The sequence below is a fragment of the Antechinus flavipes genome, chromosome 2 (assembly GCF_016432865.1).
Source record: "Antechinus flavipes isolate AdamAnt ecotype Samford, QLD, Australia chromosome 2, AdamAnt_v2, whole genome shotgun sequence".
Taxonomy (NCBI): Eukaryota; Metazoa; Chordata; class Mammalia; order Dasyuromorphia; family Dasyuridae; genus Antechinus; species Antechinus flavipes.
In genome coordinates, this window is record NC_067399.1 from 495,616,513 (window position 1) to 495,688,601 (window position 72,089).

A 72,089-nucleotide genomic window follows, 5' to 3' on the forward strand; every position below is an offset into this window, starting at 1 on the left:
TTCCTGCAAGATTTTTTTCTCCCCAAGTCTTCCCACCATCTTTATCAATATCTAGTACACAATAAACACTAAATAAATATTCGCTGAACCAATACTAAATAAATATTCGCTGATGCAAAGAGCATTGATTTGGAAAGAGTTGAAACCTAGTTGGTTCTGGGTCATTTCCCCGTTCTAAGACCAAAGATTTGCCGTTCATAACATTTCCGGGCTGGACTCGATGGTCCCAGAGGACCCTTTCAAGAAAAGGCAAGCCAAAAAGCATTTATTACGCGCCTTTGAGCCAAGCGCTGGTGATTCAAAGACGGGGGAAAACGTTTCTGACGTGGAAGTTAGAGTCGAATACTCCTGGGATGCTGGCGAATGGGCTACTGTAGGGGGAGAACTGAAAGAAATCAGTTTTCTGACCGCCGCCGCCCGCTGATCTGACTGAGGAGGAAACTGAGTCCGGGGAGAGCTCAGGTCATTCCCCCGAGCCTCTAGAACTCCCCGGGCTTGGGGGGAGGGGGACGGGAGAAGCCGGGCGGAGCCTCTCAGGTGCAGCACAAATCTGAGGGGCCCCGAGGATTGTTACCCCTGGACAAGGACGGTACGGGGTGTCGTCCTGGGCCTGGCCCCGGAGGCCTCCCCGGAGGCAGCGGCCCGGCGCCAAGGCAGGGGACCGGGAAGCAGGAGGTGCTTCCTGCTAGCCCCGGGCTATGCCTGCAGGATCACCGGGCTCTCGGCTCCCCGCCCGGCACCGCCACGCCCTCGGGCTCCCCGCGGCAGCGGCCCGGCCAGGACGCCGCCCTCACCTGCCTTTCCTTCCCATTCTCTCGGGCCCCTGGCGGTTGCCTCGGCCCCGACCCCAGCTCACCTGCAGCCAGGCAGCTCTAGACGTGGCTCCTCCTGCCGGAAGTGCGAACCCGGCTTCTGCAGCCGCCATATTGAGAAGGCGGGGAAAGCACTTCCGGCGGAAGCTACGCCTGCCCTCGTGCTGCTCCTGCCCTCCTCTTCCCTCCCCTAGAGACCCTGGAGACCCTGGGGTCGAGCTGGCTTCGAACCTGGAGCTGGCAGTAGAGGGAGCGTGGGGGCGGGGCAGGCTTGGTTTCTAGCCAGACTGAGACAGGACACAGACAGGCCCCTTCAATGTGCATATCCCTCAGTTCTAGACTAGGAGTTCCTTGAGGACAAGGTCGTATCAGCTCAGTCCAGTGGCCCCGGATCTCATTTAAAGTTCTCTCCGAAGGTGTTGATAGCACCCCATTCTTGTCTGCTCATCTGGCGCACTCCATCTATGACCTCCCATAAGCTGTCCTTCACAGGAAGAGCAAAAAGCCTTCCAAGTTTTCTCTGACCGCCCCATCTTTTCTCCCTAGCTGACAGTTTCTTCACGATAAGAAAATCGGCTGCCAAAATTTTCTGAACATGACCTCATCACTTCCCTTTTCCGTAAACTCTAGTGGCTTCCCATTACCTCCAGAAGCGAATATAAAGTCCTGTTTGGCTCCCGAAGCCCTCCCTAAGCCGGCTCCTTCGTACCCCTCGAGTCTTCTTCCACTTCTCTCCTATCCACGTACTCTGCCATCTTCTCCTGACTGAGCAAGGACTGCCCCCCTCCCCTGGTATTCCCTCATTCATCCCCTCCTCCAGACTTAAGATCCCAGCTGAGGTCCCCCAGTCCTTCCTAGTTTTCCTCCCATCCCTTATCTATCTTGTTTATATATAGTTCTTTGTGAGCACCTTGCAATTAGGACTTGTTTGATTTTTTGTCTTTATATTTAACTCCTCCACTGCTTCCCCATGTGCAATTCTTGTGTCCCACATTTTGTTGCCATGCACTGAGACCACTGTTTTCAACATTAATAATAGCATTTATATAGCACTTTAAGGTTTACAAGACACTTTTTATACATCACATGTCATTTGATCTTTACAGCAACCTTAGGTTCCTCATTTTTCAGAGAAGGAAACTGAAACTGGCAGAGGTTGTCACTTGTTCTTCTTCCAGTCTATCTATATCTACCACCCCATGTTCACCATTCAATCCACCACGTCACCTAACTGCCACAATAGTAACAGTGACTAGCCTAAGTCCCAGCACCTATGTTACAATCCACCTCTCCTCAAAGGTTCTTTAAGAGGGCTGGGAAGCCTCTATCCTCTTTCAATGGTTTAGCCTCCACTGATTGTGTTCCCTCAGTTTTAGTTAGTTCAAATATCCCAGTTTCATTTAATCACTTAAAAATCCGATTAGTTTAAAAGCCAAAGGAATGTTTATTTCAAAGGTATACCAAAACCAAACATTTTCCCAACAACTGGGGGTATAACCACTCTATAATTCTTGATTTCTGGGAAGGAGAGGGAGAATCACTTCTCAAGTTTAGCTATGTTCCTAGATGGCAGCAATTCCACCAACATTCAAATTCAAAGTCCCTGTCAGCTCCAATCCCAGTACCTACCTTCTCAGAGCAGTTTCTCTGCTCAGTTGTCATCACCATCTGGCCTGTAATCTTGGTCTAAGATCAAGCTCCAAAGTTCAGGGACTCCACCTAGAACTGAAGGGACAAATAAAACAGACCAAAACCCCAAACACATTTCTTGGGGACACAGGACCAAAAGAGAAAGGATAAAGTGACTCTTTACTAAACACCTCCTTCTCTTCCCTCACCCCCTAGCCTAGTGCTGTAGGTAACCAAGGGCTTCAGTCACAATCATGGACATCAGTGGAGAGTGTTCCACTGGCCTTAGATTTAAAAATTATAGACAGTAATGGTAGGGGAATGCAGGAATATAGGACTTCGAAGAAGCAGGTTCCTGGTTTGGGGACCACATGGAACCCTCTCCATCCTGGGCAATCTGGATATATGCCAAATAAGTTCCCTTCTAACAGTCTGTATTCTAAGATATCTTCCAGCTCTAACATTGGAAAATGTTTATTATGTGCAACTATATAAAAGTTCCTGCTTCCAAAAGAGTGTACATTCTACTCAGGTTGTATGGAAGAATAAAGGAATGAATGAAAATATACATAAAACATAGTAAAGATGGGAAAGAGAGGAGCAATAATAGCTGAGGGTGTCAGGAAAGGGCTCTTCAGAGTGGTGGCACCTATGAGGAGGGGGTGCATTCCAGATACGGGAGATAGCTTATTTGAAGGCAAAAGATAGAATATCCTTGGTGATAGAGCCATAACTTAACTAATCTGGTTGGACTGTGGAAGGGAGCAATGTGAAATAAATTGGGGAAGAGAGGCTGGGGCTAGATTGTGAAGGACTTTAAATGGCTGGGGGAAAGGGGGGAGGAGGAGGTGTTGACCCATAGAAGCTTCTAGAGCAGTGTTGATATTGTGTAGGCCTGTACCAACACTGTGTTTTCTTCTAAAGTATACTTCTACCCCTCACCTGACTTTCTGACTTGTTTCTTGCTCTGGAATGTATTTCTTCCTTCCCTCTGCTCAGTCCCATAGGGATCTTCCTCTAAGATGCAACTGAGTGTGTTTGTGTTTGTGTATGAGTGTATGTAATTGGATTTTTTAAAGTTTCATGTAAGGATAGTTTTCAACATTCATTTTAAGTTTTTATTACAAATTTTCTCTCCCTCCTTCCTTTACCTTTCCCTTCCCCAAGGCAACAAGCAATCTGATAGAAGTTCTATGTATACATTCATTTTAAATATATTTCCATATTAGTCATGTTGCAAAAGAAAAATCAGAAAAGAAAAAACTAGGGGAAAAAAAATAAGCAACAATAAAAAGGTGAAAATAGCACAATTCGACTCACATTCAGTCTCCCTCTATTCCAAATCTACTGGAATTGTTCGGGATCACTGCATTGCTGGGAGGAGCCAAATCCATCATAGTTGATCATCACTTAATTTTGCTATTACTGTGCACAATGTTCTCTTGGTTCTGCTCACTTCACCCAGCATAAGATGCAGCTCTTACACCGTTTTCAGCAAGAATCTTTTCCTAATCCCCCCCAAACATCAGAGGCCTTCCTCCCATGCTACCTTATATTTGGCTACTTTGTAAAGATTTAAATTTATCAACTTGAAAATTATGCTAAATATCATATATGTACTTTTTGTCTTGGAGGCAGCTAAGTGGCACAGTGGTCAAGTGTCAGGCTTGAAGTCATGAATATTCAAGTTCAATTTTTGCCTTAGATATAGCTGTGTGACCTTGGACAAGCCATTTAATTTGTTTGAGCCTTATCCAAGGCTCACCTCATAAAACAGTTGTAAAAATAACATTATGGTTATAATAATAACCATATTATTATATTATAATATATTATATTATATGGTTATATATAATAACCCACACATAAAATGGTTGTAATAATAAAATTCACTTTACATAGAGTTGTTATAAAGATCAATGAGACAATACATATAAAGGGTTTTGTAAACCTCAAAGCACTACACATGCTATTTTTTTGTTAGTTTCACCCAACAGAATTTAAGTTCATCCTAATAGAGATTTTTTTCATTTTTCTTCCCTGAACCCAATCCCCTCAGTCCAATCCTGAAATAAAGTCACATCAGGTGATTTATAGCAAACTCAAATCAGGGCCTAAAGAGGCTGAAGGTCAAGGCGGAAAGTGGGCTGCTTTCAGCTGCAGGTTGTCGTAATGCATCTCTGCCCAAGGTCCCCAGCTCTATTCAGAAGTCTTCAAAGGACTATTGTTTCCTATGTTTCCTATGACTATTATAAGAACTTCTGCCCCTCCCATCCCTCCTCACAACACTGAGAAAAGGTATCTATTTACATCAACACCATCATCTACTTCCTCCCCTCTTCCCCCCACAGCCGACTCTTCAGCTTTTGAGCAACAGCCTTAAAGCATCAGCTGGAAGATCAGATCCGTGTCTCCTTCATGCCCAGATCTGGGTGGCTCATTGAAAAAATCAGGAGGTAGAGGCATGGTGAAGAATCATGTGTATGCAAAGGGGCGGATCTTCCTCTGCTATACCCCTTGAGTTTCTGTAGAAAATAAAAGCCGGCACAGCAATTTCCCCAAACATAATTAGCCAGGAAAGAGGGAAGGGGAAGAGAGTGAGGGGTTCCTGGGAGACAAATAAGTACTGAATCAGGAGCATTCAAGTCTTTCTAACACATTGGAATAAATGATTGTCAAGGTGAAATCATCCCCTTTGGGCAAGAAGTAAAGAGAGAAACATCTGTTAACCGACAACTGCAGTCTATACATGAGAGTATTTATTGAAAACACAGTTACTGACAGGACATTCCTCTCCTGCCCTCCTGAGTACTCTTACATTATAATCTTGGCTCAGAGCTCATCTTGTTTTTCCTTCTCTTCCCAATTTCATTTTTTCACAAAACATTCCATCCCAGAATAGGTGGATCTTATATAAATATAAATATTTATATATATGTATGTATATATATACACTTCTGTATAAGTATGGCCTATAGTAGAGAAAATATATAGTACAATCTTCATTGGACCAGTACCTTCCACATAAAACTACCATGACCAAATGCAGCTGTGTTCAAGGATGATGCCTGGGGACGTTACATGGTAAACTAGGGAAGTCCCATTTGCACAGCTATAACCTCAGGCCAACTCCCTGAAAACCAGACAGGAGGCAAAAGCCAAGTAGGGGGAGTGCAAGGCAGATTTCTTGGGATCCAGAGACCAAAAGGAAATTGGAAACAGGTCTTAGGGCTGAAAGAGGCTCATCTTTCGGTTCAGGTTACCAGGACTGGTTTTTGTTCCAGAAGGAATGAGGAAAATTAGATAGAGACTACCTTCAAATATGTGAAAGGCTGTCCTGTGGATTAGACTTATTCTGCTTTGCCCCAGACGGTAAAAGTGACATGAGGATAGAATAAGGCCCAATATAGGAAGAACTTCTAAACAGTAAGAGCTGTTCCAAATGGAATGGGTTGTCTCTAGAGGTACTGAGCTCCCCATTACTGCAAGTCAGCGAGCAGAAGCCATAGATGACTACTTGTTAGGATGCTATAATGAAGGAATTCATGCTTCATGTAGGAGCTGTCCAATCACCTGCCTCTGAGGTCCCTTCCATTTTCTATGTTCTAAGACCCTTTCCAGCACTGACTCAGATACTGTGAAATTAAGTGACATCATCCACTGCCAAAAAACGAGAGTATTAGAGCTTGTTTCCCTCTCTAGCCTCTAAGAGGCCCAAGCTCCTTCTGACAGAGAAGGGAGGAAGCAGCCATATGGCTTTTCAACTCCAAGGAACCCAGATGGGGCTGACCTGCCAGCTGCTGGGTACGGAGAGATGTGGCAGTTTCTGAATTTAGAGAAACACTCGAGTTGGACTTCCACGAGAACAGCAGCAATGCCTTGGCACCATGTAGGGAGATGGGCACAAAAGGAGTCCTCCAGCACAGAGGAGGTCAGATTCAGAGCTTCCCTCTCTATATACAGTGCGGGGGCGCTGCCACCTTTGGGCTGTCCTTCCTCAAGTTCTCTGCCCCACCCCCGCCACAGAAGAGCTCTGCTGGGCTGCCTCCCAAGTTCGGACAGGGCCGGCCACCTTACGGGAAGTGTGTGCCTTGTGCCAGCCAGCTGCGGGCTGCCCTGTCTAGAGAGCAGAAGAGATGCTGTCTGCTCCCTAATGTTCCAGCCTTTGCAAGGAGCTCCCTTTCCAGGCCCCAGAGTCTGATCCACAGTAGAAAGAAGGTACGGCACAGAGGCCCCATTTCCCTACTCTGAGCTGACTGGAATCAACAGGAAGCTTTGGGGGCTAAGACATGGGGTTGAGGAATAAGTGGCATTGACCTGGCCACCACAGTCAGCACGGACTCTATACAAGCAAAGGACAAGGTCCCAGAACCTAAGCCTCTCTCTCCTGGACCCAATCCCCCCTTCGTGGTTCTGACTCAGCCATAGTGGTAGACAAAGTCATAGCTGCTGGGCTCCTTGGGCACAGGGGGAGGGGCCTCGGGGATCTGGATGTTCTCCAGGTCGAGCAGCCGAAGCTTCATCTCCATGCTCAGCAGCGTGTCCAGGTCACTTTTGGTCAGCTCACTGGACATGTCTTTCCCAAGAAGAGCGCTAAGGCCATCGATCCAGATGCAATACTGTGGAGAATAACAACAACTCACACTTCAGCTTTTCTCACAACAGTCCTGTGAAACAGGTAATGTATTAGTTCCATTTTATAATGAATGGGGCTCAGAGAGTGAGTGACATGGCTAAGCCCTTGGACACACAACTGTAAAGCGTTAGGAGGCATGATCTGAATCCTAGGCTCCTGATGAACCCATCATCTTTTTACACCAAAAGATCCCTCTTCTAGAACTGTTCGGTTCTGCAAACATATATTGTATCTAGGATATACTGCAACATATCCAACATATATTGGACTGCTTGTCATCTAGGGGAGGGGGTGGAGGGAGGGAGGGGAAAAATCGAAACAGAAGCGAGTACAAGGGATAATGTTGTAAAAAAAATTACCCTGGCATGGGTTCTGTCAATATAAGGTTATTATTAAATAAAATAAAATTTTTTTAAAAATCCCTCTTCTGCATGTACTCGATGACAACAATAATGGCTAATATTTAAATAGCACCTATTATGTGTCAGACATTGTGCTAAATGCTTTATAAATACTATCTCATTAGATCCTCACATCATTCTGGGAGGCTGGTGTAGTTATTATCCCCATGGATAATGGAGAAACTGAAGCAGACAGATTTAAGTGACTTGTCCAGTGTCACCCAGCTAGGTCGTGTTTGAGGCCAGATTTGAATCCGAAATCTTCCTGCCTCCAGGCCATCCATAATGTTCCTCAGATATAGCTTAATATGGGTGGATTTTGTTTTGAGTAACCTTCATCTATGAAAATTCAAATTCATAACAAAGATAAACTAATCAGTGATTATTCACTTTACAAAAGGATCTTTCCCCTCTAATTAAAAAAAAAAAAAAAGATTTAAGATAGGATTCCTTTAAAGGCAAGCTTTTCTTATGCATTTAAAACAAGAACTAATTTACAAAAATTCAATTTACGCTTTTCTGGAACTCATGATATAAAGGCACACCTATAATTAAATTTGATGTACAGTTCATCAACTAGTTGTGCTCTATAGCCTCAGCAGTCAGGCCTAAAAGAATGAGGTATTATTAGGACCTAAACTGATGGTAAATTAAAAAGGGGAGCATCTTCCCAGTCCCAAGATAATGAAAAGCAGCTTAAACGTCATTTCCCCATAGAAATCCTTTTGGGATGCCTGGCTCACACTACTGTGTATTCTAGCAGTTTACACTCCTGTCTCAGCTCCACAGCCCTCTGGGGGCCATAGGTGTAGTCAGTGCTCAAAGAAAGTGCTAAGGGGTGCACAGCCTTCCACACACTTGCTGCTCCCTGCCTTTCTCACACTGCTCTTTCATCTGAAATGTTCTCCTTTTATTTTTTTCTTCAATGGGTAAATCTTAGCCATCTTTCAAGGCTCAACTGAAGGTCCATCTCCTCCAGGAGATCCTGCAGCTTTTCACTCACAAAGCATCTTGTTTTTAACCTAATGCTCTCAAAGAGAGGCAGTTGGGCACATGGCCTTGGAATCAGGAATTCCTAGGTTCAAGCTCTGCCTCTGACATGCTTTGTGGCCACAGGTAAGTCACCGATGCCAACATGAGGTCCCAGGGTCCAGTAACAGCAGGCCTCGAGAATCCTTCTCTTTCGCTGCTTCAGTTTCGACTGTTGGACACACTGTTCTGGCTAGATGCTCACTCCATCCTCCTCCTTACTTTACCATAAGGAAGCAACCCAGGGCCCTCCTCCTCTCAAACTCCTAGTCCCATTAACCCCTTTCCTAACAGTCAATTGCTGGGCCACTGTACCATTGACCCCAGGTCAATCACTGGCCCATATGGCGTCAGGGCCTTATCATCTGCCCTGATGCTGAATCCTCTAGAAAAGAGGTTGTTTATCTAATTAGAATGAGAGAGAAAGGACAGCCTCTCTTTTCTGTTGGTATTTTAACACCTAGTACAGGGCTGGAACCTAGAAAGTGCTTAAGAAGGGCTTTTCTATTCCATTTCCTGAAACTTCCTCATGTCTTTAGCTAACTCTCTAAGACTGTACATTACAGCCAAATGGTGATGTGTATCAGGAAAGGTAGTTTCCATACAGAATTCCTGCACTAATAAAATCATGAAACATAAGCATATTTCATGACAAAACCATAAAATCACTGGCTAAGAGGGCACTAATAGTATTCTGTATGTAATAATCTGCTGATTTCTGCTAAACTACAATCTCATGAGCTCCAAAGCCAGGCCTCGGCTTTGTACCTTCCTAGGCCCAAGCAGTCACAGGTGTTTATTTAATAACCAGTTATTGAATTAATATTTTGTAAAAAACCTTGCTCACTTTCATTTCTTTCAGTTCTTGCTCTGACATGTGGAGATGGGAGCAGGGATGCAGGTACTCATTTTACAAACAGCAGAACATCCCCAGTGATATGATAGCCCTCTATGTTTGATTGGGTGGCAATGGGGGACTTTATCCTTCAGACAATTGTTTTAAGGTTCCACTCTTGGGCATACCCACCCCCACAAAGGTGAAGTCACTTGGAATCAAATGCAACTACCCTGGGGATAAGCCTGTTCCAGCAGCTGAATTTACCCTTCTCTTCCCCCACTCTAAAGAATCACAATCAAAGCACTTTCTTTCCTACAACTCAGGAGATAGTGCAGGTATTATCACCCCCCTTCTTCCTATCCCGAAACTAAAGCTCAGAGATGAGGACTGATTGTGCTGTGGCTAGTGATAGTGGACTGGGAATTTAGCTTCTCTCTTCCCAGGCAAGTGCTTTCCCCATTACAATAGATTATACAAGGCCTTCCATCTTCCAAGAAAGGCCTATGCTCACCTCATACTTATTAGGAGCGATGAAATTTAAGGTCTCGTCAGGATCATAGAGGATAGAGAAGGCCAATTCCAATACTTCCTGAGGGGGAAATCATAGTATTAAAGATTGTGAAACGCTTTCTGTTGATGTTTGCTTGTACTTTGTTTTCCTTCTCAGGTTCTTTTCCCCCATATCCAATTTTTCTTGTGCAGCAAGATAACTGTAGAAATGTGTATACATACATTGTATTTAACATATTTAACATGTATTGGACTACCTGCCATCTAGGGAAGGAAGTGGAGGGACGGAGGGGAAAAGTTGGAAGAGAAAGTTTTGCAAGGGTCAATGTTGAAAAATTACCCATGCATATGTTTTGCAAATAAAAAGCTTTAATTAAAAAAAGAGAGAGAGAGAGAGAGAGAGAGAGAGAGAATGTGAACTTTGGAAAGGACCTTAGAATATAAAATGTCAGAATTGGAAGAATTCTTTAATCAGAGAATGTCAACACTTGGAAATTATCTTGTCCACATTTTATGGATGCAGTCTTCTAACTCCGTTTGGGACTCTTTTTAGTGCCCCACACTGCTACTGGGTAAGGTAGGGCTTATCACTGGTTGAGCAATGAAAACTGAGGTCCAGAAAAGACATGTGACTTGGCCAAAGTCACACAGCAAATTAATAAAAGCCCTAAATTAGAAGCTAGCTATTCTAATTCTTAATCAATTGAAACCCTTTCTCCATGTTCAACTGAAGCATTAGAAGAACCTTATCTTTTCTCAGAAGCCTCAACCCAGACTCTGAACAATTTACCACCTTCAAGTCTTTCAATCCAATGCCAAGCAAAGAAACAGATGGGACACAAAGTGAGGCAAGTCTAATCAAACAACTCACCAATTTTAACATTTTGACTATGTTCTAATTAGCTCCCTAGTCCTCAGCTAATGACACACAAATTCCAAAAAAGCAACTTCTTCCAAACTCACCTTGTTCTGCTTGAGAGCACTTTTCTCTTTCATATGAGGACAGTCCTTCCCTGTGACAATGGCCTTGATATCTGCAACAGGAACTAAAAAAAGAGAAAGTCTTATAGAAGGGCAATTTGACTTTTTAAAGCCTGAAACTATAAGCTGGCCTCTAGGCAAAGTAGTTTGGTTTTTTAAAAATTAATATCAAAGGTTATGAACAGACTGTTTTCAACAAAAGAAATGCAAACTATCAACAACTATAAGAAAGAATGTTCTAAATCACTGATAAAAAATACAAATTAAAACAATACTAAAGTTTTACTCCTCCATCAGATACCCAATTCATCAGATTGAGACTGGAAACTAATACTCTCTTCTAGTCAAATAGATGGTAAAATATGAGTGCACAATAAGGCAGACACAGCCAGAGACAAAAGTATTGATATGGCTTAACTTCTTTATTAAAAGTAAAGTTCTATTTGGGGATAAGGGGTTATTGGGAAGTGATAATGATGGCTTTATTTTTAAAGCATCAATAAAGCATTCATAAAAAAATAAAAAATGGATTGTCCAAGGAGTGGCACCAGGACAGGACAGCTACTCCATCACCTCCTACTTTTAATTAGCAGATGGGTGTGGATCCTAGTTACTAGTCATGTGATCATGAGCAAGTCATTTAACTTCTCTGAGCCTGTTTACTCATCTGTAAAATGGATTTTACTTCCTCTATTTGCCTTAAAGGACTGACCACTGGCCCCTGCTAATCCAAGGCTTAAGCTCAAGATTAAAAGAGTTAGCTGAAGGTTTCAAGACTTTGACATCTTTGACTCTTCCTTCTCCTTTCCTCCTCACCCCATAGCAATGAAACCATCGACATGTATATATTAAGTGCTTACTACGTACAAAACAAGATAGCAACATACAAAAAAAGCACAAAAAACTCTTCCTATTTTCAAGGATCATACATGGGAAAGGGAGAAATTAACCTATCTCAATGTAAACATCCAGGATGAATCCTGAGTAGATAGGAGGCCACCTTAGAAAGGATAGCACCAGCAGCTAGGGAGACGAGGAGAGATCTCCTGGAGCAGAGGGCATCTGAGTTGTTCCCTCTGTCAACAAGGCCATCAGTTCAGTTCTGGGTCTTATCGGGGGGCTTTTTAACCTTTGTATTCACAGTTCCTCACATACTTTCTGCTTTGTGCACAACAGATAATTAAGATCTGTTGAATAAATGGAAGGTCAAAGGGCAGTGGGACAACACAGCTATCCCTGGGATTTCTCCCAGGTGCAGACCCTCACACCCATTCAATAATGATCATAATATAATCAATACTTTAGACTCAGAGAGCATTTTATATTTTCCAAAGCACTTTAACATTCATCTGATCCTCAACAATCACACAGAGTGGACAGTAATAAAAGCTCCAAATTCTATACTGTTTTACATTTTACAAAGCACTTTTTACGGAAGGAGCCTTATAAGTCAAGGAGGGCAAGTATTATTATTCCCGCTTTAAAAAAATGAAAAAACTAATACCCAGATAGCTGAAATAACTTATCTAGGTTATGTATCTAATTTGCCCATGCCTTCTGACCCCAAGAGACTGATGCTCTTTCCATGATCACACACTACCTCTAGGTAGGAAACAATTTATAATCCCCATTTTACAGAGAAGGAAATGGAGTCGAGAGACAAGCAACTTGCTCAAGGCCATACATAAATTAGATCCCAAGCCAATATGACAGCATGAGCTTTCAGTCGGAGTTGTACCTACTTTTCTCCTGCAGAGATTCAAAGGTCACCTCCCCCTGAGGATTGTCATCCAGATCTCCATAGTGCAGAACTTTGTGGTTCAGAGCCAAGCGGCAGTACCAGAACCGCTCTGAAACACAGAGGTAATAATCATGCAACATCACAGCTCAGATTTCTAAAGTAAAGCCAGGTCAGTGAAATACTTAACTCACAAATACCCCTCGAAGTGTGTTGTCCCAGAATCCCCCTCTACTCTGACTTCTAGTTGAAATGGCTGTATCTCTGTTCCTTGAACACAACATTCCCATCTCCCCTCTCTGGGAACTTGCTCTGGCTGCCCTGTACTTCCAGAATGCTTTCCTTCCTCACCTCTGCTCTAAAGAATCCCACTCCATCTTTCAAGATGGAGTTCAATGAAGAATGAAGCATTATTTTTCTATTTTCTTAATTTTTCTTGTTGCCCTTTTTTGGGGAACATGACTAATGTGGAAATATGTTTTACATAACATTACATGTATAACCAAAATCATGCTGCTTGATATCTCAATGGGTGGGGGAGGGGTGGAGGGAGGGAGAAAATTTGGAACTCAAAATTTTAAAAAAGAACCCTCCCAAACTACCATGCATTTAACTATTGTATCTTTTCCTTCCTTAGAATATAACCTCTGTAAAAAATATCCCAATAACACTTCTTTTTTAAAATAGAAGGCAATCTGCTGTTCAGATAGGACTGCTTCACCCATTGTGTTTGTGTGCCTAGTCCAACAACTAATACATAATAGGCATTTAAAAAAATATTTGATTAATTAAAGTAGTAGGTGGTCAAAATATGATCCCCATTTCTCTAACAAGGAAAGAGTGGCTGAAGGAGAGGAAATCATTTGCCCAGAGTCATATACTTAGTGATGACTAAGTCTAGGCTCCCTGACTCCAGGCAAGTCAAAGGGAACAGCTTTGGAAAAGCACTGGGAGTAACAGAAGAAAATTTGTTCTAAGTTTGTTCCTTGTGCCAGATACCAGGTGTATTGGTGCCAGTGAGACTGGATCCTCCCTTAGAGTGTTTTGGGAAGAAGGATCAGGACAAGCTCAAGCTACTCTCCATCTTACCTTGCCGCCGCCGATTCCCAATTTTCCGGAAGCTGCTCCCTTCACAGAGCCGATTCAGACGCTGCTGCTTAATTAGCTCCAGGATTTCTGGCTGGATCTTTTCCCTTAACTCCCTAGGGAAGGATACACAGCAGAATAAGGATTAGCTCATGGAGGCAGTTGAACCTTTGGAAGGGAGACAGAGATGGCAAGTGCTTCCTTTATGTCCCACAAAACTTACACAATCGGTGGGGACTGGAAGTCATCCTGACTCATCCTCTCAGACTGGCGCAATCTCAGAATCTCCGAGTAGCTCAGGCTTCTAAGTTTGCTCTTGAACTGATCTAAAGAGTTGGGCTTAGATGGTAAAGCCCGGGTGATCTGCTCTCGTACCACTTGCATAACCTGAGAGAAAAAGATGATGAGCATCACTACTATGATGGCACTGAGCTGGGAGCCGAGAGAGCTGGACCTGTCTCTGCCTCCAACTTGGTGTAGTCCAAGGAAACTCACTTTAACATAATTCAGTTCAACAAACATTCATAAAGCACTTAGTATGTACAAGGGTCTATGCTAGTCACGATGGCAAGAAAGACAAAACAGTCTGTGCCTTTCTTTTCTGAGGGATTCAACATGTACAAGAATAAATACAAGAGAAGGAAAATTGAGGAAGGAGAGAATACTCACAACTGAGATCAGGGAAGGCTTCAAATAGGAAATGACACCTGAGATAAGCTTTGAAGGAAGGCTAAGGATTGAGAAGTAGAAATGAGGGAAAAGTTAAATCTAGGCATGTGGAAGGCTTATGTAAATGTATGGAGGTGGAAAAGGAAGTATCAGGCTTATGGAATGGCTAGTAGTTAGGTTAACCAGTGTATAGACTTTTTGAAGGGGAATAGTTATGTAACAGAAATAGAAAGATAGATGGGAGCCAAATTGTGGTAATATCAAATTAATTAAAGAGTTTTTTTTATCTTATAGGCAATGGGGAGTCACTGAATGTTTGAAGGAGAAGTTACACAATCAGGCCAATGCTTTAGGTGTGAAACAGCCACTTAGTGAAGTGGGATAGAGTCAATCAAAGGAGAATAAACATTTTACCATGCCATCAGTGAAGGCCTGAAACAATAATTCCTAATCATTAGGATTCTTAATTCTTAATTTCCTTCTTTATAAAATGACAGGAGTTCAGGCTAGATTATCTCTAAGGTTGCATCCAGATCAGACATCCTTTAAGTGTATAAGGGTTTAAAGAACTCTTAGTATCTTAAGGATTTTACAAATAAAATTTGCTTTTTCACACTGATTTAAGATTCTACAAAATGCTTTCTGCAAAATGAAGCAATGAAATCTCTATTTCCTTCTACAGATGAGAAAGCTAAGGCTCTGAGAGATGAGGGACCTTGACCTAAATGCTACAAAAATAATAGCTGAATGAAATGAACATGCCTTGGTATTTCAATTCTGGCAAGTGCTATGAGATATCAAAATAAAACTTCTTACAATATGTTTAGATAAAAAGGAGTTTACCTGCCCAAGCCACAAGTACTAGCAAAGTTTCTGAATCAATCACCTTCAATTATTACTTTCAGCTTTATATGAAGACCTATCACTTAAAATGATTCGAATTAGGAGCTGAATGCCACAAATTTCCATGCCCAGGGCAAAGCCCTCACAATGCCCAAATTATAGTATATGATAGATGCTGCTAATACATTTGAGTTTACTGTGACAATCCACATTAAACCTAATCTACCCCGCAGCATTCTGCGGTCTGATAATAACAATTACAGGGAAGGCATTCTGCCCCTCAATCTGGCTTTAAAAAAGAGTGGTGGGTTCCCTTCAGGTTGGCAGTCAAGAGAGTTGTCTTCACCCCCACTACCCCTGTGCCCCTGGGCCAAGATCTTAGTTCCCTCCTCTAGAAATGGGGACAGCGGTATCTGCACTGCCTTCTTCCCAGCAGCCTGGGGGGCACACTAGACAAGGGCTCCCATCTCCCAATTCAGTGATGCTTGGATCTCAGCTGGAAACAGAGTCTGCAAAGCTCTCTCTGCCTCGGCAGGTTCCCCACCACAACAATGACCTTGTTGAAATCTTCTGCTGTTGCCCTCATCTCCTTCCAGGTCTTATTCAGCAACTGGATGCAGATTCCAAAGAGCTCCTCAAATGCTCGGTCATGAGTGAAGAACATCGGGTGGTAGTCATTCCGTCCTTCGTTTGCTGAGGAAAGAGGACACAGGAAAAGGATGAGGGCCCCACCCTCGGACCCAGGCCTAGAGCTTCTGTGGCTTTGAAAGCAGGGGGGAATGTGTCCAAGAATCCCAGCGACTGCTGTGTGAGACGGGCCTGAGTCTCAGCCTTCCCTTGTCTGTAGGTTTTCCCCGCCTTCCTGACCACTCCACCCTTCTTCTGAACAGGAAAAGACCCAGCCCCATCAACTGCCAGGAGCTGCTTCATCCTTATGTCACCACTCAGAAGTGCCCACTGGTATCTTTAATCAGCTAATAACTTTTGCTTCCTTACAAACTGGGAAAACATCTTTACAATTAAAGGTTCTGATAAAGGCCTCATTTCCAAAATATATAGAGAACTGACTCAAATTTATAAAAAATCAAGCCATTCTCCAATTGATAAATGGTCAAAGGATATGAACAGACAATTTTCAGATGAAGAAATTGAAACTATTACCACTCACATGAAAGAGTGTTCCAAATCACTATTGATCAGAGAAATGCAAATTAAGACAACTCTGAGATACCACTACACACTGTCAGATTGGCTAAGATGACAGGAAAAAATAATGATGAATGTTGGAGGGGATGCGGGAAAACGGGGACACTGATGCATTGTTGGTGGAGTTGTGAACAAATCCAGCCATTCTGGAGAGCAATCTGGAATTATGCCCAAAAAGTTATCAAACTGTGCATACCCTTTGATCCAGCAGTGTTTCTATTGGGCTTATACCCCAAAGAGATACTAAAGAAGGGAAAGGGACCTGTATGTGCCAAAATGTTTGTAGCAGCCCTGTTTGTAGTGGCTAGAAACTGGAAAATGAATGGATGCCCATCAATTGGAGAATGGCTGGGTAAATTGTGGTATATGAATGTTATGGAATATTATTGCTCTGTAAGGAATGACCAGCAGGATGAATACAGAGAGGCTTGGAGAGATCTACATGGACTGATGCTAAGTGAGATGAGCAGAACCAGGAGATCATTATACACTTCGACAACGATATTGTATGAGGATGTATTCTGATGGAAGTGGATTTCTCTGACAAAGAGACTTAACTGAGTTTCACTGGATAAATGATGGACAGAAACAGCTACACCCAAAGAAGGAATACTGGGAAATGAATGTGAACTATTTGATTTTTGATTTTCTTCCCGAGTTATTTTTACCTTCTGAATCCAATTCTCCCTATGCAGCGGGAGAACTGTTCGGTTCTGCAAATATGTATGGAATCTAGGATATACTGCAACATATTTAACATATATAGGACTGCTTGCCATCTTGGGGGGGGGGAGGAGGGAGGGAGGGGAAAAAACGAAACATAAGTGATTGCAAGGGATAATGCTGTGTAAAAATTATCCTGGCATGGATTCTGTCAATACAAAGTTATTATTAAATAAAATTAAATTTAAAAAAATTAAAAAAAAAAATAATAACTTATGCTTCCTTGACCCACCCTTAGGTCCTGTATTTTCTTCTCCTTACTTCACTGGAGAGATAAGAGAATAGGTGAGTATCAAAGCAATGCAATCTCATCTCAACCACAGCTAACCTATTAGGAACTGCAATGGGAACACTAGTAAAGAGTCAAAAGACCTGACTTATAGACCTAGCTCTGCTATTTATCAGTTGTATATCCTTGGGCCAATCCCCACTCCCACAATGTCTCTGATCCTGCCCTCATCTATAAAATAGCCATTATCTCATTTTCACAATATTTCTACCACTACTTATGGTAGAGAGATCCCCATTCTGCAGGCTAAGTGGCAAAGCAGATCTCCTGAGATCTGAGCCACTGTTCCTCCTTTCCCAGCGCCCTAAATCTTCAGAAGGCAGTGATGAGGCAGACCCACCTCACTTGCTCTCTTGGTCAGTCTACTCTCACACAACCACCAATGCTGGGAGTAAGAATCAAAAAACCTGGATTTGACAAAAAAACCAACTCTGCCATTCATTAGCCTGATAACTGAGCAAATTATTTACCCTTTCTATCCTGTTTTCTCATCTGTAAAACAGAGATAATACTGGCACAACCTGCCTTACAAAAGTGTTGTGAAAAAAAATTGAATATAGAGCACTCTGACATAGGACTAGGAAGTACATTGTTATTCTTGTCACAGCATAAAGGAAGGCAGCAATTCCAGAAAGACTTACGCAGCTCTCCAACTTGCAGGATCTCACACAGCATTTTGGTGAGCTCAATGGCACTTCTACCAAAGGGACATTCATGCTTGTCCTCTCGACTGCTATTCTCCAGGACAATCTACCAAGAAAGAAAGAATTGGGGTGTAAAGAGAGTCAGAAATATATCCTAGAGGAGAAATGTGATTAAGAACCAGGGCCCAGGACAATCCTTTTTTGCTCTTACCCTGATATAGGTATCCTGATGAACTTTGGCCAAGTAGAGCATGTTGTCCAGAGCCAGCATCCCTGGAGGAGTCTGGGTAAAGTCCATCGCTGGGTTAATGTGGTTCTAGCAGAAAAAACCAATATGACATGAGCATTAGCATCTCTCAGGGTGCGTCCTCATCCAAAGAAAATCCTGTGAAACCATTGCCCTCTGGCCCAAAGGTTGTGTGTTCAGCTCAACTTTTATGGAGAGTAATAACTCCAAAGTTTTGTAACCTTGGGTAAGTCACTTTATCTCTGTAAAATGGAAACAATAACCCTCGTAGTATCATGAGCATCAAAGAACATATCATATACAGACTTTATGCCATCAACATGCTATGCAAATGTAAGCTATGATTCACTTGTGAAAGGCTTGCAGCCATGTATGTAGGTCAGGGTAAAGGAAGGGCCACTGGAGGTACATACAGTGAATCCCAGCATCTTGTAGTCCTTGGTGTACATGGCTTTTCGTTTCTCTGTCCCACTGCCAGTGACACTTGTAGGATCAGTCTCTGCATCAAATGCAATTCTCCTTAATTCAAATATGATATCTCTTTGTGCCTAAGGGAAAATAAATATAATTGCTTAGATACCTAACAAATGTCTGGAGAACAAATAGCAGGGCAGCCTCTGGCAATTCTAGCCCAAAATTGTATCATTGGTAGCACTATCTTGCTTTTTTTGTTTTAAATTTTTTTTAATTTCTTTTATTTTTTTTATCACCTTCATTTGCCAATATATCCCTACCCCATCCAGAGAACCATTCCTTATAACAAAGAAAAAAGAAATATGGAATAAGCTCCACAAAAATAACTAATACAATCACAACCAAATCTGACATTATATTCTTTGTTCATCACCTACTGTTTTCTCACCTCTGAAAAAAAAGGAAAAGTGCTACCAAATCTTTTTTCAGTACAGAAAAGAAAAAGATTTGGCAATGTGTGATCCCCTGCTTTTGATCAGGACGGATCTTAAAATTTCCAGGATTAGGTAAAATGTCCTAGAGGAAATGTCACTGACTATGAAGGGTCACAAATAGGTTATCGCTCACAAAAAAGCAGGGTAGGTAACATATACTTGAGATTTTTAATTTCCCTGGTGGGAGAGTATCACTGCACCTAGCATTAACCTGATCATTAGGGTCCATCTTAGTCATCATCCTTTCTTCCAGGAGGTTAAAAGTCAGGACTTGAAGTACATAGAGCTGATGAGCCATCTCTGTTTTGATTGGGCGATTACCCCGAATAACATGCTGAAAAATCCAAAGAAAAAGGAAGAAACAATTGAATGAAAATATACACAAGTCTTATACACTTTCTTAAGTAATTCTGGTTGCACTCTGTGAAGAATTTATACCAAAACTGCTCTTCTTAACTCCTAACACTGTCATACCCCACCCTCCTGAGCAGAAAACCTTAAGAAATATTTTATCAAGAAAGCAGAGACTCTTAATTCAACAATTCAAATCACTTCAACATTATCCTCCATTCTTTCTTCCTCAGCTCTGGTCTAGTCAGAATAGATAGTCCTTTTCCTTGCCAATGCCAAGCCCTTTTTACTTGTGTCCCTTATCCCAATTCATTCCCTTTTATTTCTCTAGGAGCTTCCCCTTTAATAAACCCTTTTATTCTTCCTAATTTTCTCTTTTTAAAATGGTATTGTCTATTGTTATGAATTTAAACATCAACAATCATGAACATTTTCATGATTTTATAATGTCATTTCTAAATATAGTGTTGCTATAACAAGAGAAGTGTATATAAAATTGTGAATTTCTATTGTATGCAGCTTGGTTTTTTAAAAAAAGTCTATTAATTCACCAAGCTGTCTTACTTGTCTGTATTTTTCTCTGAACTACCTTCTGTTCTCTTCAGAGAATTTTTTAAATGTTTCAATAATGCTTTTATTTTTTCTCTTTTGGGGAGCATCATCACTAGCCTCCCTCTCCCCTTCTAATTTTCTCTTCTCCACCTCAAATAAAACCCCAAAATCTTCACCCTTGTAAAAGGGTGATTATGCATAATCAAGTAAAATAAATCTATTTATTGACTATCTCCATAAATGTATAGCACATTTTATACCTTTACTTTATCACCTCTTTATTAAGAAGAGAGAACATGCTCCATTGGGAGATGGGTGGTCTAAAAGATCAAGTACTAGATTTAGGGTCAGGAAGATCTAAATTCTAATCTCCCTTCAAAACATACTAGCAAGCAACTTAACCTTTGGCAGGAATAAAACAGGAATAATCACATTACCTCCCTCACAGGATTGTTGTGTGAACCAAACAAAATACAAATAACATTATATGTTACATGTTTTGCATGTACTCTAGAGATGTTAGCAATTATTAACATCATCATCAGTCCTTTGGAGTCACAGCAGGTCATTGAATTTATCAAAGTTCTTAAGTCTTTCAAAATTGTTTTTTTTTTTTTCCATTTAAGTCATGGTATAAAGTTTTCTCCTGGTTCTGTTCACTTCATTCTGTTTCATTTCATACATGTCTTTCTATGAATATAATCCTTTTGTCTTTTCCTGTGGTATAATAATATTCCATGATATTCATGTACTGTAATTTTCTCAATTATTGCCCAATTAATGGGCACTCCCTAAATCTCCAATTGCTTAATACAACTAAAAAAATGCTTCTCTGAATGTTTCTGTACATATAAGTCCTTTCCCTTTTTCTTTTACTGCTTGGGGGTGTCTGCCTGCTAGTGATATTACTTGGTTAAAGAGTATGCACAGTGTAGTGACATTTTAGGAAGTGTCCCAAATTATTTTTCCAAAATAGCTAGCCCATAAGATGATAGAAAAAAATAATGATGAATGTTGGAGAGGATGCGGGAAAACTGGGACACTGATGCATTGATGGTGGAATTGTGAACGAATCCAACCATTCTGGAGAGCGATCTGGAATGAAGCCCAAAAAATTATCAAACTGTGCATACCCTTTGATTCAGCAGTGCTACTACTGGGCTTATACCCCAAAGAGATACTAAAGAAGGGAAAGGGACCTGTATGTACCAAAATGTTTGTGGCAGCCCTGTTTGTAGTGGCTAGAAACTGGAAAATGAATGGATGCCCATCAATTGGAGAATGGTTGGATAAATTGTGGTATATGAATGTTATGGAATATTATAGTTCTGTAAGAAATGACCAGCAGGATGAATACAGAGAGCCTTGAAGAGACTTACATGAACTGATGCTGAGTGAAATAAGCAGAACTAGGAGATCATCATATACTTCAACAAGGATACTGTTGGAGGATGTATTCTGATGGAAGTGGATCTCTTTGACAAAGAGATCTAACTCAGTTTCAATTGATCAATGATGGACAGAAGCAGCTACACCCAAAGAAAGAACTCTGGGAAATGAATGTAAACTGTTTGCATTTTTGTTTTTCTTCCCGGACTATTTTTACCTTCTGAATACAATTCTCCCTGTGCAATAAGAGAACTGTTTGGTTCTGCACACATATATTGTATCTAGAATATACTGTGACATATTTAACATGAATAGGACTGCTTGCCATCTGGGGGAAGGGGTGGAGGGAGGGAGGGGAAACATCGGAACAGAAGTGAGTGCAAGGAATAATGTTGTAAAAAAATTACCCTGGCATGAGTTCTATCAATAAAAAGTTATTAAAAATTAAAATTAAAATAAAAAAAATAGCTGGCCCAATTCTCAGTCGCATCAACAATGCATTAATGTTCCTGTCCTCTCATACCCATCCAAAAATGGTAATTTTTCTTTTTTTGTTATCTTTGGCAATATAATGGAGCTATGAACTGATCTAACCACTATGCAAAACAATTTGGAATTATAAAAAAAAAGGAACTAAAATGTTCAAAACCTTTGACCCGAAGTTCCAAGTGCTAAGCATCTGTTCCTAGCAGATTAAAAACAGAAAGAATTCTTCCAAAGAAACCAAACTATTCATAGTAGTATTTTTTAGCAGTAAGAAAAAAACTAGAAACAAAGTAACCCATTAACTGAGAAATGGCTAAATAAATTGTGGTACAGGGATGTAACAAACTATCAGTGAGGCATAAGAAATGACAGATATTGAAGATATCAGAGAAGACTGAGATGAACCAAAATAATGCAAAGTAAAGAGAACCAAGAAAACAATCGTGTGTGCAGAATACAAGAAACTAAATAAAATTTTGTAGAGGCAAGAATCTGGACATTGAGTGGCTGTCCATCAGTTGGGGAATGGCTGAATAAGTTATGGTATATGAATGTTATGGAATATTATTGTTCTATAAGAAACGATAAGCAGGATGATCTCAGAAAGGCCTGGAAAGGCTTGCATGAACTGATAGTAAGTGAAATGAGCAGAAACAGGAGATCATGGTACATGGCAACAAGATTATACAATGATCAATTCTGATGGACATGGCTCTTTTCAACAACAACATAATTCAGGCCTGTTCCAATGATCTTGTGATAAAGAGAGCCATAAACACCCAGAGAGAGGACTGTGGGAACTGAGTGTGGAACACAACATAGCATCTTCATCTTTTTTGAAGCTGTTTGCTTGTGTTTTTTTCTCATTTTTTTTCCCTTTTTGAGCTGTCTTTTCTCGTGAAGCAAGATAATTGCAGAAATATGTGTAGAAGAACTACACATGTTTAACATATATTGGATTACTTGCTGTCTAGGGGAGGGAGTGAGGAGAAGGGAGAAAAAAAATTGAAACACAAGGTTTTGCAAGGATGAATGTTGAAAACTTATCTTTGCATATATTTTGAAAATAAAAGACTTTTAAAAAAAAGAATGCAAAGTGGATTTTAAAAAAAGAAATGATATCATAAACTTTACAAAATAAATTTTTGGGTTATGCAAGAGTCAATGTTGGAAAAATTACCATACATATGCTCTGTAAATAAAAGGTTTTAATTAAACAACAAAAACAAAACAAATATTTGTTGAACAGAAGAGCCACATCTGAATAAGTGAGAACTATAATCATTTCTGTAACATTTTATAGTTGGCAAAGGTCTTTCCTTACAATAGCCATAAGTATTATTATCCTCATTTTCCAAATGAAGAAATGAGGCTCAAAGTGGTTAAGTAGCTTGCTAGAGGTCACAAATCTAGTAGTACAGAACCAGGATTCAAACCTTACCTTTTGCACTGCTCTTCAACAGACAAATCAGAGTTTTAAGGGCCACGTTTCTCTCTGATGGACAAGGACTTTCTCCTAAGAGATAATATTGGCCCTTTTTCCATAGGGAAATGACTATGTACTCTTCTATTCCTTTCTATGTAAAATCTCAAGGAAAGATCTCAAGCCCACTTATCCACTAAGGATAGTTCTAAGCAATCTGACACTCTACCATGGAGATGGACTCTGAACTCTTCACTTCTGGTTGACAAAATTTTATGTTTCAGAAGCCTTTGATATCCATCTACTACATGTCCTACATGCTGTCTCCTCCCCCACAAAAAAAAAAAAAAGTAGTATATCACAAACTTACATTCAAGATTATGTTCCGAAGGTGCTTCTGTGCAAATGCATTGGCCATATCCTGTTAAGAAAATCAAGGTAAGCATTAGGTGAAAGAGATGGACACATACAGTCCAAGCTGAGGACCATAGAGTTCATAGTGGATGGTTCATTACAGGGCACCCTGTCCAATCTGCTCGTTTTACACATGAGTAAACAAGGCCAAGAGAGCTTAAGTGATTTACTTAAGGTCACAGATGTAAGAAGAAGCAGAATCAGGCTCTGAATCCAGGTCTCCAGATCTGAATGAAATCCATTATTTGTTCCACTGTTCTATACTGCCTTTTTTAATGGACCCTACCCTACACCATAAACTCCTATTAGGATGAACTCATCATGTGGATCATATATATGTCTTGATTCTTACTCTTCCTATTATATCAAGTTTTTCTGAAAAAAAAAATGGAAATGTGATAAAATGAAGAAAATGCAATTGGTTATTTCTAACCAAAAAACAATAATATTTTTATTTCCCAAACTTTTTTTTTGTGCAAGTCCAAATAACTCATAATGTAAACCAGTGTATTGTCTTCAAAAGAAATGTGGATTGGTTTAGTCTGAGAAAGATGTTATGAGAAAATCAAATGGACATTTCACACAGAGAACAGATGGCAAACAGACAGTGCTGCTCTCTAAGCTAAGACGGACACACAAGACTGTGGCTACATTCGGCTTCCTGACCAAATGTTGCTTCTAAAAGCAACAAGAAAGAATGTCCTTTTGGTCCATGCCCTCAAATCCAATTCACATAACTCATATGTTCTGAATGCTTTACAATTGCAGAGAATTTCATTCTAGTGGAGGAGAGAGGGCAAAAAGTGGAAGAAACCACCAAGAACATTAGATAATCACAAAGTAATTTCTACTCTGTACCAAAATCATAGATCTTAGAAATAAGAACTAAGATCCAGGTGTTTCAAATATGGATTCTTACACTCCTTGGTCCCCTGACCTTAGGCATCTTCATCATTTCACCTTTCCAGGATACAATTTCCTCATCTGTAAATAGGAAACAATACCTAGTACAAAGGAGTGATGTGAGCAGAGAACTTTGCACATATGAGTCCTTTGTTTTCAATTGGCCAGTGTTTTCATCAGGGTAGAAGCCTTAATTAGGCATTCCCTAGACATTGCAGAACGACAGGCTCTCTGCATCTCAATTGTCTTAAAGTCTCTGAGGGAAGGAGCATAAGAAGAGGCATGTCAGTGACTCCCCAGAGGTTAAATGACCAGGATTTTCGAGACAGGGGTTCGATTCAGGCATTCTTAGTCTCTCAAAGAAATTATTGTCACCAAGAACATCATTATCATCATGTAGCCCTATATCCTTCTTTACAAAGAAGGGAGCTCAAGGAGAAAAAAAACAACTGCCCAAAGCCATGCTGGGTTCACATTTAGAGGCAGAGATAAGGCCAGAAATTTGATGGGGTGCAGGAGGTCTTACACTTTCCTCCCATCACATTTATCTTTTCTAAATTCATTCTATTCATACAAAAGGGGTTAACATTTCATTATTCTGGCACCACTGGGGAATAAAGTGCTCCATATAACTGGATTTTCAAGTAACTGAAATTTCCCCCTTTTACATGCCAAGATTTCCCCTCCTCCCAATTTTAGCTCACCCTGCTACCTCAAAAGAACAGTTTTTCTTAAATTTATTACACATCTCTGCCTTCTCACACTCAATACAATGAAAGTGATATAACCTTTTCTTAGAGGCTCTTGGTTATCACCATGATCATCAGTTATTGTTTTGGGCCTTAATAGAGTAATGTGATAGGTCTTGATATTGAGCCTTGCTGGGATTTTTGTCCCTACACTTAATGACCCCAGAAAGACTGTTTTATAGTTCTGCCTATGTTTCTTCTGACTTCCCTTTCCTACTCTCAGAATGTCTTCAATACTTCTAATCTGCTTCCTTATTTTATATACAATTCTAAATTTGTGGATACAAAACTGGCTCTGTACCTTACCTTTGGATTAACATACACTTTGGATGTCCCTTTTAACAGACAGCCAGGAAGTATGAAAAGAAAGTTCAGAAGAGACCAGCTGGATGCAGCTACCTTTAGGCAACTGAAACCTCTTACAGGAATGACTCAATCTCATGAAGCATGTATTAATTAGCTCACATCTGTACAATATTTGAAAATTACAAAGTGCTTTATATCTATTAACTGTAATATATTTTTGAAGGACCATGTCATTTTCTGTCTTTGGTCCTGAGTTTGAACAGCTTAAGTGCATAATATTTGTTGGATGGAAATGAATTTCATTGATCCTTCCAATATATCCTGGAAGATGGCTTTATGTTTTATAGATGAAGAAATTGAAACTAAGAAAGGCTACATGACTTGCACAGGTCACAATGAAGACATATAGCATAAATAGGCCATCCCACTCCAAACCCCATGCTCTTCACAAGCTTGTTGCCACCTCTAATAAAGTGGAAAAGAAATTATTTATTACTTGGGAACTCTGATCTTTCCAGGCTGAACATCAATAGGCCTGTATAATGGCAGTACTGACTGAGTGTGGAGACAAGAATACAATGTGCAGAACCCCTCAGGCCCCCAGACAGCACAGCACATGTCTCCTCCTTCACTGCCAGTCAGGGCCTCCCCACCCAAAAGCTGAGGCTGTATCTTGGGGGAGCTGGAGCAGGGCCCTTCCAAAGTGGCAGAGCTACTTACAGTAACAGGCAGGTCTAGAGGATTAAGGAGCTTGTCCTGCCGGCAGAGAGCAGAAAGCACAGAGAGAGGCAGACAGGAATTAGCTTTCAGCTTAGGTACAAAACAAGTACTGGGAAGGAAAGGTTAACATAGCAAAGCCATATAACAAGGACAGACACAGACAGATGCATTGACACCCCCAGTTCTCCAGCCAAGACTACGTCAAAAGGTTTGGATAGTCCCATGTGAATTTGGACTGGCACAATTATAAGAACAAATGATAACTACTTGGTATTTGGATAGCACTTGAACCTAATTTCCTCTAGTGCTTTTACATCTATTATTTAATTCCATTCTCATTAACAGCTTTGTGACATAGGCAGGACAGACAATATTACATATACCCTCACTTTATAAATGGGAAAATTGAGTCTCAAAGAGGGCTTGTTATTGGTAGGTTACTAAGGGAACCTAAACTTCCTTAAAGCCCCCTTTTGCCTTTCCAAAGGTCCCCACTTTACTATTTCAGTCCTTGAAATTTGGCTTTATCCTATATGTTTCTTCTTGGATAAACAATTTCTCCAGAACAGAGATAAAGCCATACCAAATTTTCTATTGAGGAAGGTGAGAGTCAGCCAGGATGAGTGAATCTCTCTTGTCCTCAAAAGGGGCTTCAGTCTCCTTTCCTTTTGACATGTAGATTTTCCTTAGAACTTGGAGCACAGATCAGGAATACAGCAGGAAATTTACAGATCACAGAACTCTAGAACTAGGAAACCTTAGAGATCATCTGGTCTAGCCACCTTTCCTTTGACAGATGAGGAAGTGAGGTCCAGAGAGGTTAAGCAATTTCCCTATGGTCACCCAGGCAGGCAGAATTCAAACCTAACTCCAATGATTCCAAATCCATTATTTTCCCATTACTCCCATGCTGACTCAACATAGGAAAGATAGGATGAATTCTGACTCTTTCTTTTGCAGGAGAAAATTCTCTTAAGAGCCTATATATTTCAGGTGTGAAAGTAATCATTGACCAAAGGGAGGGAAAAAGCTATTTTTAAAAGGCAGAAGAATAAATAAATAAATAAATGATGAAGGCAGTCACACACCTGTCTCTTGTCCTCAGGTGCCTTCAGGAAAAGTGCATTAATCAGCGCGATGGCATAAGTTTGGATCTCTTGATTAGAGCTGTGGGAGGAAAGAAAGCAGAAGGCAATTACTAGTTTCTAAGGTGCAGAATATCTTGATAAGATTTTCAAAATTATTTTTATTTCATTAAATATTTCCCAATTACATGTAAAAAAAATTTAACAATCTTTTTTTTTTTTTTAAATTGAGTTCCAAATTCTCTCCCTCCCATCCCACTAACTCCTTGAGAAGGTAAACAATTTGGTTTTGTTTATACAAGTAAGGTCATGCATACAAAATATTTCCACATTAGCCATGATGCAAAAGAAAACACAAACCAAATAAAATAATAAAAATTGTTTTAAATGCTTCAATTTACATAGAGTTCATCAGTTCTCTGTCTCTAGAGGTGAATAAGATCTCTCATCATGGGGCCTTTGTAATTGTCTTGTATCACTGTCTTAATCAGAATAGCATCTTTATATTATTATTGTTACTATTCTCCAGGCTCTATTTACCTCACTTTGCATCATTTCATTTAAATTTTCCCAGATTTTTCTTAACTCATTCTGTTCAATATTTCTTATATGTAGCACAACAGTAGTCCATCACAATCATATTCCCCAATTGATAGGCATTCCCTCAATTTCCAATTCTTTACCACCACAATAAGGGTTGTTATAAATATTTTGCATATAAAAGTTTTTTTTCTCTTATCTCTTGGGGTTCAGACCTAGTACTATTACAAGGTCAACTAGTATACACAGTTTTATAACCCTTTGTGCATAATTCTAGATTGTTCTCCAGAATGGATGAATTAGTTTACAATTCTATCAACAATGCATTCGTATCCTAATTTTCTCTATCTCTTCCAACTGTGGCATTTTCCTTTCCTGTCACATTAGCCAATCTGATAGGTGTAAGGCAATATCTCAAGAATTGCTTTAATTTGCATTTCTCTAATCAACAATGAGTTAGGGCATTTTTTCATGTGACTATTGATAGTTTTAATTTCTTCTTCTGAAAACTGCCTACTCATATCCTCTGACTATTTATCAAGTTATTTACCAATGACTCTTATTTTTATAAATTTAGCTCATTTCCCTACAAATTTGAGAAATAAGGCTTTTATCAGAGAAACCATGCAAATTTCCCTCTAAGTTTCTATTGCTCCTTCTAATTTTGGCTACATTAATTTTGTTTGTGCAAGTCTTTTAATTTTATCTAATCAAAATTATCTATTTTACTTTCTATAATCCCCTTTTATCTGTTTGTTCAAAAACTCTGGGGAAGTTTTGGGGGGAAAAAAAAGGATTAAAAACACCATTACAACAAAACAACCCTAACCTAATTCCCTGCCCCTGACCGGAATACAGGCTCTGTGATGCATACTGCATGCCATTTTCTTCTGAGAGAGTTTTAGGCTAGGTTACAAAAGTAACCATGGGGATCTCTTCGATAAAGAGAGCTAATTCAGTTTCAATTGATCAAAGATGGGAAACAGCAGCTACACCCAAAGAAAGAACACTGGGAGATGAATATAAACTGCTTGCATTTTTGTTTTTCTTCCCGGGTTATTTATACCTTCTGGATTCAATTCTCCCTGTGCAACAAGAAAACTGTTCGGTTCTGCACACGTATATTGTATCCAGGATATACTGTAACCTATTCAACATGTAAAGGATTGCTTGCCATCTGGGGGAGGGGGTGGAGGGAGAGAGGGGAAAAATCAGAACAGAAGTGAATGCAAGGGATAATGTTGTAAAAAATTACCCTGGCATGAGTTCTATCAATAAAAAGTTATTAAAAAAAAAAAAGTAACCTAGGCCAGTTTGGTGGTTCAGACTAAAGATTAGAATGGAATGAAACACTGGTAGACTAACACCTTACAGAAAAGATGTTTACTTAACAATGGAGCATGAAAAGGATAGTCAGCAAGGACACAGTATTATTTGAGGTAGATGAAGCCCCCCACCCTTTGTCTTCAAACAGAAATGTTCTGTCAGAATGGTGTGCTAACAGTAGTGGAATAGCCATTATGTCTAAGGAGTTTCTACTACTTCTGGAATGGTTTTTTAATTTCTAAGGTGATCAGAATGCCAAGTTTGCAACTGAAATCTTAAGTCTGTTGAACCATTCAAGCCATGAGGACAGCTTAGAGAAAAACAAGACCAGCCAAGTAAATGTTGCTTTTACTTCTTATGATAGGCAGTTAAATCAAAATAAAGAAAAAGGACCCCATGTACAGAAATTTTCTGTGGAAGCAAAGAATTACAAAATAAGAGGGTACCCAGCAATTAAGGAATGGATAAACAAATTATATTGATGAATATAACTGGATACCCTGTGCTGTTAATTAATTAATGATGAAAGGGATGGTTTCAGAGAAACCTCAAAATACCTGTATGAATTGATGAAGACAAAAGTAAGCAGAACAGGAAGAACAACATATATACCAATGTTATACAAGGGAAAAAACATCATTCTGCATGATTGTGCATATTTGTTTTATAAAATTTTATTTTCCCTTTTTCCCCCCTTCTCAATGGGGGGCAGAGAGATTATGGAGATGAAAAAGAAAATAAAAATTTGTTCATTAAAAACAACTTAATTTTGAGGCTGATAGGTGGCGCAGTGGATAGAGCATCAGCCATGAAGTCAAGAGGACCCGAGTTCAAATCTAATCTCAAGACACTTGACACGTCCTGGTTGTGTGACCCTAGGCAAGTCACTTGACTCCAATTGCCTCGGGGGAAAAAATTTAATTTAAAAAAAAAATTAGCAGTTAACACTGATCCCACTATCTTGTTTTCCATCATTATTAGCCAAGCTGCTGGTCTTGTCTCACTTTACAAAAGAAACAAAATGCAGAAAGCTATGATCAATGAAGTATAGGTTATGTTATAATTCACATTTGTATAGCACTTCATAGTTTAAAGAATGCTTTCCTCGAGCAATTTGGAACTATGCTCAAAAAATTATCAAACTGTGCATACCCTTTTATCCAGCAGTGTTTCTACTGGGCTTATATCCCAAAGAGATACTAAAGAAAGGAAAGGGACCTGTATTGCCAAAATGTTTGTGGCAGCCCTGTTTGTAGTGGCTAGAAGCTGGAAAATGAATGGATGCCCATCAATTGCAGAATGGTTGAGTAAAATGTGGTATATGAACGTTATGGAATGTTATTGTTCTGTAAGGAATGACCAGCAGGATGAATACAGAGAGGACTGGTGAGACTTACATGAACTGATGCTGAGTGAAATGAGCAGAACCAGGAGATCATTATATACCTCAACAACGATACTGTTTGAGGATGTATTCTGATGGAAGTGGATCTTTTCGATAAAGAGAGCTTTAATTGATCAATGATGGATAGAAGCAGCTACACCCAAAGAAAGAACACTGGGAAATGAATATAAACTGCTTGCATTTTTGTTTTTCTTCCCGGGTTATTTATACTTTCTGAATTCAATTCTCCCTGTGCAACAAGAAAACTGTTCGGTTCTGCTAACATATACTGTATCTAGGATATACTGTAACCTATTCAACATGTAAAGGACTGCTTGCCATCCAGGGGAGGGGGTGGAGGGAGGGAGGGGAAAAATCAGAACAGAAGTGAATGCAAGGGATAATGCTGTAAAAAATTACCCTGGCATGGGTTTTATCAATAAAAAGTTATTTAAAAAAAAAAAAAAAAAGAAAGAAAGAAACATTTCCTCACTCTTGTGAGGTCCTCAAGAAGTTTCCCTTGGGGGGGGGGGGGGAAATAAGCATGCTTTCCTCAAGAATCTATTCAGTAGATAGTGCAAGGATTATTAGCTTTATTTTATTGATGAAGAAATTCAGGCTCAGACTGGCAGAGGGGCTTGTCCAAAGATGTCTAAAGAGGCCTCTAAGTTCAGTGTTTTTTCTATGACACCACACCTGCCTCAGAACACCTCAGAGGAAATTTCCTGGTCTACTGCTTAACCCAATGAATCCATTTGCTTTTTTTGCTCTGTAAATTCTGGGAAAACATCCAATGATGGACTAAAAGGCAAAGACAGGAGATGCAAAGAAAACATAGTGCACGGCATGCTTCCCTTTTGCTCAAAGTGGTAGAGCAGAGCTAATTGAAAATACAATCAAGAGGGGCCCAAATACTGCTGCCCACATGACCCTACTTTATCAGAATCCTGGCAAGACTGACTATGCCAGCAGGAATGGAGCAGGGGTCAGGAAGGGATCACTGATGGATAACCTGATTTGCAGACCAGCTACAAATGAAGAAAAGAGGAAGCAATAATAGCAGTGTTCTCAGGAGTTCACTTGTTTCATTTCCTAGGGAAAATATTTATAGAATGTAATAAAAGTTACCAAAATTATATAGTACTTCACAGAATTATCTACTCTGAGTCTCAACAGCCCTGATACACTTAATGCATCTATGAGTGATGGTTTACAAATGAGAAACCAAACCTCAGACAGTTACTAACAGTAAGTAACTGGGCAAGTTGCTTAGTCTGTATGCCTTAGTTTCCTCAATTATAAAATGCTGGTAACAATAGCGCCTACTTTCCAGGGTTATTGTAAGGATCAAGTGGCACTGTATTTGTAAAAATCATAGCACAGTGCTTGGCCTAAGGTAAGCACTTCATAAATGCTTGTTTCCTTCCTTCCTTCAGAGGTGACTTGTTGATACATGCAAGAGCTGGGATTTGAATGTGGGTTCTTTAATTCCAATTCTATTGCTCTCTTCATCCCAAAACTTATCTGCTATATTAATGAACCTGAACCGCAGTTTCCTGATAGGCCTGTTGTAAGGTAAACATTACAAAGCATAAAGCATTAGGCTAGTAGGGGCCATACCCCAGCTGCTTCTTGGCAGTAAGTCCCACAAGGAAACTCCCTGGTTCAGCAGCTTCCTCTCACTCCTAGCCTTTCATACAGGACAAGGGGCAGGGAAGTGGGGGTGGTGTATGCACTGAGCAAATATTATTTTGAAGGAACCAACAAGCCAACAACTTAGAGTCTTCCCAAAGGAGAGACAGGGATGAGAGAGATGAAAGCCAACAAAGCAAAAGGCAGGGTCTCTTACTCACACCTGGAGGTGGGAGATGAGCTGGCCCACGGTGATCTCCTCAGCTATCTTCTGGTACAGGCTCTGACTGTTCAGGACCATGCTCTCCAGGATAGCTAGCGACCGCTGCAGGATGGACACATCCACCATGGGCTGGCTCACATACCCAGCGATCTAAACCCAGAGAAAAAGAAGCAAACTCATCTACAGGTTCGAAGGCAGTGTGCTGGGGCATTGCTGACTTGTGACAGATTTGGATTTATGAAGCTAGAACTCCAGAAACTGCTTCTTTCCTCCCACACATCAGGAATGCAGTCTAAGTATGTTGCTATCTATTTTATGGCTACTTGGTTCAAACTGAGAGACTTCCTTTCTCCAGATATGTATTATCCAGTCTTAGGTAAAACACAAGATCTTTCCAAGCACACAAACACATGTGTTCTCTTCTTAATTATAACTCTTTAAGAGCCAAAGCCCAGGATTCATAACAGGAAGTAAAATATAGATAACTGGGGAAAGGATATTGAAATGTGATATGAAGATTAAAGGCATCAATAAAAGAATGAAAAGAGAGGTAAAGAAAGGACAGTTTAAATTACTAGAGGCCCATTTCACTAATTAAGTCAGAAGAGCCCAAATACATCCTTTTTTAAGATGTATCACTCCAACACCTTCACAAAATCATGGAATCTTAAGACTGGGAAGGTATCCCAGGGATCACCAGTTAATTATCTCCTGACAGCCAATGCAGATATTTCCACCACCAGTCACTTACTCTCCCTAGGTCTCCTTTTCCTCATCTATAAAATAAGGGGATTGGAGCAGACAACTCCCATTTTAATGGTTTTAATTCAGTCCTCTAGGGCCAATGCCAAGTAGAACAAATCTCATCCCTCTTCCATAGAGAGTCATCTTGTTCCTCCTAAAACATGATGCCATGGTCCCATGGGCAATAGAGACCTCGTTTCCCTCCTCTGCTGCCAAAGGCATGTGCACATGCACATAAGCACTGCATTCAGTCATTAACCAATATGCTCACAGAAAACAAACACTTTAAATCATAATCACATTTCAAATTTTTGCTCTTCAATGGAAGTGCTCCAGTGTGTCAACATCTCTTCCAAAATGTAGCTACCCAGAACTGAATTCTATTCTTCAAGCATGACTGATCTGAATTTGGTAAAAATGCTTTCTAAAGTTCTAATCAAACAGGCTGATCAGCTCTTGGGCCAACCTGCCTTTATGGACACCTTCCCTAACCAGAAAGAACATCCTCTCAGCAGCAGAGCCCAATAAGCAGTAGGTGGCAGGGGCTTAGGAGGTGAAGGATTGAGCAGGAGGGTCCTCACCTGCTTAATGAAGGTGATCGAAACCATGTCCCAGGAGACAATACCATGGTCCATGAGTTCCAGGAAGGCAGTCAGGGTGAATGCCAGCATTTCACTGTAACTGAGGAGTGTGAGAAACACATATAAATATTCAGAACAGGGAGCCAAGGCAGGAGGGCAAATTTTTAAAAGTTTTATTGTTATCTTTTTTTTTTTTTTTAAACAACACAATCATTTCACCTGATATGCCCCCTGTCATTCCCCATCTGTTCCCTCCCCCCCCCCTTCTTTCTTCACTTTTCCCATTTTACAAATGGGAATATTTTTTCTTAGTCACCCTTTTATGGATGCATTTTCCCCTACTTTTTGGCACATTTTTGTGTGCTGTCTTCTCTCAGAGAATAAATTTCTTTAGGACAGGGATTATACTATTTGGAAAGGGGGAGGAGGAATTGGGGTTAAGTGACTTGCCCAGGGTCACCCAGCTAGGAAGAGGCCAAATCAAGTCCTCCTAACTTCAGGGCTGGTGCTCTATCTACTCCATCCCCTAGCTGCCTCAACTATACTTCTTTTTGTTTGTGTTTATATCTCCAGTGCTTAGCACAGGGCTTGGCACATAAGTACTTAATAAATGCCTGTTACCTTTATGTTAACATAAATTTGTTACAATTACTTTGTCCAACCACTTTATTTTATAGATGAAGCAACTAAGAGTCAGAGAGAAGTGCAAATTGTAAATTTTAGAATGGAAGGATCTAATCTTTCCAGTGGCAAAGTGGTCAAAATAAATAAAAGAAGAATTGCAAACTATAAATTGCCATGTGAACGGCAGCTCTAAACATCTAAGAGAAGTGCAAATCAAAGCAACTCTGAGATTTCATTTCACACCTAGCAGATTAGCAAACGTAACAAAAGATGGGAACAGTCAACATTGGGAGGCAGAATTGTGGAAAGATACAACTGTCTATTGGTAGATTTGTGAATTGGTCCAACCATTCTGGAAATTAAGAATTATGCTAAGGAAGGGATGTGGATTCAAATCCTACCTCTTTCAATTACTACCTGCATGATGTTGAGTACTTGTTTATCCCTCTTTGCCTCAAATCTCTTATCTAAAAAAATGAATAGATGGACTAGATTGCTTCAAAACTTCATGCTGCCCCACCAACTCCAACTCCACCCCAGCCCAAGCCTTAAATTCATGAGATTTCACCACTAGGTATTTACCCCAAGGGCATCAAAGATAGAAAGGATTCATAAATAACAAAATGTTTAGAGGAACACCTTTTATAATTGTGAAGACCAGGAAGCAAAATATGCCATGCCTAAATAAATTTTGGTACATAGATGTAAAGGAACATTGATAAATTGTCAGAAACAAATATAAATATAGAGCAGGAAATACATATAAACAGATGCAAAATGAAGTCAGAAAAATGAAGAAAATAATATACACAATGACTACAACAATGTAAAAAAAAGGAAAAAAACAATGCAGCAATACTGAATAAAAGTGATAAATAACTCTGGCTCTGAAGAAGAGAAAACAACTCCCTGTCTGCTCCTTCTCCATAAAGGGTAAGAAATATAAATGTGGGACCCTGAGTAAAATGAAAGATTGGACTGAGGGACTAGCTGGTTTAGCTGAGCTATCATCTTACTTCCTTCTTTATGATGTTTTGTTTTAATGGCTTGCTCTCTGGAAAGAAAATGGAGGAGGGATGTGTTTGGAAATCAGGGTGAGATGTCTAAACTTTTCCTAAAAGACAGAAATCATCAAGTCTAAATTACTCGCTTTATAGATAAGAAAACTAAGGCTCAGAGAAAAGGTGATAAAAGAGTGAGTTAGTAGCAGAGCTAGATATAGAACCCAGAGTTCTAAGTATCAAATCTGGTATTTTTTTCCACGACACATCATAAGCCTAGGAAATTCCTGACGCACGTGACTCCAAAGCCCAAGAAATACACACACAAAATACAATCTTCTCCCTAACTACCAGAATGCCAGACCTTGATGGCAACAACTATTAAGCAATAATTATGAATAATAAGAACAGTATTGCTGTTCAAGGCCTCAGGTTAACATGCCCAAGAATTTCCTTTCTGTAACTAAGGCATCAGAGAACTCCTTTAGGCAACAACATTTAAAATATGCACCCAGGCTAAGTGTCAAGCTTAGCTGTCACTCTCAGTGGGTGAGCCATAAGTAGCATATTGGGGACTGTCAAATAAAACATACCCATATTTCTTAGGGCAGCCAACCTGAAAGAAGACTTTTGACCTTAACATTTATAAAATAAGGTCCCTACTGCCTCTAAATGAAGAATGGGAGCAAGATTGCAGCTGATGACGTTCTCCTGTTCCATTTCCTAACTTGTTCACGTGAGCACTGAGGAATTGTGAAGACACTGTACAATGCTGGAAGAACAGATTAGACAGTTTGTGAGCTGAGGGTGGAGGGTAGAGGTGGTGACAACCATGGTGGAGAAAAGGATGGGATAAATGTGATTGAAGAAATAAGTGGATTAAGGATAATCCAGCAACATGGGTATAGGATGAAAGATTTGCAAGCCCTTGTCCTCTTCCTCTACCTCATCTCATTTCTTAGTGTCTTAGCAAATTAACAGGTATGTCAAAGACTGATCTCTAATATCTTTGAATTCCTATAGTATTTGTCTGTACCAGTTACTTGATTCAATCATATTTTATCTCTTACACTTATGAGTTATATGATGACATCAATCACTTAATTCTGAATCTCAGTCATAAAATATAAATAACAATACCTACCTCACAGAATCTTTGTGAGCAAAGTGCTTTCTAAGCTATGATGCACTGTATTAATAAGAGCTGTTATTATTATTCTTACTTTGGCTTTCCATGTAAGTCTTATCTCCCCAACTAGACTGAAGGTAGAAACTATGAATTTCTCATAGTTCACTGTACATAGCAGATACATCACAAACACTTGTTGGATACGATAAATTAATGAGTAATAACAGTAAGTATGATAAATATTACCTCCATTTGAGGAACTTGAAATTCAGATGGATTAAGTGATTTACCCAAGAGCACATTGCTTGTCTCTACCAGAGTAGGGATTTAAACCTAGTTCTATTTAACAGCCCTGATGTTGTCACAGTACAAGCTGCCTCCCCTCTCAGGAAGCCCTGAGGACAGGGCTTGTGACACACTTACTGAGACAAAAGCTTGGTGCCACTCTCTACCAGCCTCGTCAATACCACGATTCCCTCCATATTGATGAATTCAGTGGCAAAGGTCACATCAGCAGAAAGTTTGGCCAATTCCTTCATAGCATCCAGTCGAGTCTCCATGTTAGATGACTGTGTCCTCTCCATAAGTTGGCGTGCAGCCCGAGACTACAAAATCAGACAAATGCATTACCAGCCCTGCCCACTTTTCCCTCATCTGTTCCTCATGGCAGATCCCTGAATTGGGGACAAATCTTGGGATCCTTAAGTGACTGAGGCTAAAGTGGAGTCATTTTTTCCATTAATTGCATTTGAGGCAGGTCAACAAACTTTATTAGTAGCCTACTCAGTGTAGAGCCTGGGGATTACCAAGTTAAAACACCAGGGTTGTCCTTAAGGACAATCTAGTAAGGGGGATATCACATGCACAAATAAGTATGATAAAAGGCAGAATGCAACAGGAACAAAGGAGAGGCCTAGGGAAAATACTAGAAGAAATCTGGAGAGAAAACAAAATAATCATTTCCAGCTAGGAAAGCAGACAAAGCTATGTGGAAGAGATGGCACTTCAACTAGCCCTTAAAAAAAGTTAATTTCTACAGAAAGTACACTCCAGGTGTCAGTAACAACAAACTATGGAGGAAAGAGAATATAGGATAAAGCTGGAAGAGAACTATGGGACAAAGTAATCCAATAGGACTGGAATGGAAAATGTGTGAGGGAGAGTAGGACTAGATGAGATTAAAAAGGTAAGCTGAAATCTGAATGTGAAAAGTCTTAAACCCCAAGCGAAGGAAGAGGCAGTCTATCCTATTGATAAGAAGAAGCCACTCGACTTCTGAACAGGGTAATGGCTTGGTCAGATTTTCCCTCTAGCATGGTTATTTTGGCAGCTAAGTGAGGTTAATTTAGAGAGGGGAGAGACTGGAGGCAGGAAGAACAGGTGGAATACTATTACAATAGTCCAGAGGAGAAGTAATTAGGGACTTAAGGACTGTGGGAGTGAAAAGGAGGGGGTTGGATGGAAAACAGTGCGCCAAGACCAACATGGTTATTCATGTTTTTCTCACATTTTGCCCAGAGGAAAAAGCATAACACTAGAAAAGAGTTCTTAATAAAATCTTTATAAAAATAAGCACTCCTCTACCTTGAGTAAACTATTCCTACATGCAGCAGTGTCACTGATTATTCTGAAGGCAGACTGGTATGATGAAAGGGACAGCCTAGGGGTCAGGAGACCAGGGCTTCTAAACCTTTCAAAGCCACTTCATAGCTGAGCAATTCAGTTATCCTCCCTGATCCTTAGTTTCCTCTTTTGTAAAACAGCAGAAAGTTTGGCCAATTCTTACTTACTTACACTATCCGCCAATCAACCACTAGTTTCTAAAACCTACTGCATGCCAGGGAATTATGTAGGACCTGAGGCTACAAAGACAAAAATGAAACAGTTTTTGTCCTCAAGGAACTCACATTCTGTAAGATCTAAAAGCACATGTAATATCACATAGTAGATGTCTACCTCCAAGGATCAAATGAGATCATGTATGTAATGTGCCATACAGTGATTTTCTCTTTCTTTGCTACTATTCATCCAAGTAGAGATCTAGAGAATTTTTCAAAACTGTCATGGAAGCCATGTATGCTAGTTCTCTGGCAGATTTCTTTCTTTTGTTGTTGTTGTTGAGGCAATTGGGGTTAAGTGACTTGCCCAGGGTCACACAGCTAGGGAGTATTAAGTGTCTGAGGTAAAAGTTGAACTCAGGTCTTCCTGACTTCAGAGCTAGTGCTCTATCCCCTGCATCATCTAACTGCCCCTCTGGCAGATTTCTCATAGTGATGCATAGTGATGCAGAGCTTCCCTCTATAATACAGTACATTCCCTTAGCCAAATTACCTGTTCTACCACCCATGTTTCAAAGTCCAGATGCCTCTTTCAGGAAGCATTTGCCTCCTCACCCACAAAGAAGTCTCCCAGTATCTTTACCAAAAAAACCCTTAATAGGATCATAAAGAGCTGGACACAACTATACAATAATAATGTATATATTTACATGTGTTCATGTCATTCTCCCATTAGAATATAAGCTAACTGAAGGGAGAGACTGACTTTTTTCATTGTATTCCTTTTTCTTAATATGGGTTCTGGCACAAAGTAAGTGCTTAATACATTCCTGTTGATTGACTGAAAAAAAAGTCAACAACAAAGCATATGTTATGTCCTGTGCTTAATACCAGTGAAATAGATGATAAGATAGTCCCTGTCTTCAAGGAATTAACTGTCAAGGATATATGACATGTTATACATATAGCAAACAAAGAAATAATTCAAAGTGCTCTAAAAACTATTTCCTATTATGCCAGAACACATAACAAGTCCTTTGCTATTTGATGAATCTAGGATCCATTGTGTGCTCATCACCTCTACTTCTTTAGCCTCTCTCTCTTCCCATAAATAAGGGTCTTACTAACTCTTTTCCTCTTTCAGTATGGAGACCCCCTAATTCTTTTTGTAATTCTGTGAAGTACTGGTCCTTAAGATAAAGATGATGGGGAAAATTGTTGCAGAATGAAACAATTCATTTGTTGTTTGAGAACTATCCAACTACAAATGCAGAAGCTATCTCAATGCCTCTCAAGCAATACTACTATGATATTTTCTATTTCAGAAAACTGACTTCAAAAAGAATCCAGAGAAGCAGCTAGGTGGCACAATAGATAGAGTACCAGCCCTGAAGTCAGGAGAATCTGAGTTCAAATCTGGCCTCAGACAATTAACACTTCCTAGCTGTGTGACCCTGGGCAAGTCACTTAACCCCAATTGCCTCAGAAAAAAAAAATACAGAAAAATGCTCCACTTTGTTCTAGAAAAGTATCTGACACTCAGTTTACATTCAAAGTCAGGTTATTTCAAAAGACTACTGGCTTGCTCTAAGAACTTATGGTCACAAATAGGGAGATTACCTACCGGTGAGATGGCCAGCTGCAAGATCGTCCCATTTTTTATGTCACTGCGGGTCTGAGCACAAAGAAAGAACAAATAAGAATGTAATATGGCACGCTTTCAAGCTAACAGGGCCAACAAAGGCTTGCTTTGTTAAAGAATGATGTAATAGAGTCTGGCAAATCCTTCGCACAGACAATGGGCTGCTACTATCCCTGCTTATGCCAATTGAACTGGGAAGAAAAGATTTCCAATCAAAAAGGACAGACAGAGCTAGTATGGTGTAACAGTGCCAACAATGGACTGGGCATTAGAAGATCTAGATTCTACTTCCAACTCTGCCCCTGACTTGCCTTGTGACCTTAGACAAATCACTGACCCTTTCTCTCTAGGCTTCAGTTTCCTTAATGGTAAAATAAGAGAAAATGAACCAAATGATCTTCAGATAGAGCAGGTGCTAAAGTCGTTCCTGGCACTGATGCTCCAAGTTCATAAAATCTATCTATGGTCCAAGGGTGCCTCCATCTCTTTGGCCTGTGATTCAAGGTATAGTGTCACCCAATCAGAAAAGAATTCTATACCCTGCATGTGGGAAACTCCACCCACCAAGCCCACAGAAGTAGCAGCCTCTGGAATAGCTCTCTTCAGAACTGGCCCAAATTCACTGCCTACCCTTTCTTCAGTACTAACCTGCTCAGTGATGTATAGCTGAGGGCCATCTGCATAACGGAGAGTGTAGTACTCAGGATTTGGTAGTGACCACCTGGTTAAAAGGACAAAAACACATAACAAAACAAACCCACATGCATACATACAGATCCAGTATCTGCCCACATTACTCCTTACTTCATCCCACCAGCTGCAGTTCTAAAAAATAATTTGTGTCCAAAGCAAATTCCCATGTACAGTAAGTATTAATCAACGTCGCGTCTATTAAATCAAATCAAATCATACTGTAAAAGGACAAAGTCTACCTTCTGTAAAGCATTTTTTTAGATACTTAGTTATAGGCTGTGACTAGTTGTGCCCATGAACCAGAGGAGAAAAATATAAAGAATATCTAAGTGGAGGGAGAAACAGAAAGAATTTTACCATATTACAGACCACCTCGATAGACATAAGAGATCAGCACTTCAAGAACTTGAATAACAGATGAACCAAATCAGATCCCTTAGAGCAGTAATAAAATGAACCAGCTACACCCAGGGAAAGAACTCTGGGAAATGACTATGAACCACTACATAGAATTCCTAATCCTTCTATTCTTGTCCGCCTGCATTTTTGATTTCCTTTACAGGTTAATTGTACACTATTTCAAAGTCCAATTCTCTTTGTACAGCAAAATAACTGTTTAGACATGTATACTTATATTGCATTTAATTTATACTTTAACATATTTAACGTGTATTGGTCAACCTGCCATCTGGGGGAAGGGGTGGGGGGGAAGGAGGGGAAAAATTGGAACAAAAGGATTTGCAAGTGTAAATGCTGAAATATCCATGCACACATATCTTGTAAATAAAAAACTATAATAAAAAAATAAATAAAAAGAACTTGCATAACATGGTACTGATGGAAAATTTCAATTATCCAGACATCTTCTGGAACCCACCCTCTAACAAAAACAGAGTAACTAATGATGTGTTGATTTATTTTAATGATGATTCATTCTAGAATATTCTCCTATTCCAGAACAGATACCCCCTTTTGAAGAATGATATTTTACTAGCAGGCAGAAACTGAGTGTTGGAATAGAAATGATATAAACCTTGAACGATTCTTCCTCCCTAATGTTTATAAGGAGAAACAGTAGAAAGTCAATTTTAAGTTTAAAACAAGTCAAATGTGGGAAGAGAATATTTTAAAGAGAGTGGGAAAAGGCTACATAAAATCTCATGGATCAAAATTCCATTGGCCAAGTCAGTCCAGAAGAGATTGCAAGAATGATACTTTGAAGACACAAAAAGGAAAACAATTCTAGTGAGGAAGAAAAACCTGAAGAGTTATGTGAATAGAGAACTCAATCAACTTAATTTTTTTAAAAAGAAATTAATAGAAAATGCATCCACAGGCAGGTAAAAGAGAATGAATAAAGAACCTAGCTCAATCCTGTAAGAATGTCAGAAGTGCTACAGCTCAGAAATAGCTCAGGTTGGAAAAAAAAAAAAAACTAAGGAAAACAAAAGGATTTTTTTTTTTAATCAATATTGGGGAGGTAGCTAGGTGGTGCAGTGTATAGAGCACCAGCCCTGAAGTCAGGAGGACCTGAGTTTAAATCTGGCCTCAGACATTTAATACTTCCTAGCTATGTGATCCTGGGCAAGTCACTTAACCCCAATTGCCTCCAGCAGAAAAAAAAAAATCAATATTAGGGATTAGGAAAACCAAGGGCAGCATAAGACCACTTGCCTACAGAGGAGAGGACAACAATAACTGTCAAAGAGAAGGTATAATTGGCTAATTCTTGTTTTGCTTAGTTTCTCTAAGGATGATCTTTCTACTGATTGAAAATGACAAAACAAAATTGGCAAACTGGAACTAATTCCTAAGTCACAAAAAGAGATAGTAAAAAATACCCAGTGCCCTTGAAAAAAATCAAGTGTCCTAGCCCAGAGGAACGATGTGCTCTGTACTAAAAAAGCTAATAGATACAAATGCAATGATTGGGGCTAGGTCAGGATCATGATCAGTGAAGAAGAGAGGTGATGCCCAACTAGTCAAGAGCAAATGTCACAATCTTCAAAGAGATGAGAGTGTAAAAATTACAGACCAGTGACTTTGACTCTGATTCCTAAGAAAATGCTACAACAGAACATTAAAGAAAGGGTTAGTGAATATCTAGGAAAGGAAACAGTGATTTCAGAGACCCACCATGGCTTCACTAAAAACAAGTCAAGCCAGGCAAAACTTAATTTCACTTCCAGCTGGGTCACTAACTGGTAGATAGGGAAATTGTGTGTATTTGTATGTATTTGTATTCTATCTAAACATCTGAATTCAATCTTCCTGACTCCAAGGTCAGTCCTCTATTTGTTATGCTATCCTGCCAAAAAGTTGAAATTTTTTAAAATTTTATTTTAATAATATATTATATGATAATATCATCTATATCAAGTTTCTATATATAGATATCTATATATCTATATTTTGATAATGATAGTTATAACTGTATTCAAATACAAAATACAAAAAGCATTCAATGTGAAAGAGGAATTAAGACTGGTTCTGTTTAGCCACAGAGGGAAGAAAAGAGGACTAATGTGTGGAAGTTGCAACAAGATAAATGTATGCCTGATGTTAATAATAATACATAATAAGCTAACATTTAATATTTATATAGCACCTACTATTTGTCAGGCACTGTACTAAGCACTTCACAAACATTATTCCGTCTGATTCTAACAACCCTGGGAATTGAATGCTATTATTACTCTCATTTTATAGTTGAGTAAACTGAGGCAAAAAGTGAAGTGACTTGCGCAGGGTAACACAGATAGTAAATGTCTGAATTAGATTTGAACTCGGGTCTTCCTGACTTCAGGCCTAGCACTGTACCACCAAACTACATTCAGGAAGTTTCCTAATAATTAAGGCTATACAAAGTGAAACAGGCTGCCTAGGCAGACAGTGAGGTCCTTCTCACTGGTGATCTTCAAGTACAGACTGACTTTTTGTAGGACATGGTATAGCAGACCTTCTTTTCAAACCCAGGCTAAACCAGAAGACTAATGAAATTATCTTTCAATTTGAAAATTCTGAGATTTTTTGATTTTAGGGAAATCACTTCAATTCTCTGGCTGCTATAAAATGAGGGCGTTAGACTAGATGATATTTAAGTTCTAACCACATTTCTCTCATAATAATTTGGTAAAAACCAAGGATCTAGATTATAGGGTGAACCGTCACCAACTTGTGTGAGTTTGGGCAAGTCATCTCTCTGCTGAGCCTTAGCTTCCTCCTCTGAACCATAAGGAAACTGAATTCAACCTCTAAACTTTACAGCTTGGCATTCCCCAATGAAACGATCAAAGGATATGAACAGACAATTTTCAGATGAAGAAATTACAGCTATTTCTAGTGATATGAAAAAGTGCTCTAAGTCATTATTGATTAAAGAAATGCCAATTAAAACAATCTCAGATACCACTTCACATCTCTCAGGTTGGCTAAAATGACAGGAAAAGATAATGATAAATGTCGAAGGGGAGGTAGGAAAATTAGTACACTATTGCATTGTTGGTGGAGTTGTGAAATGATCTAACCATTCTGGAAAGCAATTTGGAATTATGTCCAAAGGACTATCAAATTGTGCATATCTTTTGAATTCAGCACTGTCTCTACTGAGTCTATATTCCCAAAAGATCATTAAAGAGGGAAAAGGACACACATGTGCAAAAATGTTTGTAGCAACCCTTTTGTAAACTGCAAGGAACTGGAAACTGACTGGATGCCCATCAGCTAGGGAATGGCTGACTAAGTTAAGGTATATGAAGATAATATAATATTATTGTTCCATCAGAAATAATGAGCAGACTGATTTCGGAAACGCCTGGAAAGACTTACATGAACTGATGCTAAGTAAAGTAAGTAGAACCAAGAGAATATTGTACATAGTAATAAGAAGATAATAAGATGATCAATTCTGATGGATGTGGCTCTTTTCAACAATGAGATGATTCAGGGCAATTTCAATAGACTTGGTATGGAAAGTGCCATCTACATCCAGAAAGACTACTATGGAGACTGAATGTGGATCAAAGCATAGCATTTTCACCTTTTGTTGTTTTTGTTTGGTTTTTTTTTTTCTTGTGTTTTTTTCTTTTTGATCAGATTTTTCTTGTGCAACATGACAAATATGTAAATTATATTTAGAAAAACTGCATGTTTAACCTATATCAGATTGCTTGCTGTCTTGGGGAGAGGAGAGGTAAAGGAGGGAAGAGGAAAAATCTGGAATACAAAGTTTTACAAAAATGAATGGTGAAAACTGTCTTTACATGTATTTGGAAAAATAAAATACTATTTGAAAAAATCCCCATAAAACATAAGAAAACTTATACTTTATGGCTTGGGTACTTTATAAATTTATTATAATTCTAAATAATGCATTTTGTAATCTTAGATTTTAGTCAACTTTTTAAAAGGGGAGAGCTAAAATCAAAGAGCCTCATTCTTCTATATCAATAATATATGCATAGGGGAAAAAGGGGTTCTCCTATGTGACTACATCATGTATGCATGAAAATATGCACCAATTTTCATGGCAGGGAGTGGAAACAGTAAAGAAAACTGGGAGAATATGGTGACTAAAAGATTTCCTTGGTGATGGCAACTATATCCTTAGACGGGGATAATAGAACTGGTGAAAGTCTATGCTTCAATGAAAGAAGCTGTGAAACTGTGACACCAGAATGTTGAAGCATTCTACCCATCCCCTGAAGGAGACGTTATGGATTCATTGTCCAAAATGACACACATGTATTTTTTGAACTTGCCCAAACAAGAATTTTTTTTCTTGAATATGCCTATGTTACAAGGGTTCTTTTTTCTTTCTTTTTAAATTAGGGGTAAGAAACAGGGAAAGAAGGTGGAGTTTTCATTTAAAAAATTTTTTTAAATCAAATTAAAAATTTTTTTAAAGTGGGGATAGTAAGCAGTCTTGGGCAGTGAAGTATATGAATTGTCAATCCCTCATTTAGTATACAAACCTTTATAAAAACAGAGCAAGCTACTGCAATTAGCAGAAAACTGTTACCAGTTTTCTTGAGAGCCTGCCTAATCTGCCGTACCTCCTTAAGGGCTAGAAAGATTGTTATATCTGGTCTGCTGCCAATCCCTTAGTAGGACCCTAGTGCAAAGCCCTCTGCCAAATGAATCCTTATCAAGATCCATTAGTGTTGCTTTAGTCTTTGGAGACCAGCAATTGGGACTGTGGAATTTATTAGTGGACCAAACTTACCCATCACAAACCTCTTTGATAATGGATGCCAGGGGCCGTTTCTGTAAAGAAAAAGATATAAGTTCTTACTAGTGATCACCTTCTAGTCATATCAAGGCTATTAATGGAGTAGATATTAAGTAGGACTATCTCAAGAGAGAGGAGTAGAATAATTGCCTTTATTAAAGAATAAGCAACTTTAGTACAAGCTAACCTGATCTACTTCTAGCACAGAACCTGACTTCAGTGCTCCCCCTTGTTTCCTCCCTTCTCTCTCCTCGCATCTGAAACTCTCACCTGATCAATTTCCAGCAGCTGGGCATTAGCACCTGGCCATTCAATCGCCACTTTGACAATATCAGATGGGGGCGGCATTTTCATTAGTGGACCCAACTTCCTCTGATGCAAGAAGCAAAGGGGGGTCCCTGATTATACACACACATATAAAATCCAGTTCAGCTACCTGTAGAGAGAAAATCAGACAGAAAGGAAAAGTCATGGGACATAATAATTTTACTTTTAATTCTTTTGTTACACACAGTTCAAAGATGAATAATATTCAATGTGATAGGTGATACATTTGTAAGAGGCTATCTAAGCTGAATGATCTTAATCCCAACTGCTACAAACCAAGATTTAAGGTTATTGGAAGGTTATTATTTTCTTTGTATTTGGGACAAGAGGTCATAAACATTGGAGACAGGTAGCTCTCACGAGAATATATCCCTTTTTAGCAGCACCTTTAAAATATAGAAGGCAGGCTTATAAAATTAGGTCAGGTCAAATCTGAAATATGCTCAGTTCTCAGTTCATATCTTAAGAATGTTGACATCTAGGATCATGCTCAAAGAAGGAATCAGGAATATTTGTTCTGGAGAAGAGAAACCTTTAAGCAGATAGCGAGAGATGATAGACAGGATGAACTGATAATTAATTTATAAAACTATGAAATAGTCAGGGAAGCCTAGTTCTTTGGGTACTCACCAGGAAAAACCATGACTGGCAGCAGGGAAATAGCAGCAATCACATTTAAATAACCTCAAAGAGTTTGAGGGCAGAACATAGAAAATACCGAGACAAACAGCAAAGAAGTGGGGACCGATAGAGAAGTAGATGGCTTGGGAACAAGGGATAGAGTGGTATAAAGAATTAGATAGTTTGAAGAGAATGGGGAGAATGAGAGGCAGAGAATATCACTCACACAACCATTATTAGGTTAGATTAGATTAGAGTTGGGAGCACTCAGTAGAACCTTTTAAGACATAGAAGAATGTCAGGGTGTCAGGAAGCCAAGAGTTTGAGATGTAATTTTATAGAATTTTGGGGGGAAACAGATCAACTTATATCAGTGCCACCTTGTGGTTAATTTATTTACAAACAAATAATCTCAAAGGGAAAACTTCAAAGTGCAATGGCAAAGCTTTCAGCACCTTTTTAATATTCTGCTAGTCTGAAGCTGTGAAGATCTGGAATTTACATATCATAGGACCAGAACCAGACAGCAGCACCTAGATGGCTTCTGCTGATTAATCATGGATTTCCAGGATGTGAACTCTGGTTAATATACTTTGTAAATTATGTTCCTCTGATTTGGGGGGTGACTTTGCAATCTTTCTTCCTGCTATTGTCCTTTTATACTGGCTACTTACTTAATAACTTCTTTACTATACTGACTAGAAGTCAAAAGGTGGTCAGGAGACGAAAACAAGCTACATGAATGTGAAGTGAACTCATGTAGAAAAAGGAGCTAACTTGTTATATACTGACAGGCCCAAAAGGTAGAACCAGAACCACTGAAAATAATCAGAAAGACAAGATTTACAGGGTATTCAAAGTCAAATCAAACCTATTCAACAAATACTTATCTATTTAATTATCAGCAAAGACCTTTACTTGGAGGCAAACCTAAGCTGAGTCTTGAGAGGAGGGAATTTTCAAGAAGCTAAGCATTCCAACAGTTGGAGGTGAAAAGAAAGAGCTTTTCAGGCACCTGGGACAACCTATACAAAAGCATGGAAATGGAAGATGAAATATCACATATGGAGAAAATATGTGAAGTTTGCATTTTATTTACTGGAAGCAACAGAAAGCCACTGAAAATTTTTGAGCAAGGAAGTAATATGGTTAGACCTGTGATTTAGAGCAATCAATTTGGTAGCTATAAAGACAGATTAGAAAGTGGAGAGAAAAAGGGAAATTACTTAGGAAGCTCGTGTAATAACCCAGAGGAAAAGTAATAAGGTCCTGTGCTGAATTGTGGTAGTGGCTGTGTAAGTGGAGGTAAATGATTACAAGAGACAGGTTAAAGAAAAGAATTGCTAGGAATGAGAGAAAGTAAAGACTCAAAAGACTCAGAGTAAAAGTCAAAAACTTTAAGATTTGGGACAGCTGGATGGCACTAGATCATCAATCCTAGAATCAGGACCACGTGAATTCAAATATGGCCTCAGACATACTTGATGTTTGCTAGCTGTGTGACCGTGGGAAAGTCACTTAACACCACAATAAAAAAAAGACTTTAAGATTGTCAACCTAAGTCACTAAAAAGATAGCAGCTCCTGCCACAGAAACTAGGGAGTCAAGAAGAGAGATAAGTTGTGGTGAGCTTTTTCTTCTCAAAACTCAACCAGGTGATAAAAGTTCAGATCTTTTATTATCTCCAATATAGCCCGGTTAGTTTAGAGGTCTATCTCTCTGCTTGGTTCCAAGAGCTCCCTCCGAATGTCGCCAAATCCAAAGGTCTGGTCCTTCAGCCTCTGCCTCTGCTTTCTTCTGCCTCCAACCAGCACAGAGATGGAATGAATCTCTTGTTTCCTTCACTTGGGGCTCAGCTAGCTTTCTGGTGAGTCTTTCAGACCAGCTTGGTCTCAGTGGGGGGCGTGCAGGAGCCCAGCCACTTACCACAGTGGTGTGAGTTCTCCCAAAGTGCTCTGTGTCTGCACCAGAGTACTCCTCTTCAATGCAGCTGAACTCTCTTCTGCAACCAACCAGCCAAGTGGAATATATTCTCTCTTGCCTTGCCTCAGAGAGAGGGCTTCTGGCGTAACTCCACTGAAATCTCAACTTGTAGCTTCTTCACTCTGAAACTTCCTTGACTGGCCCATTGAAGATCTATTTATGCTCCTTCAAGAGAGGGATTGTGGGTTTTCTCCCATAGTGCTCTCTGGCTCAAAGAGCTTCAAGGGAGGTGTGAACTCACAAAGGTACAAAGTTTACTTTGTGAAGCTGGCATACTTGTGAACTCCAATGAGTAAAGGTGCAAACACAAGCATTGTACTAATTAGTTCTACTTAGTACCTTGTTTCAGGTTCTGCCCAAAACATCTTCTTGTAAGATTAGATCAACTGTAATTAGTTAGCAGTTTGTAAGGATTCCAACAATAAGTTTTGGGGAAAAATAATGAGCTTTATTTTAGACATGCTAAATGTGAAATGTCTATAAGAAATTCAAGTAGAGCTCTCCAGCAAGTAGTTCATAATAGAAGATTGGGAATCTAGAGAGAATAAGGACTGAATATATAGCTATGAGAGTGGGAGCAAATGAAATCAACAAAAAAAAAGACTGTAGAAAAAAAAAGTCAAAGAGATATCACTGGGGTACATCCAAACATAGTGGGTGCATATGGATAATGATCCAGTTAAGGAGGCAGAGAAGTTCAAAAATGGAAGGGTTCAAATCTGGCCTCAGACACTTAATATTTCTTAGCTATGTGATCCTGGATAGGTCACTTGATCCCAATTGCCTCTCAAAAAAAAAAGGGGGGGAAATACAATAAAAGAAAAAATAAAAGGGGGGAAGAAGGTACTAAATATAGTAAACAACAAAAATGTCACATAAAAATGGAAGGGAATAGAATCCTTTTAAGGTAATAAGGTTCCACAACATAGCATTCTCTTTCTGTTGTTGTTTGCTTGCATTTTGTTTTCTTTTCCAGTTTTTTTCCTTCTTGTTCTGATTTTTCTTGTGCAGCAAGATAACTGTACAAATATGTATACATATATTATTTTAATATATATTTTAACATATTTAACATGTATTGGACTAACTGCCATCTAGGGGAGAGGGTGGAGGGAAAAGGGGGACAGAAGGCTTTGCAAGGGTCAAGGTTGAAAAATTATCCATGCATGTTTTGTAAATAAAAAGCTTTAATAATAACAATAATAATAATAAAAAAGTTAGTAAGGTCTCCGTCTTCCACAGCACACAAGCAGAGGCAAAATGCTCATTTGTCAGGGATGCTGTATTGGTTATCAATAGGAAAAGATAATGATAAATATTGGAGGAGATGTGGGAAAACTGGGACACTAATACATTGATGGTGGAGTTGTGAACTGATCCAACCACTCTGGAGAATAATGTGAAGCTATACCCAAAGGGCTATCAAACTATGCAAACCCTTTGACCTAGCAGTGTCTCTACTGAATCTGTATCCTAAGAAATCATAAAAAGGAGAAAAGGACCCACATATGCAAAAACTGTTTGTAACAGCCCTTTTTGTAATGGTGAGGAAGTAGAAATTGAATAGATGCCCATCAATTGGGGAATGGCTAAATAAGTTAAGGTATATGAAGGTAATGGAATATTGTAGTTTTATTAGAAACAATGAGCAGACTGATATCAGAAAATCCTAGAAAGACTTATATGAATTGATGCTGAGTGAAGTGGGCAGAACCAAGAGAACATTGCACCCAGCCACAAGATTATCTGATGATCAACTATAATAGACTTAGTTCTTCTCAGCAATGCAAGGATCCAAGGCAATTCCAATAGACTTGGTATGGAAAATGCTATCTAAATCCAGAGAGAGAACTATGGAAACTCAATGTGGGTCAAAGCAGACTATTTTAACCATTTTGTTGTTTGCTTTTTCTTCCTCATAGTTTTTTTTCCCTTTTGGTCTGAGTTTTTTTGGCATAGCATTACAAATTTGAAAATATGTTTGGATGGATTGTATATGATTAACTTATATCAGATTGCTTTTTATCTTAGAAAGAAGGAAGGTATGGGAGGGGAAAAAAAATTTGGAACACAAGAATCTTATAAAAATGAATGCTGAAAACCATCTTTACATGTATTTGGAAAAATAAAATAATATTGAGGAAAAAATACTTTTTTTTTTTTTTTTTAAAGAGGCACTGGGCTACTTGAACTCTGCAGTCTTAGAAAGAGCGCTAAATAGAAAAACAGGCCTATTTTCAAATCCCAGTTCTGCCACTTATTCCCTAGGTGACCATAGGCAAGTCATTTCATTTTTCTGGGCTCCAGTAGTTCCTCTGTAAAAAGGACTAAGATCTCTTCTAACTCTAAAATCTTATAACCTTATTCTTAAGTCAGATTTTTCAGATCACAATTCAATTCCTTTTGGACTTTCATTGCTTTAGATCTAAGCAACAAAAACAGGATCAGATTAGGAGCAGCACATAGTTGTACATGGCACTACTTGGAAATCTATAACAAAACTTCAAAAGGAAAAATTCTCCTTTAAAAGAAGGGGAAAAAATGAATCCCAGTTTGAGCAAGGCTGGAGGATGGGCCATGTGACTGGTATCCTAGGCAACTAGTTCTGGCTTAGTGGTACTCTAAGTGATAGCTACAGCATCCTTTCCCTCCAAGGTCAGATTAAGGTTAGTCACCAAACTGATGGATGATTTCAAGGGACATTTGCACAAAATTCTCTTCTAGTCTACAGGTCTGCAAAAAGCCCAGTTACTTAAAAGAAAAACTTTTAGTTAATTTTCCACACTTATCCAGTCAGTCAGCAACCAAGAGTTCCACAATAATTGCCAAGTCTTCCTGGAATAAGAAGAAGCAAGTGTAGGAGAAAAGCATAGGACTAGGAATTAGGGACTCAACTTTGCCACTGTCTTTATAACAATTCTTCTAACTCTTAAATTCTATCATGCTGCCCTGAGAACTGGTAAGATGTAATGGCAAGAGTGTTCAGAAAGCACAAAACTTCTCAATACCCTAAGAAATTTTCTGGGTTAGTCACAAAACAGTTGCCAAACTGCATTAGTGTATGTAAGTTCCATACATGAAGTTCCCTACACTGATGAAATTACAGATTCAGATCCAATCAAGAATACCTCCCAGATTGAATATTTCATGGTCTTACCATCTTTTTCTTTTGTTCTGTATCTCTTCCCTCTAACATGATTCCAAATTGCCAAGTTGTAATTCAGGGCTATATTGGTCTGAGAAGTACAGACTAGCACTCAGAGTCCAGAATGACCTATGAGTGGCTGAAAAACAGAACCTGTCTCTCCTCATAAATTCATAACCTTCAGAAAGAGGGAAATCATAAGTACCACCTGCTACCACATGGGCTACCATGTTCTGAGTTTTTTCCTCAATCCAGAGCTTCTTGCATTCAATTTCCTAATTTATAAAATGAGCCTGATGAAATGCTATCTACCATTCTTTCTGGTTCTAAAAGTCTATAAATCTTATGACTCTATGTAAGAACTTACATATTAAAAAGAGCACTGTCTTCTTCAAAAGACCCTTTGGAAAGCTACATATTTATTCCAACAATGCTTTCATTGTGCAACATTTGGAACTCCTCTTTGGGAACGGCTTTCTGGGCTTTTCCACAAGTAGGACAAGAAACTAGCTTCATTACTTTCCAGAGTCATTTTTGACCCCAAACAGCACCAACCAGCTTGAGCAACCACCTTATTCTTCCAACAGCAGTATTGTGGGATAAGTATATAATTTCTCAAGGGAATTGTTTTGAAGAGAACAGCATTTGTTTGAAGGTAGAAATTCCAGTTTGTTAAAAACTAGTGACTTGACATCTAAGTGGGATAAGATGAAATTGAGAATTTAAATCATATAATAGACAGGACTGCTTTACCAAATCACTTCTACTATACCTATGTCTGGTTATGACTTCTAAGGTAAAAGAAACTGACTAATAATATTCAGTTACCTTTTCAGTTGGAAAGGAGTTCCAACTCCTTTCGAGTTTTCTCTCAAAGGACCCAACAAGAATCATTCCATGTTAAAATATTTCTCTAAATCTAATTCAATATCAAAGAACATCAGAGCCACAAGGGATCCGAGACTGGTCTTATCCAAAGCACCTGAAATACAAATCCTTCTCTAAGTGGTCATGCAGATTCAGCCTCTAAGCCATCTATCTACAGGATCAGGGAACTGATCTTTCACTCCTTTGTTGGATTAATTCAGATTGCAATGAAAGTCTTTTATATATTAAGCTAAAATATGCTTCACTATAACTACTACCTATTGATTTAGACTTTTCTTGAAAAGGCCAAGAGATTGGGTCTTCTGACCCAGATAATCAAATGCTGGCACCTAAGCAGGGAGAAAAAGAAGCTCCTCTATAGAAACCCATCTGCTAGAGTTTACAATTCAACAGGGCTCATATTAGGATGTTTCCTCACGTGAATTTTGCGCTGTGTGTGTGTGTGTGTGTGTGTGTTTGTGTTTGTATGTAGGATGCTGACACTGAAGATTGTTCTCCCTCCGGATAAGCCTTCTCAACAGAGCACCCATGCTTGCTCATTTTCTTCATTTTCATTTTTGAAAGGAAGTGGAAATCAGGATGAAGCAATTCAACTACCACTGCAAAATTCACAGGGTTATAAATAGCCTCTCTCACTCTTCTACTCAGCAGTAGTGCAGAGTTCAGGAGAAATTGGCCAGTGATAGCTGAGCTGTGTCTCTCAGTCCAGCCCCAGGGGGACAATGAAGTAATTTGCCCATTCTGAATAAAATGACTCTTTTCCCACTCTTTCTGCATTGGATATAAAAGAAAACCTTTGAAAACTCAAATCACAAGCAAATTGGAAAAGAAATCCTCTGGCATGCACTGATCTAAGGAAGATAATTTAGCTACATATTAGGAAGAACTAAAACCCAAGTTTCATAGACAAAGTCATAGTGAGAAGAATGGGCATCACAGAGTGATGGAACACTCTTTAAGTGGAATTTGAAAGATGTGCTTATAGACTCGTCATTGTTACAAAAACTCTTTGACTTTTTTATAAATCACAAAAATGTGATCGGATTGCTCCACAGGGCTGGATTATGATGGTGCACATCTTAAGAAAGGAAGTGAAAAATGATTGTCCCATTACTAAGAAATTAGGGGACAAGAGGAAGGCACAATAAGGGTAAAACCCTCTGGATTATGATGGTGCACATCTTAAGAAAGGAAATGAAAAATGATTGTCCCATTACTAAGAAATTAGGGGACAAGAGGAAGGCACAATAAGGGTAAAACCCTCTAGTCTTTTAATGAAAAGGTTCTAAGATTCTTTACTGACATTGTTGAAGGAAATTTGGTTCTACAAAATCTCACCACTATAGTGGAAAGCACTCGAAATCCTAAGATTTGAGATCAAATCTTTTTTCCACATTTGCTGTGTGACCTCAAATTACGTTACTTCACTTTTTTGGGTACTCAATTTCCCATCTGTGAAATGAGGGGTTAGACTGAATAAGGGATTTAAAGTTCCTTTTGAGTTCTGCCATTCTGTGTTCTAATAATGTTCTTCATTTCATTCTAATCTGTATACTAAGTTCCTTTCCATCTCTGACATTACATGATTCTAGGAAAGATCACCAGGAGAGAAACTTGAGAGCACACCCATTATTTAATCACCAATATCACCTTTAGTATCTCTGGTTTTCCCAGAAATCTCTCCATCTGAACAGTGACTCAGCTTCCAACACGCAGACCACAATGCATCTAGAGTAGGATCTGACTAACCAACAGATTCAGGTTCTGACATTTATTGCTAGAAGTATCAGCAGATCACCACCACACAAACAAACCAACTCATGTATCTGTCAGTATTTAGTCAAAATTTGTAATAAGTAGAAATTCACCCCAAAAGTGGACTTGCAAACCACAACCAACAACAAAGTGGAAAAAGGATAGAAGGGAGGAATTAATAACGAAGCGGGGGAGTTTTCTTAGCCAACCCTGGCTTTTGAGATCACTTCTCTCCTTCTATCCCACTGTATTACACCACTCAGGTGTGCAAGAGAAAATTAGAATCTGTCTTAAGGAGAAAAAAAAATTGCTGGCTTAGTCAGCTGTATATAGATAATACTGTATATAGATAAAGCAAGAACACAGGAAAATTGGTTCCTTTATTGATAGTAGAGTTAGCAAAGGTCTGCCCACAGAACCACTTCCTTCAGTACTTGGGGCTAAGAAGGAAAAGAAAAAAAGAACATAGGGTAAAGAGTGTAGCTGGGGCATTAGTACAACAGTCCCTCTTTAACAGGCTAATAAGACTTAGCAAGAAGTCCAAGAAGTTCAGGTAGGACTATGTGAGGCAGGCAGTGTTATGTAGGGAAAACAATCCTAAGTGGGGAATGAAAGAGACTGCCGTTACTACTAGTATAATATGATAATATTAGGTTTTATGAGACTCCTAGGCTATCATTCCTAAGCTATATGTCACCAATCAGCAATATGTCCTTGGATAAGTCACTTATCTCTAAGTCTCTACTTTCTCATCTATAAAATCAGGGAACTAATTCAAGGCAAATAAATCTCAGTTCCCTCAGCTATAAAGTACCCTACATTTCAAGAATGCTTTAAAGCTTACTTGGCAATTTCCTCATAGGTGTGTGATTATGTTTCCCCATTTTACAGATGATTAATGTTAAGAGGTTTAACTGTTTACACACAGAGTCACACAGCTACTAAGAGTTAGTCAGGATTTGAACACAGATCTCCTGGCTCCAAGTTCATTGCTCTTTTTACTACACTGCTGCCTGCCAGGAATGTGGTAAAAACAGAAGACTACAGACATACATTTGGAAATTAAAACAAGAAACAAAACCAAAAACATTACTATAAGAATGTAAGGTGGTGGTATCATTATTTGTTTTCTGAAGCACTATTATGTGTCTGAGCAAGGTCTTGAGCTGCTTTAGGAGTCTGCATCTGCTCTTCTACATTTGCTGCTCTAAAACAAACTGGCACTTACTGTCTGCACCACCCACTATTCACTTAATCATACTGAATACTGCTTTATAATGTCATCTGCTTTGGATGTGGACTGAATTCCAACAAAACTGAGTTCCCTGAGGATAAGCAGTGTCCCATAGGTCTTTATTTCCATTCTTCTCTATATTCTAACATGACTTCCAGGTCAATGTCCACACACATAGTAAATGTTCTACAAATTCTTGTTCATCTGAAGCAAACCCACGAACAGAACCTTGGGTGTAACTAGACACCAATTTAGAGAGTGACAATAGATATTATGCTAAGTTTAGAATTAGATGTCTTGGACTCAAATCCTGGTTCTGAACTGGGGAAGTTGTTTCTTTTCTCTGGGCCTCAATTTCCTCATCTACAAAATGAAGAATTTGGTTCAAAAGATTATAGATTAAGAATTGACAAGAATCACAAAGTTCATCTAATCCAATCCTCTTATTTTGGATATGAGGAAACAGACCTTGAGAGGATAAATAACTCATCCAAAAACACAATAATAAGTAGTGAGACTGCATAAACCCAAGTCTTCTGACTTTACTACACAATTTCCTAGAGAAACTATGATCTTCAAATTTCCCTCCAGCTCAAAATCCTAGGCTTGATTTTGATAGAGTGCACTCTCAGATCATTGCTTTGGTTTGCCTAAACTGGAATGAGTTCTAAGCTAAATAGCTTACAAAGCATCTTGTATATTCTTCCTCATCCCTGGGAGTCCTTGTCCTGTGTATATCTCCAACATTCAAGATTGTCAGAAGGGATGGTTGAGCGATAGTACCAATTCCTAGTTAAGTAAGTCATGTGTCTCAATCACATGATGCCGTCTCCAAGAAGTTCTGATTGATCACAATCACCTACAGAGCCCTGGGACACCTCATTAGGAATGATACACAGGCATAGATTCAAATCCCAAGATATTTTTGTGATCTGGCACTCCGTGGAGTTCAGTGAGTACTACTCTGTCATTTATGATCTATATGATCTTGGGCAAATCATTCCTGGAGTTCATCATTCAATCAACAAGCATCAGTTAAATGCTTGCCTGCCAAACCTTCATGTTCTAGACCACTCAAGGCTCTCTGTTCTTCCAAATCTGCCCCCTACTCAGCCAACCTTTCCCCTCATTCTCAATCATCTATTTCCACCATCTCCCCCCTTTCCTGACATCCTTTCCCCATTATCCCCCCTCCCCAAATATTCTTTCCTCCATTTTCCCCCTTTCCAGATAGCCTTTTCTTCCCCATTGCCCCCTCCCTAGAGAGCTTCCCCACCCCATCCTCTCTCTCCCCAGGCATTTCTTTCCCCGTTCTCTCCCTTCCCAGATAACCTCTTCCCCCATTCTCCCCTCCAGACATCCTTTCTCTGCCATTCTCCCTCCTCCCCATTGGTCTCCTAATAACTTGACAATTATTTCCCCCATTTTCTCCCGAGACATCCCTTCCTCGACATCCTTTCCCCCCATTCTCTCCCTTCCCTAGGCATCCCTTTCTCCATTTTTCCCCTTCCCAGACACCCTTCCTTCGCGAGTCCCCAGACATCCCTTACCCCAATTCCACCTCTTTCCTCCCCGCCCCCACGTTCCATTCCTCCAATCCCCTCCCCCAGCTCCTTAGGACCCCTCCCCTCCCCCGCCCCGCTTCCACAGCCCCTGCAACCCAGGTCCCCAGGGCCCTCTCGCCCCTTAGACCTCACCCTCTGCGCCCCGCACCCCCAGGGAGACTCAGTCGAGATTTTCATCCTCCCAAGCCCAGAGCGGGCTGCAGCCCCAGCCTAGCCGACCGTTACTTACCGGGGCCCACAGTTTGGGCCCTGCTGTCGCGCCCAGGGCTCCGCTGCTGCCGCTTAGCCAGGCGGACCCCTCGGCCCAGCCTAGGAAGGTCCCGCCTCCGTGAAGGCGGTCCCGCGCTCCTATTGCTGGGTGACCGACACCTTCTATTTCTATTGGGCTATTTATTGTCGATCAAGAGGAGGGTGGAGCTGTTACCCGGCCGGCGGGGAAGCCTGGGACTCTGCGGGAGGACCCCGCCCACTAGGGCTGGAATTTAAAGGGACCGGAGTCTTTTTTTCTTTTTCTCTTTCTTTCTTTCTTTCTTTTTTTTTTTTTTTTTTTTTTTTGTCTTGGGCTTGGAAGCTAGGACCTCTTTTTTTTTTTTCAGGAGGGAGGGAGAGACCACAGCTTGACTTTTTAACTTGCTGGGACTAGGGCTGGAATTGTCAAGAAAACCTCCACCCCAGATCTTTGTGACACTTTCAAGTTGTGGAGAGGAAGCCTTTTCTTCCTAAATGAGTGCACAGTGGAGCAGGGCCGCATACAACCAAATAGCCAACAACCACTACAGTATTGCGGGGACCCGTGGGATGTGACAGCCTGTGTCAGAGGCGCGCTGCTCCCTACCATCATTGCACTAATAATACCCATAGCCCAGGGCTGACCGTGGGCGCAGAGCAGTCACTGACTGAGGGATGCAGCTGGGAGATGTGGGAGGCAGCTATTGTCACAGGAACTTCTAAGGGAGGGAGCCAAGAGCCAGGCTCTGCCATTCACTGAACATGTGACGGTGGCTGGGTCACTTCCCTTGTCTGGGCCTCCTCCGGAAAACTAGGACTTTCAGATGGACGCCAAATTCCTTTCCACTTCCGACAGTCTCTTCCTAAGTTCTGGGTTCTAAGTCTCCTCCAGGCAGTAAACTGCCAATTTATGACTACATATTGAATCTTATTTCCCACAACTCCCCTCAGCCTTGGAGAAGCCCATTTCATAGAAACCCTCCTCCACATTCTCCAAATATTTGTCACATCCCAGCCTGTGGAGTCAGTGCTGGGATGTACTCAAAGTTATCTATTTCTGGTCACGATTAACTACAATTAGCAATTAAAAGAAAGGCTTTCTACCCTTCAAAGAAGGGAAACAAGGTTAAGCCTAGTAAGGGTGGGAGAATGGATTACCTACACTTAAAGAAAGCTTTCCAAAATCCCAATGGACTAGAGAAGAAAAGTAATTAGAATAACAGAAAAAAATATAAAACAGAATAATAGGCAAAAATGTGGGGGATGAATGAAGCCTTTGTTCTCTACTTTCTATATGCAAAGCACTGTGCTAACCCAGTGAAAACAAACAGAAAAGTAAAACAGGTCCTTCCCTCAGGGAGCGTGCATTCTAAGGGGAGAGACCAATGGAAGGTTTCCTAGGTCGGAGGGAAAAGTCCCATGGGCCTTAGGGTGTGCAGTAGCAAAGCAGATGGTAACACCTCTTCGTAATCGTCATTTCCTTTGGTAAAAATCATATCAGTTTCTGATGTTGAATCATTTGACACTGCCAAGGACTTTGAAAGAACATTCCTTCTTCAGTATTTGAGGCTATAGCCCTTTCAGGAGCACTTTCTAGGCTCCATTTCCATAGAGGTGGCTTCTCAGAATAATATCTGTGAAGTCTGAGTAGGAAGAAGGCTCTGAGAAGGAAGAAGGACTGGAGGCTTGGGAGCTGCTTCTACTCCTGCCTGAGGGTCAGGAGCTCCTGAGAGAGAAGAGGATTGTAGGCCCCTTCTCTACAATGACAAAAGTCAAGAGTAAATTAGTAATAGAGCCCAGGAGTCAAGACTTTGTCAGTACTCTTTTTTCAAGGTATTAAAATTAATAGGTGCTGACCACTTCTAAGTTCCTGGCAGAAAGAAACAGCTGAGATTAGAATCTGAAGTGAGCAACGATCGAAACTTCTAGTGTGTGCTCCTCTCTCCATGATCTTCCTGACCTGGCTTGGCTCCATCCTGCTCCATTTCAGTGGCTCTAAACACACTGATTGTACACGTGTCTCCTAATTGTACGTGTGAATGGAAGCAAGCTATTTCAGTTCTAATATGGGAGGGAAGTACTTGACCCCAGATTTCACGATTCTGTAACATCTAACTTATTAAGAAAGTTCTGTATGTTGTACACTTAGTTCTTTCCTTTGTAGAGGTAAGAGGTAGGAGGGGATTGTGGAATGAAATACTTCATATTTTGTCAAACTACTAGATTTATATTTTGTTGACTTTTGCTGAATTACTTTTTTATTTTTTGTTTTAAAGGATGACATTCTGGGAAGGAAAGAAAGAAGAATACATTCAAAAATGATGGTGATATACAAATAAAAGATGTCAATAAAAATTTAAATAAGGCACTGTCATATAACAGGGAAAATATTGAAGCCAAAAGATCTGAGTTCTAGTGCTTTCTTTTTTATGAATGCGATCATTCCTTTTCCTGAATCTCAATTAACTTTGCTGTAAAACATTATAAGGTTGAATTAATATAATGGATCTCTTCCATTTAGGGGGTAGGGGCACAGTGCCCCCTCGATCTGTAAAATCTGTGTAAAAATTTTGTTTTTCCTTTCTAGCAGATGTGGTCATGGGTTGCTAGTTGCAGATTCTAATACAATCTTAGTTACAATTATTATACTTTTGTATTATTATATATTACTCTCCAAGGCAAGCAGGGAAGGGCTTAGTTAGGATCCTTTCAGCCTTAAGTAGGACTTTCGTTTTTAAGTAAGCCTTTTTTGATGACCTAGAAAAAATAACAACAAAGTTCATATGGAAAAACAAAAGGTCAAGAATTTCAAGGGAATTAATGAAAAATAAAAAAATCAAATGAAGGTGGCCTAGCTGTACCAGATCTAAAATTATATTATAAAGCAGCAGTTACTAAAACCATCTGTATTGACTAAGAAATAGACTAGTTGATCAATGGAATAGGTTAGGTTCAAAGGACAAAACAGCCAATAACTTTAATAATCTAGTGTTTGACAAACCCAAAGATCCCAGTTTCTGGGATAAGAATGCACTATTTGACAAAAATTGCTGGGAAAATTGGAAATTAGTATGGCAGAAACTAGGCATTGACCCACATTTAACACCGTATACCAAGATAAGGTCAAAATGGGTTCATGACCTAGGCATAAAGAATGAGATTATAAATAAATTGGAAGAGCATAGGATAGTTTACCTCTCAGACCTGTGGAAGAGGAAGGAATTTATGACCAAAGAAGAACTAGACATCATTATTGATCACAAAATAGAAAATTTTGATTATATCAAATTGAAAAGTTTTTCTCCAAACAAAACAAATGCAGACAAGATTAGAAATTGGGAAAACATTTTTACAGTCAAAGGTTCTGATAAAGGCCTCATTTCCAAAATATATAGAGAACTGACTCTAATTTATAAGAAATCAAGCCATTCTCCAATTGATAAATGGTCAAAGGATATGAACAGACAATTCTCAGACGAAATTAAAACTATTTATAGCCATATGAAAATATGCTCCAAATCATTATTAATCAGAGAAATGCAAATTAAGACAACTCTGAGATACCACTACACACCTGTCAGATTGCCAGAATGACAGGGAAAGATAATGCAGAATGTTGGAGGGGATGTGGGAAAACAGGGACACTGATACATTGTTGGTGGAATTGTGAACACATCCAGCCATTCTGGAGAACAATTTGGAACTATGCTCAAAAAGTTATCTTTTTGAGATACTAAAGAGATACTAAAGAAGATACTAAAAGGGATACTAAAGATACTAAAGAAGGGAAAGGGACCTGTATGTGCCAAAATGTTTGTGGCAGCCCTGTTTGTAGTGGCTAGAAGCTGGAAAATGAATGGATACCCATCAATTGGAGAATGGTTGAGTAAATTGTGGTATATGAATGTTATGGAATATTATTGTTCTGTAAGGAATGAACCGCAGGATGAATACAGAGAGGCTTGGAGAGACTTACATGAACTGATGATAAGTGAAACGAGCAGAACAAGGGATCATTATATACCTCAACAACGATACTGTTTGAGGATGTATTCTGATGGAAGTGGATCTCTTCGATAAAGAGAGCTAATTCAGTTTCAATTGATCAAGGATGGACAGAAGCAGCTACACCCAAAGAAAGAACACTGGGAGATGAATATAAACTGCTTGCATTTCTGTTTTTCTTCTCAGGTTATTTATACCTTCTGAATCCAATTCTCCCTGTGTAACAAGAGAACTGTTCGGTTCTGCAAACATATATTGAATCTAGGATATACTGCAACATACTTAACATATATAGGACTGCTTGCCATCTGGGGGAGGGGATAGAGGGAGAGAGGGGAAAAATCGGAACAGAAATGAGTGCAAGGGATAATGCTGTAAAAAATTACCCTGGCATGGGTTCTGTCAATAAAAAGTTAAAAAAAAATTAATAACCTTTTGTTCTAGTAGACTTTCGATTGTAGTTCTACATACCTCCTCACAAATCTTGAGCCCACCCCCATCTTTGGAAACCCTACCTTATATGCAATCAGAAAGCCAAATTATGATGTCAAACCTCTAAGGTTAAATTTCCCTTATAAATTTGCCTTTGGCCTTCGACATTTTTACTAAAATTCTTTCTAGATTAGCCCCCAGTGGCATCTTGCAACTCTTCCCTCTCCCCCAATTGCCTTGTGGTGTCTTTCTCCTTGTTATAGCTAACTTTTAGAGTGCTAAATCCCTTTTAGGGATAGCCCTTTAGTCAATGGTGTAATCATCTTCCCTGGCTAACTTCCTTTGGGTTAGTCTCCTAAACTCCTTTCTGAATTTAGCCTGTTAGTCAATAGTGGACTTCCACACCTCATGGCATAAATATTGCCTTTCTCCTATTTAATTGTGAGTTCCAGTAGGGAATTTGTCTTCTCCATTTTTAATCGATAAAACCTCTTTCCTTACTAATTATAATATCCTTTCTATTGCTCTTCCGAATCTATTTAATATTTACTACTTCTGGTGTCTATTTTCTATCTTTTCATTTTGTCCATAAAGATACCTTTGGGCACAGAGAATATCATTGTGAATTCTTCACATGTGCCTTGCACCTTGTGTTTTGTATTTTAGGATTTGTTACCTTGACCTCCTCTTTGAAAAGGAACTGTATCCATAAAATGAAAGGGTTGGATTCATGGCTTCTAAGGTCTCTTTCAGCTCCAAACCTGCTGATGCTGTTGATAAGAACGCTAGCTTGGAGTCAAGAAGACTTGAAGCCTAAGACACTTACTAGTTATGTGACCTTGGACAAGTCATTTAAACTGTTTGTCTCAGTGTCCCCATGTGCAAAAGGAGGATAATAGTAACACCTTCTTCTTCTTTGTATCAAATGAAATATTTGTAAAATGCTTAACATAGTTCCTGGCATATAATAAGCACCATATAAATGCTAATTAATATTATTGCTTATTAAAGAATTTAACACATTGCTGGGCACATAATAGTGGGCGTTTAGTAAATGCTTGATTCCTTTCCCCAGGAACAAATCCTCCTTGACTAGTTCTGACAGGACTACAATTCCCAGAAGGCATTGTAATCTCCCAGAAATACTGACAAATCATATGGCTTGATCCAGCTAATCACAGGATAAAAAGTATCCTCCACTTAGGGTTGGCTACACTCCCATTGCCTGAATCTCTGTCCTAAGTGAGAGAAAGCTTTGAATTTGAAAACAAAGCACATTTTTAGGCTGGTTTAAGATAAATTTTAAATTGCTTTGGAAAGACTTCCATTTGGTTTTGATCTTAATTTTGCTGATTACTTTGTAATCACTTACTTGCCTTGAGACCAGAGCCTAGCATTTTTTTTTTTTGTTAAAAACCTTCCATAGCCTTTTTCTTTTTATAAACTGAATTTTCAAATTTGCATGAAATTTGTGGTCCTTAAGTAATTTTGTAAAACTGATAAGAGAAGTTTTCTCTCATCATCTGCCTCCATTGATCTTTCTCTTCTCTTAATATGTACTTTAATTAGCAAATAGGTAGACTGGTAATAAATATTTATTAAACATCTTATTATGTGCCAAGCTCTGTGCCAAATATAAGCAAAAAAGAACGTTCTTGACCTGAAAAGGCTTACATTTTTTTCTTTATAAACGCCTTTTATTTTCAAAACATGCATGGATAATTTTTCAACATTGACCCTTGAAAAATCTTATATTCCAAATTTTTCCCCCTTCTCGCCATCACCTCCCCTAGATGGCAAGTAATCCAATATATGTTAAATATATTTTTAAAAATATGTTAAAGGCAATATATATATGTGCATATTGATAAAATTATCATGCTGCAAGAATGTTTGTGGCAGCCCCTTTTGTAGTGGCCAGAAACTGGAAACTGAGTGGATGCCCATCAATTGGAGAATGGCTGAATAAATTGTGGGATATGAATGTTATGGAATATTATTGTTCTGTAAGAAATGACCAACAGGAGGATTTCAGAAAGGCCTGGAGAGACTTACATGAACTGATGCTGAGTGAAATGAGTAGGACCAGGAGATCATTATATATTTCAACAACAATATTATCTGAGATTGATTCTGATGGATGTGGCCATCTTCAACAATGAGATGAACCAAATTAGTTCCAATGGAGCAGTAATGAACTGAACCAGCTACACCAGCGAAAGAACTCTGGGAGATGACTAAGAACCATTACATAGAATTCCCAGTCCCTCTATTTTTGTGTGTCTGCATTTTTTATTTCCTTCACAGGTTAATTGTAACTATTTCAAAGTCCAATTCTTTTTCTACAGCAAAATAACTGTTTGGACATGTATACATATACTGTATTTAACATATATTTTAACATATTTAACATATATTGGTCTACCTGCCATCTCGGGGAAAGGATGGGGGGGGGGGAGGAAGGAAAAAATTGGAACAAAAGGCTTTGCAATTGTCAATGCTAAAAAATTACCCATGCATATATCTTGTAAATAAAAAGCTATAATAATTAAAATTAATTAATTATCATACTGCACAAGAAAAATCAGATCAAAAGGGAAAAAATGAGAAGGAAAATAAAATGCAATCAAATAACAAAAAGAATGAAAATGTTATGTTGTGATCCACACTCAGTTCCCACAGTCCTTTCTCTTGATATAGATGGCTCTCTTCCTCACAAGATCATTGGAACTGCCTTTAATCATGTAATTGTTGAAAAGAGAAGGGCTTACATTTTTTATGGGGAAAACAGCATATAAAAGAAAATGAAAAGGTAGAGAAAGTATCATCACAAGTATCATAAGCAGAGCCAATCAATCAATCAGTGTTATGCATCTACTATGTACTGGCACTGTGGTGAGATCTGGGAGTACAGAAAAGGGCAAAAGCCAATTCCTGCACTCAAAGAATTTACAAACTATCAGAAAAAGAAAAATTAAAGTATGGTCATCTAGGGTCATCTTTGACACAGTGATGACAAATGAAACTCATTGGATTAGAGAAGTGGGTCATGAGGCTAGCATGGTGGAGAGATATTTCACAGTGAGAAGATCATGAACCCAAAAAAAGTTCCAGAGTAAGAAGGCAACAGAGGTATGGAGGCAGATTATATAATTAATTAAGTTCTTTTAATTAACAAGTGGCAGTTCATATTACTGTACCATCACACTAGTTGTAAAAGACCTTTCTAAACTTCAATTATATTCATAATTAGAAGTTAAGCCACTTGGAAGAACAATTTGGAACTATGCTCCCACAGTTTCTAAACTCCTTAATTCAGTGAGAAAAAAAACAGGCCTATATGCCAAAGATCTAAAAGGACCCATGTCTGTGAAAAATATTTATAGTAGCTATTTTTCTTATGGCAAAGAACTGGACACTGAGGGATTGAGAAATGGCAGAATAAATTATGGTATATGAATGTAATAGAATATTATTATTAGGAATCTTAGCTTGCCTCAGCTTCAATATTCTGTCACTACAAAAGGATTTTTTACCTTGTATATCTACCTACTATCTCTCTCTCTCTCTCTTCCTTCATCCCTCTCTCTGTCTCTCCCTGTCTCTATCTCCCTGGTTTATGGAATCTTTCTCCTTGTTATGTCATCTTTCCTCTTGTAATTACTAGCTTTTTTTGAAACTTAACCTGCCATTATTAAAAAAAAAAAAAAAAAAAAAACCTTTGTCTCTTGATTTGAAGATGGTCTAAGCCTACAAATACTTTTGAGACTCTCACAACACCAACTGAAAATCAATATATTTGGGGGGTTCAGTTCCTGACCATGGGGTCACACAACAGCAAAACAAATTATATTGTCTCTTTTATATAATTTCCATTGATGAATCTTTTTTTTCTCTGCTGAGGCAATTGGGATTAAGTGACTTGCCCAGGGTCACACAGCTAGGAAATGTTAAGTGTCTGAGATCACATTTGAACTCAGGTCCTCTGACTTCAGGGCTGGTGCTCTACCCAGTGTGCCACTTAGCTGCCCTAATCATGTTAGTTTCTGATGTAGAACCATTTGATATTGTCAAGGAATTTGGTAGCAATAACTTTTCTTTCTAACTCTTCAGTATTTGTGACTCTAATCCCTTCAAGAATAGTTCCCAGATTGCATTTCCATAGAAGTTACTTCCCAGGATGATGAATATGGGCAGGGGCCTAGAAATATTGCTAGTCCCAAAGCTCTTGGACTCAGGGCTCTGGGCTGCCTTGAGGGGAGATGTTGGTTAAGGTAGCAGTAGTGGCTTGATTTGTTTTATTACCGTCTGTCTCTCCTTTGGTTCTAAGCTGGCTTGCTGTCTCTATGGGAAAAGAAGGGATGTAAAAACTTTGAGGAAGGATAAAAAAGGTTTGGAAAAGCTGCTATGGTGAGTGAGAATGAATAGATTAAAGAGATATAAAAATACCAAGGGTCAAAATGTCATAAAACAAGATTGCTTTGTTGCAATGAGGGCTCAGTTAGATGTCAATGGTTTTAAACCTCAGACACCTAGAAAAGTTTAACAGTAACTATAGATCCCAATATTACTTTAAATTTTTCTGTCAATGTAAGCTTGAGAATCTTGTGTGTATTAAGGATTTCTTTCATATAAAAGAAATAAATACTTATCTATACCTGATTTTTATTGTATATTAGCTTTCTATTTATCTCCACTTTGACAAGATATGAGCCAAATCTAAGATATAAGTAATTTTTCCTGGAGTGCTGATATGGAAATCGAAGGAATAAAAGAATGAAAAAAGAAGAGCCCAACTATTCGTTTAGTTGGTTAGCCTCCCCCAGTTTTGAACCTGGTCTATGTATGCCTATGTCTAGAACTTAATGGAGAGGAGGGTGAAGCTCTAATCCCTCTGGGGCCCTGCACTGCAAACTGGTTAGACCTGATTTTCTTAAAAACAACTTTCAGATTTATAACTTTTGTAACAAGCATAAAATTGCTTTCTTGTGCCTTTGCCTCAAATGCAAGGATGATATCTTATACTTCTTTTGAATACTTTGGCACATATATGACTTCTGATAAATACTAGAGTAAGTTATTCAGTTCAGCATTATTAAACATTAAGTCAAGCCTCTGGGCTAGGCAAGGAGGAAGGACAAAAATAAAATAATTCTGCCTTCAGGAAGATTATACTCTCTACTGAAAGTTGTTTGTTGTTTGTAATTCTTTCTAGTTCTTGTTTTTGAAGAAGATTATGACATCCTAGAGGGGATATGACAAGTGAATTAGATTTGGGCCAGGGAGGGCTGGGCAAAGTCACCAGGACTGGAGATGGACCTGAGTGTAATGTTTTCTCTAAAATGTAATATTCTCTGTTGAGGTTTTCTTGGGGTCTCTGGAGGCAGCCTTTGTTTCAATTCAATAATCACCACAAGTACAGGCAGGTATTAAAGTCCAAATCCTTTATTGTCTCTTTCAAAGTCCTATCTCTTTCACTTGGGGCTCAGCTAGTTTTCTGGAGGCCTTCTGGAGTCTTGGTTTCAGTGGAGAAGTGAAGGAGGAGAGCCTGCCACCAAGGTGGTGTGAGATGGGATGAATCTGTCTGAGTCCAAGGGTTTGTGCTCCAGCCTTCAGCCTCCAGCCTTCTGTCTGCTTGTCTCTGAATTTCCCTGATTGAGGCTTCTAGATTATATGCTACACACTGAATATAAACCAATCATTATATCACTAGGAAACCATTATTTGTTATAGGATTAAATCAGTGCTAAACTAGATTTAACCATTGTCTCCTCAATTCTACTTAGTATCTTGTTTCAAGTCCTAGCCCATAACATCTCTTGCTTTCTTTTGTTTTTAGAACATAGGTGGTCATGATCTCCCTGACTTCTCAGGAGGTGAGAACCCCCAAAAAGGAGGTGGTCAGGCCTTCCCTGATTGCTCAAAAAAGGGGTGAAAACACCATAAAAGGAGGTGATTATGCCCTCCCTGATGTCTCAGGAAGGGAGATGAAAACACCAAAGGAAATGGGAAATCAAATCGGATTAGCAGATTTCTGAAGGGGCTCACTTGAAACAGATATACATAAATCCATCAATATGGGAGATATCACACATAATTACATAAATTATATAAACACATAGTAACACAGGCTACTAGTAATGTGACAAATAACATGAATCAACATGAGGAATTATACATGTCCATAAGTCCTAGAAATAGTCCAAAACCAATCTATTGTCTATTAGTTCATGTGCCAGGAATCCAATAAGTCCTGCAAGTTTGAAGTTCTGTAACATCTTATCAACAATTTTTCATCTCAGGGAATCCAGTGATTCCTGCTGGTTTTAAAGTTGTTTAACAGTCTCATTATCAGCCATGCTCTTTCAGTGTCAGATGTTTTTTAGGTCTTCTCCTTTGTTTTGAAGTTTTTTTTCTTTTTTCTGTCTCTCTCCCATGGACAAGGCGAACACAGCTTGTTGGCACCTATCTGATTCCTTCTCCCTCTGTAGAAATACAAGCAAACCCTTTTTCCCAAGCAGTTAATCTATCTAGTCCCTTCTATTTACCACTTTCTAAATCTCTCCTCATCACATTGGAGCTGCTTGCACTGGATTTTGCCCTTCTGTTGGATTAAAAAGCGTTTATTCTCTCCAATTGTAATCCCTTTCTGCCATCTGATTGTTTTTTGGCTGATTGATCATATCAGAGTCCTAAACTTCTGAAGGTGTAACTTCGGCTGTCATCATACCTCACCTGTCTTTTGTTTGATATCTTGGAACTGGGCCCTGCCTCTCATTTCCCTGGGTCATAGAATTTTAGGTCTTTCTTCACCCTGCCTTCTCAGTCTATATCTTTGCCTACACTGAGCTCTCAGATGTCCAACTTTTCCACATTGAAAGCATTGGCGAGTTTCTCTAGAAGTCCCTTGCCAAAGGGACCCTGTCTTCCCATGTTCATCATAGTTTGGGTATAATAAGTATTTGTGCCCACTGTGACACAGTGTCTTATGATCTCCTCTAAAGAAGCATCTTTGTGTAGTCCCCATATAATTCTTCTGCAAACCTCATTGGCATTTTCCTTAGCCAGTTGTCTTATCATAATTCTTGTAGCTGCATTTTCTCCAATAGTTCTTGTGACAGCTGTCTGCAGACGACCCACAAAATCCAGAAAGGGTTCATTGGGACTTTGCTTTATTTTCGTGAAGGATTCCCTTCCATCTTTCCCTGAGAGGATACCCCAAGCTTTCATTGCAGTAGTAGCAATTTGTTCATAAGCTGCTATAGGGTAATTAGTCTGTGCTAAATTGTCTGCATACTGATCTTTACCTGCTAGTTAGTCAAAAGTGATTTGTATGTTAACTCCAGTTTGCTTATTGCCTTGGGCTTGAATCCTACATAATTCATCTTACTCCAAAAGCCACAACACATTTTGTCCAGGTTCTAAACATGTCCTTTCTATGGATTTCCAATCACTAGGTATTGAGATTTCATAACCCAAATTCTCTAGTAACATCTTAACATAAGACTCCATAAAGAGTCTTTTTCAAATCCTTAATTTTTTTCCACATCAAAAGGAGTGTATCTTCTCCACTGTCGACCTGAAGAGTCAAGCTCTTCAATCAAAGGGTATGCATTTATTTTTAAATCAGATATATGCTGTCCTTCTTTCTTAGCCTTAACGAGTGCCTTTTGTGATCTTGTCATAGGCTGCTTCATAGGTAGTGCTAATTGCATCACTGCCTCTCCCCCTCCTCCTTCTCCCTCCACCCATGAAGGGTTAATTGAAGGAAGTAGGTCAGGGGCTGGGGAATGCCCTAATGGCTTCTGCTGTGAAGCAACACACTCAGAATTGTACTTAACTCCATTCTTATCTGATTCTTCATCCTTTTCACCTAGTTTATCTGGATCCTCCCCTCCTGCTCTTTCTTCTTTTTTCTTATTCTAACACATATACTTTCTTAAAGCCAGTTGTATTAAATTATATGTATAAAATGTTTCTTTGGAAATTGAGTCAGGTCCATTATCATTGTAATATTGACATAGTTGCTCTCCTACTAATTTCCACTTATCTGAATTCAATTCTTTTTTCTTAGAGAACCAAGGAGATGTGTACTGTACTGTTTCTAAAAGTTCAATGATCTGCTCCCAAGTTACAATTAAATCTTGATTTTTAATGAGTTCAACTAAGCTTTCGACACATTTTCCTTGAATTGGAAAAGAAGGCTGTTTTCTTTTTTCTTTTTTTAAATAGCTTTTTATTTACAAGTTATATGCATGGGTAATTTTACAGCATTGACAATTGCCAAACCTTTTGTTGCAATTTTTCCCCTCCTTCTCTCCACCCTCTCCCCCAAATGGCAGGTAGGCCAATACATGTTAAATATATTAGAGTATAAATTGAATACAAAATAAGTATACACATCCAAACCATTATTTTGCTGTACAAAAAGAATTGGACTCTGAAATATTGTACAATTAGCCTGTGAAGGAAATCAGAAATGCAGGCAGGCAAAAATATTGAGATTGGGAATTTGATCTAATGGTTCTTAGTCATCTCCCAGAGTTCTTTCACTGGGTGTAGCTGGTTCAGTTCATTACTGCTCCATTAGAACTGATTTGATTCATCTTATTGCTGAAGATGGCCAGGTCCATCAGAATTGATTAGTATATAGTATTGTTGTTGAAGTATATAATGATCTTCTGATCCTGCTCATTTCACTCAGCACCAGTTCGTGTAAGTCTCTCCAGGCCTTTCTGAAATCATCCTGTTGGTCATTTCTTACTGAACAATAATATTCCATATTATTCATATACCATAATTTATTCAGCCATTCTCCAATTGATGGACATCTACTCAGTTTCCAGTTTCCGGCCACTACAAAGGTCCCTTTCCCTTTTTTAAGATCTCTTTGGGATATAAGCCCAGTAGTAGCACTGCTGGGTCAAAGAGTATGCACAGTTTGATAACTTTTTGAGCATAGTTCCAAATTGCTTTCCAGAATGGCTGGATGTATTCACAATTCCACCAACAATGTATTAGTGTCCCTGTTTTCCCACATCCCCTCCAACATTCAGCATTATTTTTCCCTGTCATTCTAGCCAGTCTGACAGGTGTGTAGTGGTATCTCAGAGTTGCCTTAATTTGCATTTCTCTGATTAATAATGACTTGGAGCATCTTTTCATATGGCTAGATTAGTTTCAATTTCTTCGTCTGAGAATTGTCTGTTCCTATCCTTTGACCATTTATCAATTGGAGAATGGCTTGATTTTTTATAAATTAGAGTCAATTTTCTATATATTTTGGATATGAGGCTTTATCAGAACCTTTGACTGCAAAAATGTTTTCCCAATTTATTGCTTCCCTTCTAATCTTGTCTGTATTAGTTTTGTTTGTACAAAAACTTTTCAATTTGATATAATCAAAATTTTCTATTTTGTGATCATTAATGATCTCTAGTTCTTCTTTGGTCATAAATTCCTTCCTCTTCCACTGGTCTGAGAGATAAACTATCTTGTTTTCCTCTAATTTATTTGTAATCTCATTATGTTTAGGTCATGAACCCATTTTGACCTTATCTTAGTGTACGGTGTTAAGTGTGGGTCACTGTCTAGTTTCTGCCATACTAGTTTCCAATTTTCCCAGCAATTTTTGTCAAACGGTGAGTTCTTATCCCAAAAGCTGGGGTCTTTGGGTTTGTCAAACACTAGAGTATCAAGGTTATTAACTGTTTTGTCCTTTGAACCTAATCTATTCCACTGATCAACTAATTTATTTCTTAGCCAATACCAAATGGTTTTGGTGACTGCTGCTTTATAATATAATTTTAGAT

The 72,089-nt window shown here is 39.1% G+C and overlaps 2 protein-coding genes across 3 annotated transcripts in view; both read right to left on the reverse strand.

Moving 5' to 3' along the window:
- SLC35C2 (solute carrier family 35 member C2) overlaps window positions 1–945 on the reverse strand; it is a 12,555-nt gene extending 11,610 nt beyond the window's left edge. The window contains exon 1 of the mRNA XM_051979954.1: window positions 857–945. The gene's annotated coding sequence lies outside the window, so the exon portion shown is untranslated. The remainder of the gene's footprint in view (window positions 1–856) is intronic.
- Window positions 946–5,178: 4,233 nt separating this feature from the next.
- On the reverse strand, window positions 5,179–57,949 carry ELMO2 (engulfment and cell motility 2). Of its 2 annotated transcripts, XM_051979958.1 has the most exons (22): window positions 57,842–57,949; window positions 46,365–46,530; window positions 46,089–46,129; window positions 40,820–40,892; window positions 40,154–40,204; window positions 37,175–37,356; window positions 33,998–34,097; window positions 32,671–32,822; window positions 27,571–27,649; window positions 26,483–26,518; window positions 23,761–23,811; window positions 19,401–19,523; window positions 18,695–18,829; window positions 18,246–18,350; window positions 18,032–18,140; window positions 15,729–15,865; window positions 13,884–14,047; window positions 13,664–13,776; window positions 12,579–12,686; window positions 10,819–10,901; window positions 9,857–9,934; window positions 5,179–7,060 (listed from the first exon to the last, which is right to left on the reverse strand). In XM_051979958.1, exons 2-22 carry the CDS (start codon window positions 46,446–46,448, stop codon window positions 6,860–6,862), a joined length of 2,205 nt encoding a protein of 734 aa, XP_051835918.1. In that variant the 5' UTR covers window positions 46,449–46,530; window positions 57,842–57,949; the 3' UTR covers window positions 5,179–6,859. The 2 variants fall into 2 exon arrangements, with proteins under 2 accessions (XP_051835918.1, XP_051835919.1); XM_051979959.1 differs by lacking the exon at window positions 26,483–26,518.
- Between the last annotated feature and the right edge of the window lie 14,140 nt (window positions 57,950–72,089).

What these genes read in the sequence shown, in the direction of transcription:
- ELMO2 (XM_051979958.1), bottom strand. Translation starts at nt 46,448, where the DNA reads ATGAAAATGCCGCCCCCATCTGATATTGTCAAAGTGGCGATTGAATGG. An exon ending in GGCACCAAGCTTTTGTCTCA is followed by an intron (nt 34,098 to 37,174) that starts GTAAGTGTGTCA and finishes CACACTCCTCAG; the next exon opens with TTACAGTGAAATGCTGGCAT. An exon ending in CACCTGAGGACAAGAGACAG is followed by an intron (nt 26,519 to 27,570) that starts GTGTGTGACTGC and finishes CTCTGCCGGCAG; the next exon opens with GACAAGCTCCTTAATCCTCT.